The sequence below is a fragment of the Equus przewalskii genome, chromosome 29 (assembly GCF_037783145.1).
Source record: "Equus przewalskii isolate Varuska chromosome 29, EquPr2, whole genome shotgun sequence".
In the NCBI taxonomy this organism is placed as follows: domain Eukaryota; kingdom Metazoa; phylum Chordata; class Mammalia; order Perissodactyla; family Equidae; genus Equus; species Equus przewalskii.
The window spans coordinates 18,711,851-18,770,410 of record NC_091859.1 but is presented as its reverse complement, the minus strand read 5'-3'; the positions used below and the strand labels follow the sequence as shown (position 1 = coordinate 18,770,410).

Genomic DNA, 58,560 nt, shown 5'->3' with positions numbered 1-58,560 from the left:
TTTCCCTCCTGTCCTTAATTCATTCACCAAATATTTATTGAGTTATATTTGTGGGCCTGGCATTGGGTTAAATGTTGGAGCCCTAATAGTAAATAAAATAGAGATGGTTCCTGCTTTCCTGAAACCTTAGTCTTGGGACAGAGATCTCAGAATTCAAGTGAGCTTATCAAGAAAATAATTACAAATCATGGTAAGTGCTATATAGGAAACATGTACGTGCCAAGATAGGAAATAGTGAGTTGGATATGCAGGAGCAATCTCAGGTAGGTGATGGGGAAGAAGACTCAGGTGAGACTGGGCCCCTGACGTGGGAAAGACCTTGGCATGTGCTGCGTAGAGAAGGAAGGGAGAGGGGCTGAAGTGTATTGAACCAGGGCAGGGAGAAGGTGCTGGCGTGAGGTGAGACTGGAGGGGGAGGCGGGAGCACTCGTTCCTGGTGACAACTTCATGTTCTGTGCTATTGGAAGGATTGCAAATGGGAATTATCATAACCCAATTCATGATTTTCAGGGTTTTATGTTAATGTCAGATAGCTATGTTTCAACCTCTGGACAAACATCAGTCTGTGAATTTGAACCCCTACCCCCACCTCTATAGCTCCATTCCTCTCCTCTCCCTAGTGAGATTTTCTGGAAGGTCTAGACTGCAGAAGGGCTTTTCATGGTATTCCAGAACAAAGTGTGAATGGTGCTCCCTGGAGTCTGACAATGGGATGCAATGACTTCACATCCTCTCAAGAGTATAGGCCATTTCATATCTAACTCAGTTCAGATGGGGTCACAGACTACTCTGCTTTGGACAAAATTCATTTCTGTATCGTTATATAGCAGCTACAATTGCTGATTCAAATAAAAATATTCAGCTAGTTCTTCCTATATGACTGACTTAGCCTGATGGAGCTAGATTAAAATAAGCCATTTTCCCAGGCTACTAGATAATTCCTCTAGAACTTAACAGGTCACAAACACACACACAAACAACTAAACAACCCTAAAAACCTGCCTAAACTCAAACATTAATATTCATAGAATGTCAAATGAAGAAGGGCACTTTTGACAGCCTATTCCAGAAGTTAAACACATTTGTGTATATTAATTTTGCATATTTAGACTGGTCATGTGAAAATAATTTAGACCGAAAAAGATCCAAAGTTCTCTCAGCATCTTTTCCATTTGAAAAGACCTGTTAGGGGCTGGTTCCGTGGCCGAGTGGTTAAGTTCACGCGCTCCACTGCGGTGGCCCAGGGTTCGGATCCTGGGCACGGACATGGCACCGCTCATCAGGCCACGTTGAGGTGGTGTCCCACATCCCACAACTAGAAGGACCTGCAACTAAGATATACAACTATGTACGGGGGGGGGGGGGGGGGTTGGTTTGGGAAATAAGGCAGAAAAAAAAAAAGAAAAAAAAGAAAAGACCTGTTAGTGAGCTGTGACAGGTGTAGCTGAGGTTGAAGAAATCGCACACTTGTAATTGAACAGGTCATCGATGGGTTCCTCTGGTCCTACAGTTCCCAGTCAAGGGCAATTGGGCTGCTCATTGCCACCTGCTGAGGAACAGCCATAGATGTGCCTAATAGTAATAGCTGACACTTGTGGAGCCCTTACTAGGCGCTAAATACAAGGCTAAGTTCTTTTCATGTGTTATTCATTTAATCCTTATGCCAACCCAATGAGATAAATGTTACAATCACCCTCCTTTTATAGAGGATTCACTAAGGAATTTGCCCAAAGTGCCACAGCTGGTAAATGGCACAGCTGGGATCTAAACCCAGAAATCAGATCAGAGTTTGCCCTCACATTCTGTGCCATGTTCCTCCCCATGCTGCTTCCCTCAACCACAGCTTGCTGGGAGGGTGTGATTGCCTGGACCAAGGATGGTGAATCCATAGCCTGGCCAGCGGTCAATGACAGGAGCCTGGTAGAAACAGCTGTGTCAAAATCAGAACAGGGTTATTCACTAGCCCAGTTAGGTTTCCACTCATGAATAAGGACTGAGGGATATAGAAGGATGGGGCCAACACCAAAAACTCCCATGGAGAAAACTCAGGTAAACTGAGGCTGTAAGGCCATAGAAGTCTAAAGGGGTTGTGAATGAACCAAAGCAATGATTAGCTAAAACAATTAGTAAGGAGAGGTATAAGGTAGGGAAGAGTAGCAGAGTAGAGGACAAAATGGATAGTTACATGGGGAGGGACATTATGATTTGATAGAGAGCTTCAATGAACTCTAACGGCCAAGAAGACAGAGACAAAGTCCTGGTCATGCCCATATTCCCTGATGCCCAAGAGATGCTCAACAAATGCTGGCACGTTGTGCAGAGAAGGAGGATGAGTCACAGGAGGGTAGCTGGGTCCTGCTGATGGCAGCACACCTGAGGGCCATTCAAGAACTCTTGCTGCTGAGAAACTGGTAAGAGAGCTCAGCCTCTGGAGTAGAATGACTTTCAGGGAACACTTCTCTTTCTTCTATGGCTCCTTTTTTCTCATGAGATTTCCTTCTTTATTGTTAAGAGTACCATTTTGATAAAACCCCACTTCCATTTCTTTTTTGTTTCTGTTTGTCAGGAAGACCAGCCCTGAGCTAACATCTGTTGCTAATCTTCCTCTTTTTGCTTGAGGAAGACTGTCACTGAGCTAACATCTGTGTCCATCTTCCTCTATTTTGTGTGGGATGCTGTCACAGCGTGTGTTGACGAGATAGGTCCACATCCGGGATCCGAACCTGCGAACCCCAGGCCACCGAAGTGGAGAGTGCAAACTCGATCACTACACCACCGGGCTGGCCCCTCATTTCCATTTCTTGAAGTTCCTTAAAGCTATTTTGTTGTCATTGTTGTTGTTGACAAGTACAATCGACAGCAAAGAGCACTGTTAATGTGAAAAGAGGAAACAATCTTTTTCTATCCCCTTCAAATTTTCCTTTTCCTTTCATTAGGGATAGGAATAAGAACATTTCATTTCATGGGAGAGTGATAGCTTTTTAAAATCAAAGCACGTAAAGCTAAGGTTTGCCCAGATTTTTTAACATCTTAAGTGTAACAAATTTCAAATTAGCTTTCAACGGTGAAAGATGTTTTGTTTTCTTTCCTTTGTAAAAATTCAAGATGGATGATGCATTTGCATGAATAATCTAGATAATGACTTTCCATTTATTAGAATAATTTATAAAATCTGTCTCACATATTCTCCCCCACTGTCAATTATGTGCCTCAAGAATGGAGCTCAAGGCCAGTTTTACAGAAAAGTTTCCATCCTGCAATTTCCCTGGTACCCAGTGTTGAACATGAATTTACGGGATCAGCTAAGCACCAGGTGGGGCTTGCTTCACGGGGCAAACACAAGGTTTTTATTCAATAGTCCCGATTTCTAGTCTCAGGTTTGCCACTTTTCTGTAGTAATCTCAAGCAAATCACTTAACTCCTCTGAACATCGGTTTTCTCATAAGTAAACTGGGGTATATAATAGCAAATTTAGTAATAACTAACAGGATTTTTGTTAAATTTTGTTTTTTATGTAACAGCCATTTTGATCACACCCTAAAAGTGAAAGCACTAATGTAATGATTGTAATGGTTATTTCAGATTTCCCGTTGGCATTGATTATCGGCTACAAGCTGTTTTAATTTTGCTTTAGTAATATTTGTTATACTCATCGTTATTCACTGGCTGGAGGACTTTGAGTAAGCCGTCTAATATCCTCATCATTGTTCTTGGGACAAAGACCAAAATCTTTGACATGGCTTGTGTCTCTACCTAAAGATCAGCTCCTTCCCTTGCTGTCAAAGCTCCAGACACACTGGCCTTCTTTCAGGTTGGAATGAATCTACCTTCATTTCCACCCAAGAACCTTGCATGTGTTATTTTCTCTGCTTGAAGTTCTCTCCGAATGCAGTCTTACTCCCCTCCCTCTTTCTTAGTTAATACCTATGGATCTCAGTTCACATGTCACTTGCCTGAGGCAATCCTGACCATCCTTGGGATGAGCTCAAGCTTACCTGTTATGGGCGCCTCTGCCACCCTCTACTTCTCCTTGTACTTCTCACTGCATATCATTTGTGTGACAATTGCATTGTCTTCCTGAAAGCAAAGACTCTGTGTGTGCTGCTTCCATTGGGAGCCCAGCACATAGCTCAGTGCCTGGCATATACTGGACACTTGATAAATATTTGTTGACTGAATGAAAGGAAAAATAACTTGAATGTAATCAATAAAATCCATAATGCAAAGTAAGCATATTAAATAGTCAATGAAAATTAATAGACACTAACAATTGTATCAGGTACTAGAGAGAGTGGTCTAATGTATGAAATAATTATTTACTTTATCTATTGGTTACATAGGAATTGGGTTTGTTTACAAGCATATACAATTTACAGACTAACATAAAATAGTTAAAAATTGGTACCTGAGATGACATAATTACAAAGAGGCAAGGCCAGGCAAAGAGCTAGGATAAATATTTAGACTAGAGGATCCCATAGGGTTAATAAAATTGAGCTGTAAGTATGATTCTAAGCTTGCCAGGGGCCAAAACAAAAATGAAAATATGATCAGTTATATGATGGTCATTGACCTGAGGGAGAAACCACTCTAGTCTTCTGGGAAGACAAAGCTGTTTATGGCACTTTTTGTTTTCCTCTGGAAGAAATTTCTTTGAAGGGGTAGAAGTTATTTTCTGCACGGCTCCTCCAGCAGTTTGGCAGTCTTCCAAAACCTGCAGCATTAGAAGGTCAGAGGTTCTGTTTCCAGATTCTTCTCTCCTCTCCCCTCCTTTCCCCTCCATTTTATTTTTCTCCTCTCCCCTCCCCACTTTTCCTCCTTTTCTCTCCTGAAATTTCTATCTCATTGCAATTAAAAAGTAAGCTTAAAGTGTGGTCTCTCCCAGAGCTGGGGCAGTGGTGCGGGGATGTCTAAATCTGGCAGGTCCTGAGCCAGTGGTGCAGGGAACACAGTCCAACAGACCCTGCTCCAGCACTCACTCCGCACTCACCTGGAGTGAGTCGCTTCATCTCCCTGAGGCCCAGTTCCTGTGTCTACAGGGGGCTGCTGATGCCTCCTTCAAAGGGGAGCCAAGAAGATGAACAAGAGAACACCTGGAACCATGCCTGGCAGAGCCCGTGTTCCATAAATGTTTCTCTCATACATTTCTTCCTCCCTCTTCCTCCTTAACATAAGGATCTACGGAGATATTATGTGTATTTGAAAGACTCTTGTGTTTGTGTGCACGTATGTATATTCTAGAGGTCCAAGGAGAGGAGGGGAGCACTCTACTAGCTTACCAAAGAAAAGGGGAAGAACGAATCAAATGCACTTCTGTTTACTGTTGATTTCCTCCAGTGAATTTTATTTTTAATATATTTTAATTTTACTTTTTTACCATAAGTAAGAAAACAAGGAATGGATTCATAGCCTCTAATCTTTTCCCCTTCTCTCTCTCTATACTATTTAAAAGTATCTGCATACATAATGTAAAAAAACCCTCCTATTTCTGCAAATTAATGAGACATTGCATCAGTGATAAATGCACGTCAAAACAAAACAGGAAGTTGTGGGACCAGCTGTTCTCATGGCCAAGAATCAGGAGTGCCTTAACAATTGAGCTTCAGTTGGGGTTCCACACCTTCACCGCCTTTCCACTGAGATGCTGGGATCTGGTTTAGCTGAACTTAATCACCACCAGAGATTTTTCTCTTTACAAAATTCTCAGAGTGTTCATTTGATCTCTTGTGCCAAATTTCTGCATAAAAATAGGAACAACTCAATCTAGATTATAAAGTCTATGATCCCTGAGCAAATTCTTCTTGCCTTTCTAACTCATTCAAACCAAATTTTTCCATTTGGGAAGGTCATGAGGAACGTGTAGTTTCACCTGTATCATCTCATTTAACTCAATTGGTATTATTATTTTTCTCATTTTACAGAAGAGAAACCGAGGTTTTGAAAGTTTAAGTGACAGCTGGTGTATATCAATGATCACACACTGGAGCACACAGAGACTCCACTTCAGGAGTCTCTGGCTGTGAATTCGTCGCTCTAAATTGCCACATGTATTGATTCTCAAATATCTGGTTGATAGTCACTGAATTGTCAGCAGGACAGGAGGATGAAGACTGGTTTCTGGTCCTAGCTCCCCAGCTTATTTCCTGTGTGACCTTGGGCATGTTATTTATTCTTTGGCCTTGGTTTCATTATCATCAAATGTAGAGAGTTGAACCTGTTGGTTTTTAGGATTCCCCTTATCATCCTACTGTATGAGTCTAGGATTAATGCGAGTTGTTTAGGCAGTCTGGATAATTAGAGAAAGCAGTGCCAGTTCTGATTCTCATACAGCCCTACAGTTTATACAGGAGATTTGCTTCAAGATAATGCAGGGCATGATGGCACAGTAGAAAGAGCCCTGGAGAGACATCTGGTGACCTTCTGGAAGGAAGTCAGATCTGGGTAGTAACCTGTGCTACAGACTGAATGTTTGTCTTCCCCCAAATTCCTATGTTGAAACCTAATCCCCAAGGTAATGGTATTAAGAGTTGGGTCCTTTGGGAGGAGATTAGGTCATGAGGGTGAAGCCCTCATGAATGAGATTAGTGTCCTTATAAAACAGACCCCAGAGAGCTCCCCTGCCCCTTCCACCATGTGAAAACACAGCTAGAAGATGGCCATCCAGGAACCAGGAAGTGGAGTCTCACCAGACACCGAATCTGCTGGCGCCTTGATCTCGGACTTCCCAGCCTCCAGAACTGTGAGAAATAAATTTCTGTTGTTTATAAGCCACCCAGTCTGTGGTATCTCATTACACAGCCTGAATGGACCAAGACAACAATTTACTAGCTACCTAAGTTTTACCAGACTATGTAGCAATTCTGGGTTTTGGTTTTCTCACCTGAAACATAACAGCGTCTATCTCATACTCCATGTCTTAGGATTAAAAAAAATTGTATGTGAAAGCCTTTGTGCATGCAAGGGCAAGGTTATTAGAGTTATTGAAAGAATATTGGTAAGCAGTGACCAAGAGAAGTGTAAACTCACTAACTTTGGATCATGTCACAGTGTTATGGGCTGAATAGTGTCCTCTCGAATTTCATATGGTGAAGCCCTAACCTCCAGTACCTCAGAAGAATGGGACTGTATTTGGAGAGAGGGCCTTTAAGGAGGTAATTAAAGTAAAATGAGGTCATATGGATGGGCCCTAATCCAATATGACTGGTGTCCTTATAAGAAGGGGAGAGCACGACACAGACATATGAGCACACACAGAGGAAAGACCACGTAAGGACACAGCAAGAAGGCAGCCATCTGTGAGCCAAGAAGCGAGGCCTCAGAGGAAAGCAGATCTGCCAACCAACCACGGAACAAGGAATCACTGAAGCGTGTGTTATGGGGCCGACATTGCGACGGAAGAGGAGTATTAAACAACTTCCGCTCCCTTGTTCAGGTTTTAAGATCCTTCTTGATGCCTCCTCTGATTCTACTCTTGAGACTCTTTTCCACAAGAGCTAGATAGCTGTGTGACGGTCGAGCATTCCAGACATGCCTGGGTTGTCTCATTTGTCATGCTGCCGCGGGGCTGATCTGCTCACTTATGCAACTTGTCCATTTTAGAGTGGAGCAGATCAAAGGGCCCAGTCCTGCTCATCTTCAGATCACCACCACCTAGTCCTTGCCTGGCACAGAGTCAGTGTGCGATCAATGTTTGGTGGAAGATTATAGGCCCTTGTGATCTATTTAGGCATACGACACAATTAGAATATGTTTACGTAATAACACCAAAAATTATAATAAAAATGACAATAACAACAATAATAGCTGTTGCTTATTGAGAACAAAACGCTCAGCCAACAGAGGGTCATTACTTGCATACAAACCGCATTTGGACTATTATACATTTGACCCCTTTAATCATCTTTTCCAGGCTGAATTTGGACCTTGGGTCTGGAACGACAGATTGATATTTTCAGCCTGGTGGAGCTGCCTCTCAGCTGATGGTTTAGTTCTGACAGCAGCTTCCATTTTAATCTTTATATCAGTGGCTTATGCAATAATTTGAATTTTATTGCACTTACGCACTTATTTTATAAAAAAGGCATAGAATGGAAAAATGGAAGTATAAGAGTGCTGATTTTAACGATAAGTAATTTGATCTCCTACACTTAACTCAATTTAGAAAAAGATGGAAATCATCAGGATGCCAAAAACTGGGACAAGTTATCCTTAATTGGACATTTATTGATCGTAAGCCAGTCAACTGTGGTTTAATTGTCAAAGAAAAGAACTAAATTATAGAATGTGCAAAATTCTAGAAATCTGTGGTCAAAGAGTATTTTGAAATGGGATGTAATTAAGAATTTTATGTTTTTTATAGCACACAGAGCATGGAGTCACACTAATATAATATGTAATAATGCTGTTCAATTTTTCAAATTTTGAAATTTTTCAGCCATGTAATATGTAAGGAAATTGGGAACTTTATATGTTTTGCTTAATCCTCCAAACAATTCTTCAGAGTAGGAAGAGTTCTTACCGTTATAGAGAAATCACATACTTAGCAAGTAGCAAAGCTATGTGTATTAGTTTGCTGGGGCGGCCATAACAAAATGCCACAGACTGGGTGGGTTAAACAACAGGGGTTTATTTTGTCACTGTTCTGGAGGCTAGAAGTTCAAGATTAAAATGGCGCAGATCTGGTTTCCTCTGAGGCCTCTCTCCTTGGCTCACAGGTGGCCTCCTTCTTGCTGTGTCCTCACAGGATCGTTCCTCTGTGGGCGCTCACATGTCTGTGTGGTTCTCTCCCTTTACACGGACATCAGTCACACTGGATTAGAGCCCACCCAAATGACCTCATTTTACCTTAACTACCTCTTTCAAGGCCCTCTCTCTAAACACAGTCCCATTTTTCTAAGGTACTGGGAGTTAGGACTTACTACATGAATTTTAGGAAGACACAATTCAGTCCCTAACACTATGACATGACCCAAAGCTAGTGGCTCTAAACTCATTTTATTTTAAGAAGGGAAGAATTTATGTTGAAGAAATAGGACAGAGTGGGAATGGCAGAGGAGAAATTTCTAATTGGGGGGATCAATGTGGGAAAGAGGAGTTTAGAACACCGATAACAGAAATCCGCCCTGAGAGGTAAAACTTTCTTTCTCTGAAGCAATGTTTTAATTTCCATGGTTGATAGAGGAAAACAAAAGAAAACAACAAAAAAAAATCTTGTAGCTTTCGGCAATTTGACCCCTGTATAAAGTGTGTTGAAGTAGGCCAGGGACACATTAGCGCTCTGGGTCATCAGGCAATGACTTCACTACAAAATGGCTGAGGTGCTCAGAGAGCTTTCATCAGCCTAATCAGGCCAGCCCCGGGACTTAAAGGGGTTCTGGTTACAAATCTTCAAAAGCTCTGAACTACTTTCTGCATCCACAGGCTAAAAGGGTTATTAAATTCGTTGCACAGAGAGATGGAATTAATACCACTCGATCAAGCGAAGGTCATCTTATTCTAAAAAGCAATTAAAATAGTTCTGACCTTTGAAAAGTAAATCACTAAATTTTTGTTTTAAATTTGAATCTGAGAAAAGGCAAATGGTGAATTTAATAAGTATGAATGAGTTATGTAACTGAAAATTTTTTGGAGGATTTTAGTATATAATTTTCTTTTAAAAGTAATTTAGCAATAATAAAATCCAGACTTTTACATTTGTTCCCTTTTATGTTGAAGAAGACCAGCGCTTCATATGCGTGAAATACATTCCAATGTATATTTTTGCACATATACATACCCAGGAATAAATATTCATATATGTATTACCCAACATTTCATTAATGGCTCATTTTTCCAGTGTTTGGAAGTCATTTATCTCCTCAATTCAATTGCCTGCACAGCAAAACTTGGAGGCAAGTAGCCCTACTTCTGAGAAGCAAAAACGGATGTTGAGTTCTGCTTGCTTGAGTACTGCAGTACTAGAATTGAACTCATCAGAGAATCCCTTAGTTGTCACTTAGAGCCAACAGACTCATTTCTAGCAAGCTTGATAAGCCTGACTTTGAACATGCAAATTAGAAAAGGGCTTGACCAAAAGAGGTACAAAGAAAGCAGTGAGGAAAGGTAGAGAGAAATGATAACAGCACCCACAAAACTTAAAACTGGAGACAAAGCCGACTTTAAAGGCTTTGGTGATGGGGCCGGCCTGGTGGCGCTGCAGTTAAGTGAGCACATTCTGATTCTCGGTGGCCCAGGGTACACCAGTTTGGTTCCCAGGTGCGGACATGGCATTGCTTGGCAAAAGCCATGCTGTGGTAGGTGTCCCACGTATAAAGTAGAGGAAGATGAGCATGGATGTTAGCTCAGGCCAGTCTTCCTCAGCAAAAAGAGGAGGATTGGCAGTAGTTAGCTCAGGGCTAATCTTCCTCAAAAAAAAATATAAATAAAAAATAAAGGCTTTGGTGAGCTCTGAAGATATGCTCTGCAGGGACTTAGGCTTATATCAATGACCCGCAGTTGTCAAGAGAGAGTTAAAGGGCCTTCAAATGATGGGATGTGGCCCACCCACCTTAGGGAAGGCCGTCTGCTTTACCCAGTCTACTGATGCAAATGTTAATCTCATCCAGGACCCCCACAGAAATATCCATAATAATGTGTCACCAAATATCTGGGCATCTTATGACCCAGTCAAGTTAATACATAAAATTAACCATCACAACTACATATAATTAGAAAGCTTATATTTCATCATAAAATTAATGCAGTCGTGTGCTGTATAACATTGTGTTCAAGGATGGAGTGCATATACAATGGTGGTCCTGTAAGATTAGTACCATGGAGCCTAGGTACGTACAGGCTGCAGCATCTAGGTGTGTGTAAACACGCTCTATGATGTTTGTGCAATGATGAAATCCCCTGATGACGCATTTCTCAGAATGTGTCTCCATCGTTAAGCAACTCGTGACTGTAGGTGCTGTTATGAAATTTTGGAGAACTGAAAAGAATTGTCATAACTCAGTGCCTAACACAGTACCTGACACTTAGTAAATTCTCTGAAAGTATATGTTCAGTGAATAAATGAACGATTGACTATACCCAGAAAAAAGCTTTGTTAATATCTTAGTGTTAGGGTTTTTTCCCCTGTGCATTGTTTTTGTTTTACACAGCTTTGGTAATATTATATGTACCTTTTAATCATGTTTTCTTTGGGCTATTTGACTTTCAAAGTGTTGAGTCACTTCTTTCTACTAAACAAGTGTGAAGATTTATCCTCTGGCTTATTCTCATCCTCCAAATAACATGGTGTGAAGACAAAGCAAGTGCTTTATCAATCCCTCTTGCACCAAAGTCTCTTTATGATAAATATAAAATATTCCTGGAGGCACACATATTTTTATCTAATGGAAACTAGCCAAGGCACATGATCAAATACATTTTTTGGAATTTCTATAATGATAAGGAAAACTCAGGAATTATCTGTATAGCTAGAAATTAGGGCAACACGAATATGGGTGTAAGAAACATCTATTTTGATTTATCTGATTTTGACTCCAGTTCCACAGGACATGGGCTTCATATAATTGGGTCTAAATAGGGAGAATCATATGAAAAAATGAGAGATCAGAGTGCCAGACTCAGTGCCTTGTTGGACAGGCGACTGAAGCCAAAAAGCACCTCAGGCAGAAACGCACTTCAATAATTACTGCAGGAAAGAAAAGTTGAATCCAGGACACAACATTTTCCTTGATGAGATGTAGAAGGGCTTGGCAGTTGAAGCAGCAGAATAGAAAACAAAAATGTGCATTAAGACATTAATTTTGTTACCAATGCATTGGGTTAAATAGACATTTCATCTTTCTTTAGCACGGTGTCCCTACTATAAAATAAAGACATTTATGGGATTTAATTTTGACAGTTTAATTGTAAAATTGTAATTTCAAAATACAAAAATTATGGAAATCAGAGGGCCGGCCCCATGGTGTAGTGGTTAGTTTTGCACACTCTGCTTTGGCAGCCCAGGTTCACAGGTTTGGATACTGGGCGCAGACCTACACCACACATTAGCCATGCTGTGGCGGCAACCCACAAACAAAATAGAGGAATATTGGCACAGATGTTAGCTCAGGGTAATCTTCCTCAGCAAAAAAAAAAAAAAAAAAAAAGAAAAAATCATGGAAATCAGTTCAATCAAAATATGCATGGAACAACTACGATATGCAGGGTACCATATTTGTTGTGGAATGCCAAAAAAGTATGACCCTCCTGTTCTGGTCTGAATGTTTCTGTCCCCCTTCATTCATGTGTTGAAATCATAACTCCCACAGTGATGGCATTTGGAGGTGAGGGTTTTAGGGGATGATTAGGTCATGAGTGGGATTAGTGCTTTTGTAAAAGAGGCTCCGGAGAGATCCCTTGCCACCTTCCACTTTCTGAGGTCACAGTGAGAAGTCTGCAGTCTGCAACCCAGAAGAAGTCTTTCACCAGAACCCCACCATGCTAGCCCCCTGGTGTCTGACTTCCAGCCTCCAGAACTACGAGAAATAAACTTCTGTTGTTTATAAGCCACCCAGCCTGTGGTAGTTTTTATAGCAGCCCAAACGGCCTAAGGCACCTCTCTATCTTTTTGATACCTCAAGCAGGGCTCTGCACACAGCAGGTGCTTAATAAACGTTACTTGAAGCTCCCTACCCTCACCAAGTTTACATCTCTTTGGGGAAAATAAAAGACACGTCTGCAGATTCAACAGTGGTGTGGCAGTCCTGTAGCCATGCGACGCACGGACCTTGAACAAGCACCAAGTGAGTAGTCCAGCCAGAGAGAACTTGTGGGCCAACGTGGCTCAGGAAGCTTTGTGGGCCGAACAGGGAACGATGACTCAAGTCGGGGGAAGAGGAGGAAGGCGCTGCAGGCAGGGCAGGTGGCCGCCGGCAATGGCGCGGACTGTGGGAGTGGAACAATCCACCTGCAGCAAAGGGCTTGTTTGGAGAGCAGTGGAAGGCGCAGCTGCAGAGTCTGGGCTGCCTACCTTGGCTCTGGGCTACAAAACGGGCACTTTGTTCTTTATCCAGGAAACAGTGGCTGCCTTTGTTTTTGAGCAGAGGAGTGATGAGATTAAAGTCGCATTTTTAGAAAGACCTACCAGGTGTCAACAAAGGAATGAACTGGAGAAGACTCAAACTGGAAGCCGGAAGCCGTTAGGAGATTTTCAGCACAGTCCAGGTATGAGAGGCTGAGGGTCTGGTTTGGGGACACAGGAAGAGAAAGAGGACCGATAGTTGAAAGGCCAAGTTAGTCAATGAACAATAGAGAACTAAGAGTTCGATAACTGGAGGGGGCGGGGTGAGAAAAAGGAAGAATGAAAAACAGTTACACTTGAAGCTCAGGAAGCTGGAAGGATAAAGTTAGCCTTTGACAGAAATGAAATAGAAGGATAAAGGAAGGGAAGCCAGATAAAAGGAAATGTAGATTATCTCCCTATTACACTAATATGTAATTGTTAATGGTACAGAACCTAATTCAGTATGTATAACACCTTATAGTTTACTGGGCACTTCTCCAGGTGTAGTATATTATTTGTCTTGAAACTAGACGAGCCCATTAGAAATACACAGGTGGTCAGAGACAGGCAAATACAGTGTGAGTGAGGGGAGAAGCCTGTAGAAATAGCTTAGACCGGAATGACTCATTCTGATCTTCTGTTTAATTCTCATTTGTGTTACTTAGTTTTAAGTAGTATATCTATGATTGAATGATTGATTACATCTTTAATGTTCATTCTTTTCCACAATAGCTCATGAGCTGTATTTCGAAATATCATCAACCAGTGTTTTGAAATAATTCTTCAAATAGTGCTCATATCCCGTCTTAGCACACCTTGTCTTTAAAAACACTTTCTACATACATAATTTCCATTTGCAGATTCAACAGTATTTTGGAGCAAAACCAAAACAGGATCTGCCATCACATGTTTTATCGGCTAGTGCCAGGGAGAGTGACTGGCAAACCAAATGCTGTCGTATTATTAAAATTCATGAACCAGAGAATTACTGATGTGTAATATTCAAAAATGCAATGGGTTCTAAGTATCTTTGACACATTCCCTAAAGCTTTAACCATCTTGGGAAAAAATGTTAGAAGTCTGTCAGGAACATATTGGATTTTCCTAAAGCATATGGTGATGAAATCGAATATCATTTTATGAGAAAATATTGTCATACTGGCTTCCTGGCTCAAGATGTCACAGCCATTTTCGATTTCTATTTTGTAATTGTCTTTCTTTTGTGCCCTTTATTTCTAGGATGAATTTCGTTCCTGGTCTTGGGACAATGTCATTGTTTCATCCCCTCTCTCTTTCTTTTGGCCATTCCTTTGTTTCCATTCTTGCTTCCAGAGTCTTTTGTTCTCCACAATAAAGTCTTTATTCCGTGCTTCAAGACTGGGAGGTGTGTGCTTTGATCAAGGTTTTGTTTTGACTACGCTAAGAGGGTTTTCATCTTCCAACCCTTTCTCCCCTACATGGGCTTGTGTGCTGCTGTTTCATCCTTTTTCTGAAGTAGTTGCTTTCATTGCAGACCTGGCTGGGTTGCAAGAATGGAAGTGGTTATTCTGTAGCTTGTACTATAAAAAAAAATCCATTTTTATTTCAAGAGGATGACGGACAGGAAAAAAAAAAAGCCATTGGGCCCTTTTACCACAGTCTCTGTTTGGTCCCCTTGGGCTCTTTTTAAGCATTGAAAATGTTCTCAGAGTTGGTCTAACGCACATCAGCCAGTTGGTGGCAGGCAGTGTTGTCGGTTGGCATCTGCTAGGAGTGGCTGGTTGGTAAGCTCAACTTCCAAATTCTTGGAATGTCATATTATTCTGTTTTCTAAGGCAACGAGGGAGCAATGCAGTCTTCCCCAAGGCCTTATATTGTTTTAGAGTTTTAGAGGCCAAGTGGGCATTTTGAGTTGGCTGTGAATTTCAAATTCTTTGCTATACGCTCTCAATAATTAAGACCTGGTGAGCTTGGATAAATTGTCCCTCAACGCAGCTCCCTACTTAAAGCTGTGGTGTAGCTCATAATCCCCTCCCTCAAAAGCCTAAAGGCATTTGAGATTCAGCGAGTTTTAAATTTCACACTGGAAAATGGGCTGGGAAGACGCGGCTGAAAGCTGGACCAAAACAAAGGTCTGAGAGCATTGCTTCTGTAGCCCACTTCACCTGGGCTCCATCCCAGGTGTTGAAATTCATCCCGGAGCTGATGCAGTCAGCTGTAGTGCTGGGGAGAGACTTCTCTTTGACTTGAAGGAAGACAGAGACAGAAGGTTGCAGCCTAATCAGGGCAGTTAGGAACAGTGTGTCAGACAAACATTCCCTGCAAGCCAATACATTTCCAGAGGAATAATTTGGATATAAACCATTTAAACCAATACCATTTAAAAAGCTATACACCTTTAAAAAAAAATCATCATTAGGTTGCCACATTGTAGAGGAGACGTTTGGAAATGGAGAGACAAAATAAAGTGTTTGGTCTTTGTTCTTCAAATCCATTAATAACTCACATTGGAGATGATACTGGAATTTTCTTGCTTTCAAGGAGATTTCTAGGGGGCCGGCCCTGTGGCCGAGTGGTTAAGTTCACATGCTCCCTTTGGCAGCTTGGGGTTGGCCAGTTTGGATCCTGGGTGCGGACCTACACACCACTCATCAAGCCACGCTGTGGCGGCATCCTACATAGAGGGGCTAGAATGACTTACAACTAGAATATACAACTGTGCACTGGGGCTTTGGGGAGGAAAAAGAAAGAAAAAGGAAGATTGGCAACAGATGTTAGCTCAGGACCAATCTTCCTAAAAAAACAAAAGAAGCCAGACACAGAAGGTCACATGTTGTATCACTCCATTAAAAAAAAAGAGATTTCTATAGATGATAGAAACTGGCTATATAATGTCAAAACCGCCTCTCTGTGTAAAAGAAGTTAGCAGAAACTAAAATGCCTCCCCCAAATCTCCCATCTGTTTTCTCTAACGCAGCGCTAGCTCTAAGAATCAAATCCGGGATGCCAGTCAAGGAGAGATGGGGTCATTAAAGTAGGGTAGACAAGAATGGAAACATGGGTTTCTTGGAAATAAACACACAAAATAAACAAAAGGGCTCTTAGGACAACTATCCGAGCATTCTGGCTTTCTTCCCTCTCCCCATCTTTCTCATCCTTTCCTTTCTCCTTTTCTTTCGCAGCTTTCCTACTTTCTAGATTCAATCTGTTCTCTGATTTTAACAAAAACACCCTTACTTTGCAGTTTATCCATTTGGGACCTGGATCACTTTAAAAGCACTTAGATTTGCCGTAAATATCATGGAAATAACTAAAATAGAATACTGTTTATATAAAAATTTTCTTTCATAAAATTAACGAAAAATAGTTAAATTATGCTATATCCTTTCATTTCTCCATCTTATAGCTGTTTTATTATCTTAGTTATACTGCGCTTAGAAACCTCCGTGTTTCTACTGGAGCTGATTCATCCTTCTAGAATATTCTTTCCCTCATTTCTCATTTATTTATTTCTCGTTTATCCCTTCTTCTTGGTCAAAGCCCAACTCAAACGTCCCTTCTATAAGACCTGCTTTCAACAAATATTTATTGAGGGCCATTTCTGTACCAGGTGGCAGTCTAGGGCTGGGACACAGCTGTGAATAAGAACAAGATCTCTTTTCACATGGAATTTACATTTTGGGAGTTGGAGATAACCACTGATAAATAACCAAAAAGGTAGATATGTAACATGTCAGGTAAATAGAGGAAGTAAGGTAATAAGGTAAAAAAAGGAGGGTTGGGAGCTAGACAGAGATGGGGGAAGACCAGCAAGGAGCATGCAATTACTCTTCCTTTTGCACTTCTATAGAATATAATCATACTTAAAAAAAGTTTTATACGTGAGAAAGTGGCATAAATGCTTTAGATGCTGGAAGCTGCTTACAGACAAGAAATTATTTAACTTTGCATTCACCAGTGCCTTGTGTACAATAGGCACCTAATCAGTGTGCAGTACCCATGACATCGGTAACACACAGGAAGCTGGCAGTTTGTTCATAACATCATCCATACATGTTGGTGTCGTAGGATCTAAGTTGTGTTGAGAAATGGAGAAAGAGTGTCTTGTCAATTGACTGGGGAGCAAGAAGTGACAAGGGAGGCAGGGATCAACCTTCTAAGGCTGGAGGTGTGTCAGGGGCAGAGGTCAGAGAAATCCAAGGAGACAAGCCTACAGCTGAGGGTGTGCTTGGAAGGAGAGAGGTGGAGGAAGAGGAGAGGCAGGTCGCTGCATCAGGGGGACCACACTAGGAATCACAGGGCACACTACACTAGTACAGGTCCCTTCTTTTCACCCTGGTTAGTGAGCCAAAGGAATGACTGGGATTTTGAATAACACACTAAATTTCAGCTTCTATATGGTACCCCTTTAACTTAATGCAATAATTATCTTATGTACCATTCAATGTTAAATGTGATTTCCCATTAATTAAGCATCTTTTTTGGATAATCTTTTGGTAAGAGTACTAACAAGAACAACCCTGTTCTATATTTCAGCGATTTCCAGAAGTATTAGGATGGGATAAGAAGGGAAATATTCTGTGGAGCTAATTACTAAGAAATTCACAATAGAGTGCGGTACCACGGATCTTGGGAACATTTTTTTTTAACAAACAGGACATAAGGTGGAATTTACAATGTATCAGACGCTATTCTAAGCATTTCACTTATCAAATGACATCGTGCTTTTGTATGGCACTTGTTAGTGTACAGATGCTTCCATCGACTTGATCTTTACAAAAACCTTGGGAGGTGAGGTTCACCATCCCTGCCCTTCAGATAAGGTGAGGAGTGTGGTTATTGCCAGTGAGCCGGGCAGAGCCCCACACATTCATCTTGAAGCTATGTTTAGAGAAGTTCTTAAACCTGCAGTGGTCCTGTCCTCCTCTAGAAACCTCTCAGTTTTTCAAATTGTCAGTTATGATAGAGAATAGTCATCTACTTATGAAATTTTTTAATAAGTTGAAAATTTTTGTTTCTTAAGGAAGTCTATTAATGTCTCTTTTTTTCCTGGTATCAATGTAGTTTTGTAGTTTTGACTACCTTCAAATATGGAAGGGAAAAAAAATCTCAAATAAATAAGTAAATAAGTAAATAGGGCCTTAACTTAAAAATATCTGCTATTAGCAATCTAAACATGCTTTTAAAATGACTCAATACTATTTTCTTTATTTCTCTCTCTCTCTTTATTTTGTGAACTCTCATGAGGCGTAAACGAGGCATAAAAAAACCAAAGTGATTTACCAGGTTTTACTGAGTTGGTAATAAAATTCTGGACGTAGAGAACCTAGGCTGAGAAAACTCACACACTCTTTTCTCTGATTTCTTTACTTTATGCGAATTCTCCACTGGTTCATAAAGTTGCTAGTGTAGCCTTTAGAAATGTCTTACTCATGAAATGGGGCATTGATTCCTTGGTTTATCTCTTCTCACCTTCTTACTCTATTTCCTTTCCCTTCCACGGTAAGAAAGAGAAGAAAAGAAGTGCTGGAACTAAATACTGAAATAATGAATAAAAACAAAGACTGAAAACCAAGAAAGCTAAAAAATACTAGCTTTAAATTTGGTCTAGATTAAAATAGTAAGATTTATTTTCATAGAATAAACTGAGTCACCTTGTTTTCTGAAAAGGACCATGTAGAGGAGTTATATATTGTTAATGACAAAGAATGTTTTTTTCCCAAATCAAGCTGACTCCTGGGCTTTAGGTAGATAAGATCATAAACTCAAATGCTCACACAGGCTGAGTTATGTACGAGAGTGAAGTCAATCAGATGGAAAGAGACAACGAGTTTTGCCCGGAGTGTGGGGACTTTGAAGGCACAGGCCCTACCCACTGTGTTCTGTCTATGCTGCTCCAGCTGATTGCTTCCAAGTGGGAATTCGGGCCCTGGGCAGCTGGATTTCGCAGTTTTTCAATCTGGGCGTCTAGATTTTTATGTGAAAGCTCCTAGTTGAAAATTAGTATCCACTTCAACAGTTGGTATCCGGCCCCCAGAACATGCGTATGGGCTGGCCTAGCTTGGGAGGGGCCGGGGTTCTGCTTCTACAGAGGATGCCTCTGCACTTTTTTATTGTTTAATTTCATTTCAGAACCAGAAACAACAACAGTGAAGCTGTGAGAACAAGAGAACAATCGTAGAGACATAATTCTTTCGAAGAAGTTGTCTGTTCTTAAAGATTCAAAGGAACACTGTCTTAGAGGAGAGTCATAAGAAGGTGCTTTATATTCCACATGAACAGTAACCGTGGTGTTTGGAAAGGAGAGGGGGAGTATGCTAGATGAGCAAGTGGCAATGAGTACAATCCTGCTGGTCTCTCCAGGCTGTTCTTAAACACCACTGACTCTGTGACGCATTTGCTCTCAAACCAAATGTAGGATCCATGCTGTCCACCAGAGCACTATAATATTTATATACAGAGTGAAGCCTAATAGGTTTAATCATAGGTTTGCGATGGATAATGGCCAATCAGAACATATACAGCCCTTAAGAAACCAGTACAGACATGCTGGTGTACACCAGCTAAGTACACCCTATTTACACCATACTTTAATATCCTAGAACTTTACTACTCAAAGGGCAGCCCTCAGACCAGCAGCATCAACCTCACCTGGGTGCTTAGTAGATGCAGCATCTCAGGCCCCATCCCAGACTTACTGAGTTAAAATGTGCATTTTAACAGGATCCCTGAGTGATTGCCATGCACATTACAGTTTGAGAAGCACTGTTTTGGAACACTTTATAGCTCTCGCTGTCATCTGCCATATCCTGTATTAAAGTTATTTAACTTCTTTGTCACCACTGGCAGACTATTAATTTGTTGAAGGCAGATTCTACATTAAAAAGAAATCCTACTACCGTGCTTAGCATCTTGACCATAGTAAGGTTTGAAAAATTTGATTGAATTGAATTGAAATGGTAAGAAAAAATTTAAAAAGTCATGGCAGTAATTATAATCAGAGCAGCTCACATTTATTGGGTGCTTGCTCTGCGCCTAATATGGGGTTAAGTATTTTACAGATCTTAATTTATTCAGTCCTGACAATAACGTGGAAGGTGGAAACCATTACTGCATTTGTGTTACAGATGAAGGGGCTGGGGATTTGAAAGGTGAACTAACTTGTGCCAGGACATGGAGGACGACAGGGGAGCGAGCTTCGCCTGATGCCAAGCCGAAGCCTGCACCGTCAGCCGACTTGGGTTGGTAGGTGTGAATGAAGGAAATAAGAGAAGAAGTTCGGGAGGAAATGACTTCAAGTTTGTAAGCCTAGGAGACTAGGAGAAAGATGGTTTATTCTTGATGGTTTTGGAGGATTCATTAATAGTTGTCTTCAGGATCTTGTCCCCAAGAAGCCTTTTACAATAGGGAGTATCTGCCGGTGAGTGTTCGTCCTTCGCCAGAAGATGGAGCACTTTTGTTTTCATATTTTATTGATCCATCAGCCTAGAGATGAAAAGGCAAGACAGAACTTTTTTTTTTTTTTTTGCTGTGATAGCCATTTTGCTTTTTCTCCTAAAGGAGTAAAGGAATTAAGAACTCAGCTAAATGCAGGAAAGATGATTGAGAGAGGGGAGACGAAAAAGAGGGAAAAATGTCAGTTGGCTTTTCAGATCCATCTAGCAGGAAGCAAAGAGCTTGATAGATTCTGTGGCACAGGAAGACCTAGTAACAATTTAATGGGGCCAGCAGACAGTGCTATTATGGGGGTGATAGGCAGTATATAATTATTTTTAACGTTCCTGTATGGTTGGGGCTTGAAATGTATCACAGAGCAGTCCAATACTAAAGAAGTCTAGATGAAATGAACAATTCTCCCTGTGTACTGGGAAAGAACGCAGCCTAGTAACCCACTGGGGGATAAAAACATGAAATGAAGAGCTTAATGAAATTAAGGTTCTTCAAGAGAAAGTGGGATTCTCTCCTAATAAGCAAGCTTTGAAATATTTTAAATTGCTCTTAGGAGAAAATCTATTAGATTATTCACAAAACGCTCACTTGGAAAGAATTGTTTCAAGCTATATTTGCATCCTGTTTTAAGAACTAGCTGGTCAGCACTGCAGAGGTTTTTGCCACCTCCTAACAATTAGCTTCAGGAGATATTTACTTAGTTAAACATCACTGCAAGCAACACGAACAAACAAAACATATTGATGCTCATTCCGTAACCACATACACCATTGCCCCTACAATTTATGGTACCCTTCCTACAATAGCCTAGAAGCATATTATCTGCAGAATCTGAGAATCTGTTAGCATCAGGTTGATTGAGAAACATCAAAACTTTTGTACACGTATTGTCAAAAGTAGATGAACAGTTCTCATGAGTAATCTCTTGAATTTCAAGATTAATTAATGTCCTCGTTTATTTAAAAATCCATATGAAATCGCACATCTCAACATTCATAATTCTCTCTTCTGGGATAATAAAAAATTTATTCCTTTTAAACTCTTCCCTTGGGTTGATTAGAATCTTATGTTCTCTTACTGGGTGCTTAGGTAATTTAAAATTACTGCTTCGAATATAAGAACTTAGCCTAGACATGCATTAAATTCTGTTTCAGGATGAAATGCAAACATTTGTAACTTGGGATTCAGGGCAATTTAAATTATGGAAATATTTTCTAAAAACTTGGGCTCTATATTTTATTGTGTGAAAGTTAAACAAAACATCCTAGCATACTAACATGTACTTTTGCATACGAAATACTAAAGGTTAGTAAGAGGCCTCTTCTTAAAGAGACCTCCAATAAGGTTTTACATGTTCCTACTTAGGACCTGAGTTGAGAGAAGGACTCCAACTGTCAAGCCTTGAATTGAGACTGACTCCAATATTTCTTCCACATCTCTCAGTCTCCAAATCCAGAGAGAAGCGCTGCCTGCAAGTGCCTTCAGCTCCTAGCCAGAACCCTTGTTCATGGGAGAGACTGCCACCATGGCTGTTAGGGTTGTCAGCTCTGGAGATTGGCTTCAGATTATAGTTTTCCTCCTATAGTTATGGGACCAAGGGCAAATTATGCAAACTCTCTGTGTCTCACTTTCACCATTGGTAGAGGGAGGATAGTAAATAACAACATCCACATTGTAAGAAAGTTGTGTGGATTAAATGAGACAGCGTTCTTCCTGAAATAAATGCCCCAAACCAGTTAGCTATTTTTACTATTAATAGCGGGAGACTAGAACCCATTGTCTTCATTTAGTCATTAAATAAATCATTAAATGACCATTTAATTTAATAGTTGAAATAACATTTCATATTTATTTTGTTACCTGAGAAATACACAACCATTATAATAGCAAATTACAAATTCAAATAAGCAAGAAGAAAAAAAATCAGTCTTCTTATTCAGAGAAGACATCTATAATGACATCAATATACACGTGTGTGCACACATGCACACACACTTTTTTTTATCATGCAAATATGTATCTTTATGATGCATAAATAATCACATTTAAACCAAAATGAGATTAAAAACTCTATATATGTGTGTTAAACACACATGCCCTGGAGTCAAACTGCCTTGATTTAGTTTGTGACTTTGCCACTTGATAAACCACATGGCTTTGAACAAATTATTGACCTCTTTTATGTTTCGGTTTCTTCATCTGTAAAAGGAGAATGACTAGAGGATCTCCCTCAAAGTATTGTGACAATTAAATAAGAATTTATATAAAGTGTAGTTCACTTTACTATAGAAATCACTGTGTTGAATGTGCCTCCTAAGGATCCCCTTTTTTTGTTTTTTTTTTTGAGGAAGATTAGCCCTGAGCTAACATCTGCTGCCAATCCTCCTCTTTTTGCTGAGGAAGACTGGCCCAGATCTAACATCTCTGCCCACCTTCCTCTACGTTATATGTGGGACGCCTGCCACAGCATGGCTTGCCAAGTGATGCCATGTCCCAACCCAGGATCCAAACTGGTGAACCTGGGGCCGCTGAAGCAGGATGTGCGAAATTAACTGCTGTGCCACCGGGCCGGCCCCTAAGTATCCTATTTTAAGGACATTTTACTGGTAAAATGACAGGATCTAGTGTGGATCTATCCCCATTACTATTCTTCTCTCTCTGCTACCTCGATTTATTATGCCTTTAACTCCTCACATGACCAATGTTGAAATTCCTTTGAATTGTAGGTGATCTATTAATCTAGACAAGTTCAGTTCAGTTGGGACAAAAATGTACCCACAGGAAGATTGTTTTTCCCAAAAGGATTTAATCAGGTTGGGAGTAAGAACTGTATCTTATACTTTTTCAGATTTCCTGTATATCCATATACTATGCTTTGAATATTAAAAATTGGATGCGTTTTGAAAGGGCACCAGAAAAGTCTACAAAGTAACACTCACCAATGCCCAAAAAAGTTTACTTGGTGCCCCAAATGAGTTACTTGTGATTTTCTTTTTTACTTCAGAAGAGGCAATTGAATAAGCTGATAGAAATTTTTATGTAATATTTCTTGAAGTATATTAGAAAAAAATTTTTGACTTTGCTTTCATGCCCTTATAGCTTTAAATATCTTTTCTTCAAGTTGGCATTTGCTGTTTGTTATTTGTCTGCACAAAGTGTAAGGCAAAAGATGAAAGCAACGCTCTCAAAAACTGAGATCTCCCCAGAGATGACTGTAACAAAAATTATCCATTGCAACTTTATAATTAAAGCTCTTGATGAAATACATATGGTAAATGATTTTTTTTTGGAGAAGTCCCCCTTTCTACATTCTCCCTTTTAAAAGATTAATTCACTTAACTGAAACCAACCAGGGGAAGGCAAATGTATGCAGGCCTGAAATTTTGTTTGGAAACAATTAAGTTCTTTCTTTCCCAAAATATAGATTGTGCAATTAATGGGGAACTTGGCTAGAGCGAGGCTGTTGACAAAATGTAGCTAGAAGATTTGAGCTATTTTTAGTTCTTATGCTGTTTGTACTTAACGTTTAACGTGAACATTTACTTACATGGAAGTTATTCTCTAAGATATAATGAAGAAACAGTTGGCATTTGTTTTGGGAAAATATCCAGTTTTTAGTTAAAAAAATCCTACACTCCGAACAGATAAATATCCTCATGGACTTTAAGTGGGGGAAATTGTGTTAGGATATATAACACTTCACTTTAAAAATTCATTACACATAAAACTTATTCTGAAGAAGTAAAAATTCTCATCTATAAAACGTTCTAACACTATTTTGTTTTACTTTCAAGTATATCTAGTCACTGGAAGTAGCCTAATAAAATTTTGTCTGGTAGAGAAAATTAGGGGAATTGCTTTAATAAAAAAGAAAGATTTTTAATTAACATTGTCAGTACAAGGAGTCCTTCTAAAGTCCTTGAAAATACTTAAAAACAGCTTCCTCTCTCTCTTGAGTAGACTGTTTTCAATTACCATCTTTCTCTCATTATTTTTTCCTTCATAGGTAGCAAAAGAGAGTTTGAGTTCTGTCCCTGTTAAGTATCACACATCCCCTGCCAGTGACGCATGAAGTCATGAGATGTGAAACACCTGAGGACCTCTGCTGTAACACTTCAGCATCCTGTGAGTCCATCTACTTCCCATAAGTGAATGTGTCAACCAAATCAGACAGGGGGGGCTCTATCTCTGGATCTTGCTTGATTGTATTGATGTGCACACTTCCCTCTTGTGCTGCCTTCCTCTGAAGATCCTGAGAGCTCTGGAACTCCCCACAGATCTGCTTCACTGGGGCCTTGGTCTGTGCTCAGGATCCATTAGATGGAGCCAACTGGGAATCTAATCAGATAACTAGGAGTTGTCTCTAGCATTGCAAATCCAAAGGTTGCTTGGGAGCCCAACTCATGACACCTCCAACAAACAGAAGGGGAGAGGCTGCTGTTTTCGGGCCACCGACATGATTAGTTTAGGGACGCAGACAAGTCTGGACAGAGGGGAATGGCTCATCAGTAGAACCACCTGTGAGATGGCCAGTAGGGGGTGTCAGGACTGCCTCCCTCTATTCCTTTCCTTTTAAACTAATATTTGCCAGTGGGGCGCGTGTGTGTTTAATTTATACTGCTGTCAAAAAAACCAAAAACATATACAGCTCATAATCACAAAAATAACAAAGTATATGCAAGAATTATAATAAAATAAAAACAGGGCTCAGCCGCATCTTAGTCCATCCATTTCCCTTTTCTAGTCCCTTACCTCCGAAGTAACTGCTTACAAATCTTTCAACTCTTCATTCTGGTATTTACTTTTATATTTCTAAATAATGTGTTGCTAGAGATAGTTCTGGATTTTCCAATTTTGGATCTTATCCGTTGACTGCCTATAAATCTTCCAAATATAGTTACATTGCGTATCTAGTAGAATCTTTTTTAGTGTTTAATGTTTTTATATAACATACCCATACATGTAAATATTCTTCATAGCCGAGCCACATAGGGTACTGATTACATTTTCTTTCTTCTACAAGCTTTCTTCCCCAATGTTAATATTGTCTGTTTTTTTCCTTCATTGCTTTGTATTCACTAACGAACCTCTAATAGTCCTTGACATATATTTAGCAAGTGCTACGTGCCCAGTATTGTTGTAAGTAATTTGTAGGTAAGGGGTTAGGGGATAGAAGATGGAGCATGTCATGCTCTAGCATAAAAGGACAAAGTCCAAGTTCCTCGCTATGCCTATAAGATCTGGCCCCTGGCTGTGCCCCCAGCTTCATTCCTTGTCTTCTCTTTCCACTTACTTTGCATTCCAGCCCCACCGGACGTGTTTTAGATCCTAGAATTTGCCAAGGCCACTCTTCTTTCCTGGCCTTTTCGCAGGTGCTCTGCTGCTTGAATCTATCTGCTGCCCCCATTATTTGCCTCCTATGTCCTCAGGTGCCAGTCTTCCCTGACCCTTAAAAAAGGTTAGAGCATCTTGTGACGTGCTCCTGTAGCACCGCGCTTTCTTCTCACCTACCACTCTTTATGTTTATTATTTGGATAACTTCTGTTTTTCTCGCTGAACCATAAGCTCTGTGAAGGGAGATCTGGGTCATCTTGTTCCCTGAGGGGGCCCCAGTGTTTGGCATCTAAAGTTTTGGCTGTTTATAAATTCTTGCTATTATATGATGGGGTTTCTAAGCAGAGAGACAGTGATGCAAATGCCTGTGAAAACATTGCAATGATTCAGGCTGAGAAAATCCTATGTAAGGGTAATGAATTGTTTACCCACATGAAGTAATTCTGTTTCTCCTTTGTAAGTTGCCTAACCTTAAACCGGCTGAGACTTGCTGAGACTTGTTGCGACTATAACGTGAGATGCAATATGGCTTTATGATTGGGAAACCTGAGTCTGAGAATCTAGTTCTTATTAATATTTTGCAAATGTCCTGGGAAGTCTCGAAGTCAGTTGATATCTTGGAGTGTCAGCATGACTGGCTGTGGTTCCTCTAACCTTCCATCTACTGTAATACACTTGGGGCTATACTGGCCAAAAGCAGTGGTTCTCTGAGCAGTGAAACCAGAGAGACCAGTGTGGCTCTGCCCTCATGGAGCCTCCAGCCTAGTAAGGGAGACAAACAATTGGCAGGTAAATCCACACATAAATATGTACTTGCAGATCGAAAAAGTGGTGTCAAACTGAGACCAAACGGTGTTGGAGAATAAACAGGGAGCTCCACATAAGTAGTCAGAGAAGGAGGGCCTGAGGAAGCATCATGTAAGTAAAAAGTCAGGGACGAGGTATTTCCAGCTGAGAGAAAGCAAATGTGAATGAAGTCTCTAAGACAGGTGGTAGTTAGGTGGTTATGTCCCTAAGACAGTATGGTTATGTCTAGGACCCAAAAGCAATCCATTGTGGCTGGAACAGAGGAAGCAGAGGAGGGAGAGCTCAAAATGAAGTTTGAGAGGCACACAAAAGCTCATTATTTGCTCATTATTTGGGGTTGTGAAGCCTGTGCTACCCAACTTGTGGTCTGCTGGTCTGAAAACTGTTGGCTACCTGTCTGTTGTAAAGACAGAAAAAGAGCTTGTGCAAAGACCCCGTGCAGACGCAAATCAGTTCCTTCACCTAGAACACTTTCTAGCTGAGCTTATCCACACTCACACACATACATACGTGCAGCAAGGCTTTCTCAATGAAAGAAGCAGTGTGATGTTTTACATTTATGTTCTGATGTGAGCTGCTCACCTTGTTACAGACCAACACTTTGAGCATACAGTGGACAAACACTAAAAGATTTTCAGCGCATGCGAATGTGTATTTGGTGGTGAGGTTGGGGGCGGGGTTATGGCATGATCAAATTCACTTTTTAAAATGATTCCTGTAGCTACAGAATAGAGACTGGAGTGGAAAGAGGCAGGAGGAGAGATCAGTCAGGACTGGCAGTCTAGGGAAGAAGAGATGACAATGACCTCGACCAAGATGGTGGCAATGGAAGTGGAAGATTAGTGGACAGATCATGGTATATTTGGAGGTAGAATCTATAGGATTTTCTCATGGAGTCGGGTATTGGGAGTTAAGAGGGAAATTCAAACTTGGCTTCCAGGTTTCTGCTCTGAACAACTTTGTGAATATTTGTGTTGTGATTGAGCTGGTAACACTGGAGAACAAATGAGTTCAGAAGTTGGGAGGAGGTGTGCAAGGACATCAATAGTAGCAGTTATAATAGTGGAATTTTTAATAACAGAAGTCTTTATGAAATCTCCAAATTAATAAATACTAGCATAGTCTATATTTTTTTCTCATAAAATGCTTTTTTTTGTGTTGAGATAGAGATGCTGGGAGAGGTTCGGCTCACTCATCAGCTTTGGGATCTCCTCATCATGAGTGATTCAGCTATGTGACTAAACCAAGTTATTCAGCTATCAGGATCTTGAGGGGTGCTCCTGAATGGTTGAAATTATAAATGTAAAATGAATACTAAGAGTACGTCCAGGGTGAGGAATAAGTTTCATCTTAACTGTCAACTCCGATTAATTTTAGTGGATGCTCAGTGCGCTGTTTCGAGGCTACATCTGGATTGAGTGAAAAGAGTGCTGTCATCGATTTTCAGTGTGTACCTTGGACACAGAAGGAAATGTGGCAGCAGGCAGGCCAAGTATTTGCTGACCCTCTCCATCTTTCAGGTATAGAAAATGAATTGGATAAATTCCTCAACATGTGTGGCACTGGATATATCATTTCAGACACTGCAAAATGGAACAAGCACTAAACTTTGAAGGGAACTGTCTATGTGATTAAAACTTGGAACAGATTCCAAGAGCTGGAATACAATGTTCTTACTGTTTCTCCTTTTGACCTCGATATTTGAACCAAAGCTGGCTGATAACAACCTAAACACCTTCTGGGGTATCAATCCAGTTTTGTTCTGGGATCCATTAGGGATAGAAAAACAGCCTGATGAAGACTGGGCCAATTCCATAGGTCTGGCAGGGCTAATTGCCATGGAGTCAAATCATATGGCCGCACCTGGTGGTGTGGTGACCATTCTCAATTTCCCCCATTTTATGCTAGGCGCAAAGACTGCTTTGCTTTCTGTTTAATCATTTTAATATAATTTGGCTATATCGTCCCTCCCACTACCTCTTTACCAGTAAATGGAGGCCTTTTGCTTTCCTTCCCCAAAGAAGATTCAGGTGACCGTGTGAAGTAGTTTGGGCTGCCAAGGAGACTGAAAATAGTTTGGATTCATCAGAGAGTGGCAGCATTTTGACGGAACATTGGGAAGGGTGCTGCTAACCTCTGCTCAGGTTGTGGAGACAGGAAAGCTGATGTATGATATTAGAGATGATTATCCACGGATTCTGCCAAGACTCCCTGGATAATAGTGATAATAACTGTTATCATGGTGAAGCGGAAGGGGAATAATGATTTGAGGAAGTTGGTAGAACAAGTCACATCAGTTCTTTGGCCAAAAGCCATGAATAACCTCATTTTCTACTGAAGAGAAGACATTGGTGATTTTTATAATTAAGATACTTTTGTCAAGGAGCTGCAGAATCTGCTGCTGGACAGGCGCAAAAAGGGGTCAAATTCAAAAGCATTACTTTTAATTGGCCCTGAAATGTTTGCTCTGGGTGTGAAAATGAATTGAGATAGCAAGTGTATGCCTTTTATTTGCTAATATTTGCGTGGCCCTATAGAAAGAGTTGCAGATGTTTGAGGTCATCCAGTCTAGGCGGTTTCAATAGCACATAATAGCACAACTGTTTAAAAAATAAACTCTCTTATTCAACTCCAAAACAGATAAAAAGCAAAGATGATCACATAGGAGATGGAGTAGAGAGTCAAGAGCATGACCCACTTGGGTTTGTGCCTCTCTGCACCCACCTGGTTTTCCATTAGACACCTCTGTTCTAAGGACTCAGTTTGAAAACCACTAATCTAATGCAAACTTCACTTTATAAACAGGAGGTAAGGTGACTTACGCAGAATCACACAATTGGTTTCCTGGGGGACCAGCTCTCTGTACAATGATGTTTCCACTACATCATACTTGGAATGTCAGGGATGATCCTCCCACTTCCTGAGCCTCCTGCTAACCCTTCCTACTTCTCATGTCAACAGGGTTCCACTCATTATCTTTTCTTCCATGTGATTCAACAGAATTCATCCCCATCACTGCCATTCTCTTGACAGTTTAAAGAAAAACCTATCTGACTCCACATACCCACGAAAGCACAGTAGGGAACATCGGATGTGCCTTCCTCAGCCAGAGCGCACAGTGGCCGCTGCTCCTGAACATGCCCTGTGAGCGAGGGTCCCAGTCCATGATCAATGCTGTGTGGGAGAGGGGAGGGAAGGGGAATTTTTATTGTGTTCTCCTGCCATGTGACAGAGAGAGTCATGAGAAATGCTCTGCAGATCTTGGGTTGTTTGAATGCTGCTTCTCTTTCTCAGAACTGACATTGTGTCTGGTCTTTGATAAATGATAAATTCTCATATCCTGTTTTGTAAGATTTTGAATCATGTGCAGTTAATAGACACATTGTTACAAAGGATAGTAGTATCTATCTCTTGAATAAAAGAACTGTTAATTTTACATGGACTTGTATTTCAGAGGATTACCAATTTTTAGAGCGAGATATGATCTTAGAAAATTTCTTATCCAATTTTTTTTCCCTTATAGATGAGGGAGTTGACACCCAAGTGGTGAAGAGCCGTGTCCATGATGAATCAGCTAGTTCGAGGCATGAACTCAATCTTTATTGCTCACGATCCATCGCTTCTCCCACACTTTGGTTGGTTTGATTGAAGAAATACGCATTGTGTGTCCTCTAGTGCAAATTATCTGTGAGAGAGAGAGGGAGATTTTCCTATTTCCTTCGTGGGGAAGGGTAGACGATAGAGACCCTGTATGTGCTAGGGTCTTTACCTCATTTACAGGAGATTTGCCCCATGAAAGCATTGTTCGCCAGCCGCTTTGGTCATTTTTTGGTCTGAGAGAGCAGTCAATGTTTTACGCTGGACACTAAGACAGGATCAGTGGTACTGGCTCTAATCTTTAGGTTAATGACTGCACCCTTTATCTTTTACATCGAATAAAATACAGTTTGACCCAATAGTTTTAATACTGTCAGGGCTATAGGTTGGGGCTCCTTTGAGCTAATTTACTACCAAGTTCAGACTCATGGCTGCTGATTTCAAAATCAATTATGGGCACCGTCACATACATGTGGGACAATAGATCTATACATGTCTATCATCTCTCTTGGAGAGATGAAGTGACCTATAAATGACAATGGTGAACGGGAGGAGCCTTCATCATGTTAACTTCATCCTTAAAGTGTAAATTATTATTTTTCTCTCTTTGAAGGCAGTTTGTTAGAGATGAAGAGTTTGGGCTCTGGAGCTGGACTACCTGGATCTGAATCTCCGGCTTGCCTGTGGACTGGCTGTGTGTCCTTTGTGGAGTTCGTTAACCTCACTGTGCCCCAATTTTTGCATCTGTAGAGGAAGTTAATAAGAGTAAACATCTCAGAGTGTTCTGAAGATTAAATGAGTGAATACATGCGGCTGTTGGAATAGTGTGGCATATAGTAAGCGCTTAATAAATGGTACCTATTATTACTCTCATATGGATAAAAGGCACCCTCTAAACTCTAAGTAAACATCAAACTTCTAATTGTTGAAAACTGTGATAAACAAATGTTTGTTGTTTGAAGCAGCTATGTTTTTGGATAATTTGTTATGCATCATCGATAACCAATATGCACACTAACCATGATTAAAAGTCCCCACTGACATGGGTCTAGTCTAGACAGAGCATGTCTGATGTCTAGTTCTTGTTCTTTCATGTGCTCATTCAATGAGCATGTGCTATGTGCTAGGCAGTGTGGATGCAAAAGTTAGCTTTTAAAAGAAGACACTATCCTTGCCTTCTTGGAAAAAGCAAGGTTGCAAAATTTGTGGAAGATCTATTTCTCCAACTTCACTTATTTTAAACTATGACTTGTATGAACATTTAATTTAAATAATTTATTAAATATCTAATTAAATGTCTTTGCCATGTTAAAAAAACAAACAACCTTTTCTAATTGTTTCAGTGGATTCCAGCAGCTGTCTTACTTTCTATGTTCAGGGAGTTCTAAGACATTTCTCAATGACTGATAGCTTCTTCTGGGCAGGCTTTTCTTGTTATTGAAGACCTGAGGTAGTGGAAGGTCATTTTCTGCGAGTTCACTCATTCAGTGTGCATTCTTGAGTATTGCTAACATGGCAAGGCCTGGGCCAGGTGAACTAGGGCTGGGCCAAGAGTAAGGTGAGGGCACCAACGTGATTAAGACATGTTCTCAGCTCTCAAAGAGTTGGGGCTGAGAGGTGGGGTAGGGTGGGGATGCAAAGAATCACAGAAGGGTCCTTGCCTTCAAAGAGCTCGCTGTGTTGAGAAAGAGACATCAGTAAACACATAGTGACAAAGCAGTGAGGGACGTGCAAAGTGCTAAGGGAGCACAGAAAAGGAAGTGACTAAGACAGCCTGAGGAGACCAAGGAAGGCTACAGACGGGAAGTGATGCATAAACTGGGTCAAAGGATGAGTAACTGTTTGTCAGAAGAGAGAGGGTGAGTTTTAAGGCAGGGGAAACTGCATGTGCAAAGGCACGGAGGCACTGCACAACAAAAGTTGGCAATCTTAGGGCAGCATGAGCAGTTCAGAAAGTGTATGGCACCCCCCTGTTTCAATGACATGTCCTTGCCCAAGTTCCTCAGCTCAGCTGGCAGAACCTAGTATGAGGCAGCCTCTGCCCACCTTCCCAAGCCTGTTTCTTGCTTTACAACCATCAGCCACACTGGCTCCCTTTTGTCCCTGGATCACCATAAGATTGATTCCACTTTAGAGTCACTGCATTGTCTGCTTCTTCTTTCTGGAACATTCTTTCCCATCTGTTCACATGGCTGACCACTTCTCACTCTTTAGGTCTGACCTCCTCAGCGAGGCCATCCAGGGTCATTTTCCCTGAAGCAAGTCTCCAGCTACTACCTACCACAGCACGTGTCACATGGAAAGCATTGTGATCTGTAATTATTTGCCCTGTTAACATATTTATTGCCTGCCCACCACTCTGAAGTGTAGCATGAGACATGGGGGTGGGGACACTGACAGTCTTGTTCCTGTTGTAGCCCTGGTGCCCAGGTCAGACCCTGACACTGCACATGATAGAAATTTGTTGAACAAAGAAATGAAAACAGCAATGAATGAATGAAAAATTTGGAAAGAGATTGGTCTGGATATCCTCCATTGGTTTCTCCAGGTCCAAACTCCATCCTTCTCCATCCATCCAATCCTGTGTCATGGAGGCTGACCGGTAGGAACCACATCAATATCTACCCTCTGGTAGCCAATAGGGAGCAGCTCAGGGAGAGAGGAGAGTTGGTTGGCGTGGCCTTGAGCTGGCTGCATCCCGCCCCTGATGGTCTCTGGAAGGACCCTCTCCACACAGCCTCTCTGCTTTTAAAGAAGGGTAAGTGCTTCCTCCCTTCATCACTTTAGAGGGAGTGACACCTCCTCCTTCTTTCCATGTCACTATCCCTGTGGTTTCTCTACACTCCACCTACATCTTCCTAGGTAGGCCCTCTATCAGCCTCTCTCCAACTTACTCACGCCAATCTGTTTCCTGCCAGGATCTGGAGAGATACAAGAGGGCTGGGACCGAGTTAGGAAAGGCCTTGCATGTGTAATTTTATTAACAATTAATAAAAAGTCTGGGACCAAACCTATGCCTTGAATGCACGTAAGGAGCTCAGACCATATTCAGTTAGAAATGGAGAACTAGGAAACGTAGACCTTTATGCAGGGCTTTGACGTAACCCAAAGAGCAAGACGAACGCTTGGGGCCAGTGTAGATCGTGTTCTCCAAACTTTTGTTAGGGCAACCTGTCAGTGAAAAATGCTTGAGCATGACCTGCTAATATATGCATATCTGTTTATTTGCAAATTATATGCATTCGTGCTTGTCCTAGTAACTTTTGTATGGTGTAAAATACTAAAGTAGATATTAGAACGGACAAAATAAAGATAAAATAAACTAAATTAAAAATATTTCAAATTGATTTTCAATTTTTCTCTCACTAAAAGTCATACTATTACTGTTCTGATTGCTTTGTTTTCAAGTGTCTTGCTGAAATTATAGGTAATATTTCAATGTATCCTTAGAGTGACATTCATTGTCAAGGAGGATGTGTGTAAACTCATGTTCCAAATTGTCTTGTTGATGATTTCAGTTGGGTAGAGCTGGACGATCTCTTGTCAGATCTAATTATATTATAATTATTTTGGACACGTAGCATGGCGACAAAGTGCTTTTACCAAGTGTAATTTGCTATTTTCTTATTCTTTTTCATATCTCTAGTGAAGAAAACAAAGAAATTATAATAATAATCATTTATTAAACACATAATTTGGCCCACATGGTTAAATACAGACCAAGAACCAGGAGTTTTATGTACCATTTTAATCTCATATTAAACGAAAGACCAGGCGCTTTTGATATATGATCTAAATAAAACTTTAGAACAATCCTGCAAAATCAGCATTATTTTTATCTTTTTATAATAAGGAAACTTTCCACAAACATGGAAAGAGCAAGAAACTTGCCCAGTAGCTAGGCAGTGTCAGAGGAAGCTTCAGTTTAAACTCAGGCCTACCTGTGCCCAGAGAACTGGTCCCTAACCTCCCTTTGAAGAAATTTAGGCTTTTAGTAGATGGCCCTGATTGTCTCCGTAACATAGAAGAAGAGGCTTAGGGCTTCAAAGGCTGTGTGCAGATAAAATTGGGGGGAAATGTGCTGATTACCCAGCTGGAAGGCAGAGCACCCTAGAAGCTATTCTCTTTGCTCTTCTCCACATTCAAAGCAAGAACGTGACCTCTGCAAACAGCAAGTTCCCCTTACTCCGTCCTGGTTTCGCTGTAGTTCCTTCCTCTCCAGCTGGAGGTACCTTTGCTTGGCATGTGTAGTTAACGCTCTAAGTGAGTAAGGGTTTGCTGGAGAAAAAACAAAGAATGCATATTTCCTTTCTTTGTTATTTTTGTCTTATTGTTCATGCCCCCAACTGGCAAGATGTTGAGGTGAGTGTCAAATCATGTTAAGAGTTCTTAAGAAGGAAATGGCAGAAGACCATCAAGAAAACACTTAAAGGAGAAGGCCACCATTATAAGATCTATAAACTGTGATGAGAATGTCTATTGTGATACGTGGGCAGATGATACTCATATCATAGTTCCTATGGAGCTGTGGGTTATGCCATATCCATGAAATCTCTGGAGAGTCTTGAGTCTGACCAGTCCCTGTCTCCTTTCACAGAACCCCAGCTCTCCAAAGGGGATGACTATTGAGGAGGGTGGAGGGGTGGGGGGCTGGGGAGTCGTGGCACTGGTAACAGGATGAGAGTAGCCTAGAGAGTAAGTGGGGTGGAGAGTGAGATGGGAACTGGATGAATTTTAGAAGGTCAACGATGGGCATGGGGAATAGACCAAGGGGTCGACCAGAAAGGAATGGGCTGATCACTGAGTTATACATGGAAAGAGCCCTTCCAATGTCCTAGCTCTTTAAACACAAGGATTTCTCCATGCTGTTAGGTGCTCCTCCAGAGAAGGTTGGTGGAGAAATGAATCGCTTTAGCTCTTGATAAATATATTTTCAAAGAATACAGTCTAGAGTGGGAGAGAAAACAAACAGAATTTTGCATCTGCAAAGTAGTTCATAGTAATCCAGCCATGGGAAATTCAAAGCTTTATGTTAAGAGCGTGAAAAGGTAGCACTTTTAATGTAGTTCCTATTATTTCTGACTGAATCGGTCAAGCAGTTTGCATTGTTGAATCCTGGGCTTTTATTATGGCTTGGGTAATTTCGGAAGACGTTAAGATTCTTTAATAAGCCTTTCGAGTATAATGTTTTTACTGAGACATACACTTGTGGGTCTACACACACAAAAGAGCACACCCTTGTAACTGGGGACAAAGAGCCACTGCTGTCTTCCTGCAATGGGCTCTCGATCTCCTGCCAGCAATCAATAGTGCAATCACTCTGAGTGGGAGTGGAGGAGGAGAAGGAGGAGGTGAGATGGGAAAACCCCGAGTTGTTAAATGCTGTTGGAAAAACTCACAAAATCTTGAGACCTGTCCCCTCTCTCCCACACCCAGCCCTCACCAAAGCTCAGTATTCCTTCTGACTCCTGTTGACTCCTTCTTCTATTTCTTCAGCGGCCACTGTAAGACCTTGAACAGGAATTTTCAACCCAACAATGCACTTCTTCCTACTTTTTCCTACCCCTTCTTCACACACATTACTGGCCTCCTCTCACAGCAGATGACATGCTCATCTGTTTTCCTGGGAAGAGCTGTTTCAATTTAGCTTATTTATTTTCCCCTCTAAATTCTTGTTTTCTCATCCTTCTATTTAGTGACTCTTCTCTTCCCTCTGCCTGGGTATTCAGTCGTATTCCTTTGCCTCTCCATCTCTCCTTCCACTGGTATCACTTCATCTAGGTAGATGCATGCTCAGGTCTCTCCCGTTCCTCAAAATATCCATTTCTTCTTGAAATTTTCGCTTTCTCAAGCTACCATCTCAATTCATCACTAACCTTTACTGTTAATGTTTTCAAAAAAGCATATATTTTATACTTATCCACGCTATTTCATGACTCATTGACTCTTTTCAGCTCCTTCCATCCTTTTAGCACCACATGCGGAATGGTTGAAGGACAGAGGGATGTTTAATTTAGAGAAGAGAAGACTGAAGTTTGCCATGCAATTTGTGTTCAGATATATGAAGGGCTGTCAGATGGGGAAAGATTACTTTTCTTATAAAATGGAGAATTTGAATTAACAAGTAAAAGCAACAGTCAGGAAAATTTTTAATACAGTATCAGGATGAATTTTATTCCCACTGGGATTATCCAGAGATGAAACCGGCTGCCGTGGGTAGCAGCAAGTTTCCTGCTACTGGAGGTATTTCAATTCAGGTTAGGCTGTGGAATAGATTCAAGCATCAAATGAGCTCTTGGACCAGAGTGCTTCTGAATCCTGAGATGTTATGATTATCACAAAGTTGTTTCTAAATTCTCTCTCATTTGACTTCTTTGCAATATAAGCCATCGCTGTGTTCCTGTCATGTTTATTTTCTTGTTTTGTCTATATACAAAAATAATGATGGTCATTACAAAAACGTTTAAGCAATGCAAAGTGTACACACGTCTAACCTTTCCTATCTCCCACTCCTTCCCACTCACCAAGTCATCACTGCTAACAGTTTGGTGAGGATTGTTGGGTAGATGTGTAAGTATCTTTCCATCTAGCTATATACGCATCTTTCATAAAATGGGCTTACACTGCATCTAATGCTCTGTAACTTACTTTTTGTTCACCATGATATATGGTGGGCTGCCTGCCAGGTCAGTATATCGTTCTACCTCTCCATTTTGATGGGTGCATAGAATTCAATAGTGTAAATCAAAGGTCAACAAACTTTTTCTTTAAAGGATAAGAGAGTAAATATTTTTGGCTTTGTGGTCCCTACAGTCTCTGTCCTAACTACTATGAAAGTAGCCATAGCCAATACACAAATGAATGGATATGCCTGTGTTCCAATAAAACTTCCATTTATACTAAAATTTGAATGTCATACAATTTTCATGTGTCATGAAATATCATTCTTCTGATTTTTTCAATCATTTAAAAATATGGAAACCATTCTTCTTAACCTGAGGCTGCACAGAAATAGGCAGCAGGCAAGGTTTGGCCCAAGGGCTATAGTTTGTCAATCCCTGGTATAAAATGTTAGGGAAGATTATTTATTCTTCACATCTTGTGTGCCCTTCCATGCGGAGTGAGCTCCATTAGCATAAGAACATGCCTTCTCCACCCCCTCACTAACTCTGCCGCAAAGGAACTAAGGAACGGGATAGATCGGTGAGGTTAGAGGAGAAAGTGGGAACCCTCTTTGCTCTTTTCTTGCTCTTTGGGACCAGCTACCGGCAGGGAGCATCCACTTCTGTCTGCTCCATGAGGAGACCTCCCTAGACCAGCACTGCATCATGGGCAGTCTGTCTAATGAGCATTGGTAGGAAAAAGTCTACCTTCTTTCCTTATTCAGATATAAACCGTTTTATCCCATACCAACTTCATTAATAATAAAGGTCATATTTTGGTCTCCAATCTGTCTAACTCATTTGCCTTGTTTTTCAATTGATTTAGGCACAAACTAGATGTGCTACTTATTGAATCATCTAATAATTTCTACTTGGAATTACTATAATTTATTTAGCCCTTCCTTATCCTTTCATTCTTAATACTTCCTCCTCCTTTGGTTAAACATTCATGATCAAGCACATGGACTAATTCTTTGTTTTTTCTTGCTTCTCATGCCGTCTAATAAGGGGGCATGTCTTGTGGGTCTTTCTTTGAAAGCTCTCATAAATATCTTTAGAGATGACCAATGCAGTCTCTATACCCCCATCTCTTTCGCCTAGATTTCTTGTCTGCTATCACCATCTTAATTCACCTACAGCACGGCTTGGAGATGTCATGTGTTTACTCAGAAGACTGTCATGAATTTCCATCAGTCATCTGATAAAGAATATTTCCTTAGATGACATTCAAAGCCTTCGACATTTTTAGCCTTACTTATTATTCTGGATTTATCTTTCTTTATTTTTAAAAAGTGTTAATACATGTAAAATGTTTATAATAGTGTCTGATATTTAATAAACACTCAACACATGTCAGCTAAATTGTTTCATTGCTCACACTCCAATCACTTTCCAATCATAGTGACAGCTTACTATTTCCTATGCAACTTGCTTTTACCTGCGTTTCTCCTTTTATTCAAGCCATCATCTCTGCTATTGAAATCTTATGCAACTTCCAAAGCCCGCCTGATGAACCTTCTTCTCTGTAGGTTATAATCTTACACTTTCAGAAACCTTAATTCAGCAGATGAGCTCAACGAATGGCAAGTTCTTACAGAGCACTGTGTGAAGGTCCTGGGACCCTCTTGATTATAATTATGTGGTGAAAATTGACATGTGAGCAAAAAGCTGCTATAGAGTATATGATGGCTAATTTTTCATGTCGACTAGACTGGGCAAAGGGATGCCTGGATAGCTTGTAAAGCATTATTTCTGGGTGTGTCTGTGAGGGTGTCTCTAGAAGAGATTAGCATTTGAATCAGTAGACTGAGTAAAGGAGATCAACCTCACCAATGTGGATGGGCCTCCATCATCCAATCCATTGAGGGATGGAATAGAACAAAAAGGCAGTGCAAGGGTGAATCCACTCTCTCTGCTTCAGCTGAGAAATCTACCTTCTCCTGTCCTCAGACATCAGCGCTCCTGGTTCTTGGGCTTTTGGACTCAGACCAGGAATTAAACCATCAGTTCCTGAAATTCTTAGGCATTCGGATTCAGACTGAATTAAACCACCTTCTTTCCCGGTTCTCCAGTTTGCAGACAGCAGATCACGGGTCTTCTTGGCCTCCATAATTGTGCAAGCCAATTCCTATAATAAATCACCTCTTATAGCTATCTCCACATATTCTATTGGTTCTGTTTCTCTGAAGAACCCTGACTAATCCAGAATATTACGTGTGAAATAATATAAGAGATTTCAGAGTAAAATTTTATAAATAGAGGGGAGTGATTCACCAATTACTTTGATGAATACTTATTGAATGCTTACTGTGTGGCATGCTCTGTACCGGAAACTCCAGAGTGATTAAAAGTAGACTTGGCCTTGCTCTCATAGGAATTTACCATCTGCAAAAGGAGACAGACATTATATATATAATATAATTATGTGAGTCAGACTCACTATAATATAAAATTAGAACTCAGGCAAATGTAATGAGGGAAGGTACATGGTGATAAGACAGACTAAGATAGGGAGATCTGATGAGGGTGTTGGGGTGGACCTGGAGGGAAATGGATGGATTAGAGATATGTTTTAGAGGGATAGTCAGCAAGACAGTAGATATGCCTGCCCCGTTCATTCCATCTCCTAATCAGTATTTTGAAAGAGGAATGGGGTTCAGCAAGTAGTTATGTGGGAGGAAGGGATTTCAGAGTGAGGAAATAATTTGCGCAACTGAGTGGAAATATAATACAGCATACTGAGTTAGGAATTGCAAGTTATTTAGTATGGCCAAGATGGAAGGTGCAGGAAAGTGGTAAGGAATAAGGCAGGAGAGAGAGGTAGGGATGACAGATCACGAAGGATTTTGTGTATTCTTCTAGGGAGATTGGGCTCATCCTGAGAACAGTGGGGAAACATTGAAGAACTTTAAGCAGCAGAGGTACATGGCAGCTGTAGAGATGGATAGTGGGGAAAAGTGGGACAAGCCTAGAAAAAGGGAGACCACTTAGATGATAACTACAAAATTCCAGAAGGGAGATTCTGAAGGCTTGCCTGGAAACTTGGGCTTTGAGAACTCAACGTGTTACCCTCATTAAATATTGTTAAAATACAGGAATGATTCTGTACTCATACTCTTGCTAGACCTGGCTCTTGGAATCTGGGTTTTCAGAGGAGTTCCATCCAAAAATGGGTTTCCATGATTATTTGTTTGGAATTTCCAGATGCAGACCTCAGAAAGGATTTGAAATGCAAGCTATTTGGGAGGTGATCCTAGGAAATGTTAGGGGAGTGGGGGAGTAAAACAGTGAGAGAAAGTCATCCAATAATGAATGCATTAGAGATGACCTCACTGCTGTGGGAAACTGGGATTCAATTCCTCTAGAGATCTCTGGGAGAGAGTATAGACCATGCATTCCAGAATTATCCCATCTTAAGGTAAGGGAGCTTCTGTGTTTATTCAAAAATTCTGTTATTACTTGAGGGATGGTTCTTTCAGACTGCCCAATTCCTGGAAGAGTGGGTGCCAACCTTCAGAGACAGCTGTAGGGCAGTGGGAAGTCAATGATATTTCTCTAGGCTTCAAACTAGATTTGTGGTCTCAAGTGAGTTAAGTCGTTGAAGCGGTCTGAGAAATTCCAGGCACACTGTAGGAATCTTCTTGGTATCACAAGAGACTTTTTGTTTAAATGTCTGGCAATCTAAGCTGTGGACTCCACTGAAATACTCCACACAGGGCACAACTATGGCTCATGTAGCTTCTATGGTGCATGGAGATCAATAGTGAGAACATTAGGAAGGCATTTCTTCTGATGAGAGAGATCTAAAGGCAGAACATGAGGCATGGAAGGAACACTCACTGATTATATGCCATTTACGTGTCAGCGACAGTGCTAAACAATTTCACATAACTTGTCTAAATTTGTGAACTTAATCACAGCAGTCACCTTGTGAAGTCATTGTACACTCATTTTGCAGATAAGAAAATTAAAGAGAACTAAAGCTTGTAAAGTGATTTGCCCAGTATCATGTAGTGTATTAGTTATCTTTTGCCACAACTATGCTACATTAACAAAAGTGTAAAACCTAGTGCCTTAAAATAGTAAGCATTTATTTAGTTCACAAAGTCTGCAGGTTGGTGATTTAAGCTGGGCCCAACTGGGTAGCTCTTCCGGTCTGAGCTAGGCTCACTTACATGCCTGGGAGTCAGCTGACTGTCAGCAGATTAGAGTTGCTCTGGCTGGGATGGTTAGGAGGCCTCAGCTATGTTCCACTTGTCTCTCAACATCCAGTGGGCTAGCCCTGGCATGTTATCATGGCAATGACTGAGGGCAAGAGCACAACCTTGAAACAAGCAAGCACTTGAAACAAACAAGCACTTTTTTAACCTTCTGCTTGCAACAGGTCTGATAACAATTCATTGGCCAAAGAAAGTCACAGGGCTGGAACCAGCATGAGAACTTGGACACAGGAAAGGGTGAAGAATTGGGGAATTAATGCAATCACTCTACCGACTAGGCTAGTAGACGTCAGCTGAGGTTTAAACCCAAAGTCCTGGCAGGCCATTTGTTATGCACTATGATGCCTTGTAAAAGGAAACCCCGCTGAATTGGTCCTAGAAAATGTCATCACTGGTTTCAAAGAAGGTGCATTGGTTTAATCCTCTGCATCTTTGTATTGTTTCCAGTTCACCCTCTGGACCAAGGTAGATTTGGCTCAATTTGTTTATTTTTATTTTTTGTTTTGTGAAAAGGGAGCTGATAAGGAGAGAAGAACTCCAACACCATTTTTACTGATAGGAAACTTACTCAGTGACCACTGGACTCTAAAAACCTGCATAAAGGACGATTCTGGATGTATACGGCTTTATATTTTCAGTCATTTTGATGGTTCCAAGAGAAGATGGATAAAATGAGATGACTGTGGCTAATTTGCATTTAAAAGGACTTTCTTAGAGTGGCAGCTCAGCCCCAGAAGATCGCAAGCTCAACATAAAAGGTCAGAAATATTTGTCCACCAACCAAGATAGTGTAGCTAAGGAGTGCTAGGATTGCTCCCACTGCCCTGAGAAGTCCTCATTTAGGAATGCATTCTTCTTCTTTTTAAAGGAAAGTTGTGACCAACTCTTTGTATCCAGGCAGGAGAAAAGAATAAGACTTGACCTCCTTTTGTTCCAACAATAGCCTGCAACTGCCTCATTCCATTGTCTCAACGGGCATCATCTGTCAGTCGTCAACTCTCCTTCCAGGACAGAGCTGCATTCTCCTTGTGTTATCACTCTGCTATGTGGTGTCCTTTCTCATCTGGTTTCGGAATTTAAAGGAAAAAAAAAGACCATGAAAAACATGTAAGTTGGATGCTATTCATTCACTTATTGATAAATAAATGGAAACTGACAGGCACCTCTTCAGAAAATGTTTACTATATGCACAAGTGTTGATGACATGGGCTGAAAGACACAGTCTGGTGCCACCAGGACCAGCTGCTCCTTCAGTAGTTACCATTGTGCTGCCCTGCTTTCCTTTTGGCTTGGCACATGCATTTTCAGCTTGCCTTACATTGTATCTCCAGGATACTTTATCTCTGGCACTGTCTGCCAGAGACAATAGATGGGCCTTTTGACCAGGCCTGAAAGCTTAGGCTTTGTGTGCTCTCAGTCTCTGGTGTTAGCGAGGCTTACATAATGGAACTTGTCTGATGCCAACGGATGCATCTGCTGTTGGCCCAGTAACTTTGCTTCATGGAAATGGCACTCGATTTTTTGTTCTTCGTGCTGCCGTGCTGACATTTGCTAAGCTGGACAAATGTTTTTGTTTTCAGTGGAGAAGAAACACTGCTCATTGCTTAGCTAGGGGCGCAGTGGATTACGCTGCTGGATTTCTAGTAGATCTCAGGCTGGCTCAAATCACAGGTCCTGAGCAATCCCTCCTCAACTTCTCTAAGGGATACCATTTGGGAAGCTGTTGGGGAATTGGTGGTTGGATTCCTTGGGAATGTGCTGCTCCCCTGTATGAACTCTAGATTTTACAGGGCTGTTACGCAGCTACAACAAAAGAGTTAAGTCCTTGTCTACCAATCAATCAATCAATCAACCAACAAGCATATGTTTAGTAGCTGCTCGAATGCTGGGCGCTGTGTTGGGCTCTGGGAACATAAAGAGGCATTGGTTACAACCCTTGCTTGAAAGGTCTACAATTTGATTCAGAAAAATTATATATACATATAAAAATTATATACACATACCCACACACTCACACACACATAAGGTATTGTTGAATGCATTTGGAGAGGGGGAGTTTCAGAAAGGGGAAGATTGTTGTGAGCTGAAATGCGTGGTAAAGACTTCCTTGGGAGAAAAGAAATTTAAACCTAATGTGAAAGACTAACTGGTGCATTGAGGGTTGAGTGAATCCAGATGATAAAAACCCACAGTCATAAACAGAGCTATTCTTGGACGTACAATGGTTGTTTTAGAAACTAAAGCACCTATGCCTTTGAACGTCACATTTTTAATGCACAGGATGCACCGTGTCATTTGTGTTTGTTTGCTGTATCCTCCAGAGACCTCAGTAAGCTGAGGGGAAGGGGAAAGGACTGACATTTATTAACCACCTTCTGCTGGCCATGTGCTGGGCTCTCTGCTTTACACACACTATCTCATTTAGTTCTTCTGCAGTCCTGAAAGACGTGCATCACTGCTCCTATTTATAGATGAGGAAACTGAAGCTCAGAGAGGTTAAATCTCTTGCCCAGTTCTCATGGGTATCAAGTGACAGCCCTCTGAATTATTTACACACAGCCAATGACTTACTTGATTTTTAAGGTAGTCAAAGGAGTAGAAAAAGTCAATATCTATGCCGTTTCTAAGAAATAGTTGAAATGCTGCTTGTTAGATGAGTACATTGTCAGTAATTACAAAAATGGATTAAAATGGAAAAAGAGAAAAATCACACCAAAAAAAGAGAATAAAACAGTTGCACATATCCTTTGGGGACACAAATATAAAATATGTCGTGTAGCACAGGTAGAACAAGGTGTGTGTGTCTGTGTGTGTGGTGTGGGGAGCCATAGCCTTCTGAATTTGGTGCACTCTGTACATTTTTGCTGCTTACTAATAGAGTCGATGTCTGATATATTAGAATTCTGCTACAAAATGATGAACAGTTTCACTCAGACTCTCAAGGTGACAGATGTTCTATAGCTAAAATATTGCTTTGGGAAAACCAAAATAGACCCACTGCACCTAAAATAATCAGCCAAAAATATAAGGAAAAAAATAATAAATGGAGACTCGTGACAAGGCGGCGCATTCTTTTTGAGCGATGGTTCTCAAAATTTCCTCTGTGGGGCATACTGTGGCCTGGGTTATCTTTTCTCCCATGAGCCTCCTCTTGCAGAGTCATGGTCCTTTCACACTCGTGGCCACCCAACCTCTGCTGTCTTGCATGAAGGGAGTAATGGAGGTTCCTACATGCCAGGCCCCAGGGCCGCGGCTTAGAGGGGTAGCAAACTAGGGAACATAATTATGTTACTTGCACAAGCAGTTGCTTGCAGACCGTAACTTTGCCCAGTGTTCTGTAGCTATTCTTGGTGAATTTCCAGCAAGATAATCTCTTACAGTAAAGCCCCACTCTCTCCGTGATCCCTGGCTGGAAACTTCACCTGGCTTATGCATGCCCTACTCTTGCATTTTGGGCTCAGATACAGCCCCGTTAAAGTGAGCATCACTGGGGCCTACAATCAAGGCTATGGAGAAGATGACTTCATCTCATCTACGCCACCTTCTCAAGAACTTGTCCCTTTGGGTCTTGCTGAAAAGTAACTCAACACACAAATGCCTCACTCACCGGGAACACCTGACTCTATAATCTTTGGCAGGGTGTATTTTGCTGGAAGAAATGGTGAGAATTTTCTTTTAAGACTTTTTTATGGTGACATATGACACACACAGAGAATAGTGCACCAAACAAATTTGAATCTTAATGAATTATAAAGTGAATGTTCATGTAATTGCCACACAGGGCAAGGAATAGAACATTGCCAGCACCTCAGAAGCTTGCTGAGTGCTCCACACACCTACCTCTTTTCTCTCAAGATAGCTCCTTCCTGTTCTGGCTTGTTTGGTAATCATTTCCCTGTGTGTGTGTGCAAGTGTGTGTGTTGATCATTTCATCAATAAACACTGTAGTTTGGAAATTGGTAGACTTTTTAGGCCTCTGACCCCCTTCAACTTAACAAGGAAAGACTCCATAATAAAGTCTCGGAGGCTGCACAGAAGGAGACGTTGGTGACAAGGCTGGGAGTAAGTGCCTGCTATGCCATTTCTTGGCTGTATGGGTTCGGCAGGTCACATCTGCTCTCTAAAGTTCAGTGTCATTATTTAGGCAGTTGAGATAATAAACCCTACCCACAGGGCTATTAGAGCTATAGGTAACAGAGGAAGTCACTTAATACATTGTCAGGTGCTTGGGTGTGCAAGGAGCCCTTCTTACTGGAGAAGGATGATGAGATGTGCTCTCTTCTGACATATGTGAAGTCTTCCTTTGCTGCTCCTGGCCCCCATTAAAGCTTCTGCCTTCCATCTCCTTCCTCAGACAAGGCTCTCTGAGTTGTGCACTGTGATCATTCACTCATTCATACCTTCAGTCCCCTGGGGTGGATGCATGGAGGTATACAGTACTTGGCAAATAGTAGTCGTGAAATATGTATTAGTTGAATGAATGAATAAATAAATGAGTCCATTCACCCTGGCCCCTTCTCTCAGAGTTTATCATCCGGTAAAGGAGGTAAGGCATATACAAAAATGATGAAGAAAGCCTCATGAGGAGGCAGTATGGGGAGTTGGTCAAGAATGCTGGCCAACTGCTCCATTTATTAAGTGGAAAGTGGGACAATTTATTCAATGGTTTCTACTTTAGTTTCTCCATCTGTAAAATGGGACTAGTAACAGTAACTATCTCCTAGACTTGTTGTGAGGGGTAAGAGAGAAAAATAGGTAAACTGCTTACAGAAGATAATGGCACATTGTAAGTCTAAATGTATTGTTGTTATTATTATGAAAGAGTTAGTAATAAAATGCTAGGAGAACTTGCAGAAAGGATGAGGTCGAGAGACTAAATATCCCAAGGGAAATTTTTAGTATGTTTTCAGGAGAAGATCTGATTTGTAATGAACTTTGGGGCTATGTAACATTGAGGTTTAACTTCTTTTCCTTCTTAGAGAGCTCAGAGGTACTGCTCCCACCTCTAAATTCTCCTTTTCCACCTTCCGTGCCTGGCTAAGCCCTAGTCATCACTCAATGTCATTTTCCCTAAGAAGCCTTTCCCTGATCGGCCTTACAAGGTTAAGACATCTGGTCGTATACTCAAAGCAGTGCATGCTTGATTTTTAGAGCACTGATTACAATTTATATTTACAACTTTCTTTATGTAATTATTGTTTAATTTCTAACTCCCTCATAAGATACTAAGATTCTTGAGGAAAGTGTGTGTAGCTTTGTTTCCCCGCCACTTTATCCCCCATGCCTGTAAACACAGTGCCCTGTAGCAGACCCCAATAAATACTTGCTGACTGATTTCATTTATATGTATAGAAATGGGGGAAGCCATTTTAGGAAGATGGACAAATTAACGGAGTGAAGAAACGAAAATTGTAGATGTGGTTTATTTAATCTGGAATTCATCTAAGTAATGTACTAGGAGGGAGCATTCTCCCTTTTAGATAATATGCATTTCAGCTACAATTTCGCAGAGGCCCTGCCCCTACTGCTGTTTTGTAACCAACAGGAAAGTCTCAGGGGGAATTTCAGAGGAGGTAAAGGCGGGGTGGAGGAAGTAGAGTAGGTCAGAGGGAACCATCTGGGAGGAGGTAAGTCCTGTCTGTCCCCTGTAAATCGCACTTTTGCTGAGGACAGGCTGCATTAATGGGCAGAGTGGTGGTTTTGGCATGGGAACGTGAGCAATGCATTGGGGAGGCAGAGCACCCAGTGACTGAGACCCTGGACCTGGGAGTCAGACGCTCTGCTCTAAGCCAGTCTGGCCTTGGTGATGTCCCCAAGGGCCCAGGGTTGCTGTGAGGATGAATAAGCTAACACACATAAAGCCCAGTGCCCAGCACTGGTATCCACCTAATAGTTTCTAGCAATGATTACTGTTTCTGAATTTCCCCTATTCTATGATCTGTATCCCTCTATCCCATTTTAATGTTTCTAAACTCGGAACTAGCCTTACAATCGACGTGTCCTTTTATTGAAATCTTTCCTTTTTACTTAGTAAAGCTATCATTAAACCAAAGGTAAGTTCTAGAATCAATAGGGTCTTAGAATTGAGGATATATAATATTATCACTACTTTTTACTCCTCCTCAGAAGAATGTTTCATATAGAGTTGAGTCTTAATTTAAGGGAAAAAAAGGAAATGTTTAACGTTGTCACAGAGAAGTATTATAAATGTTTCTGGGTGCATATAAAAGAGAGGCTCTTGGGGAAGCTTTCCAGAAACTGGTAGATAAAGAGAATGGGCAGCTTTGGTTTCTCTCCTGTTAAGTCACTTGTGTAATACTTTTTTAAGAAACCTGAGACATTTACTTAACTAGTAAAGGACCCCCCAAGCTAAAATTCTATTTATAAAACACTCCTCTTCAAGGAATTCAAAGTGCTTGGCAGACAGTTTCTATTAAACTCTTACAAAACACATATGCGACGAGGCCGAGGGTGCAGGAGGGCACGAATGCGAATGCAGGAGTCATTTCTATTTTTCTGTTTTATGAAACACTTAAGTAACTTCTCAAAGGCCAGAAAATTAGGGCAAAGCTGGGAAGAAACTCTAAGTTTCCTAACCCAAAGTTATTTGTCTGCATATTGATACTGACAACAATCACCATTTCATCAAGTACTTTGGCTTTTTTTTCTCCCCTCCATTCTAGTTGTTTGGGCAAATTTTCAATTTTTGATTAAAAAGTTCTGATTTGTTAATTAGTGGGGGAGCTATAAATATGGTTGGCAATTTTTTTTATCTCACAAGTTAGCTAAAACATCAGAAAGTAATATAAACATCAGCTCTGACTATGAAAAGCCTATTTCTTGGGGCCAGCCTGGTGGCATAGTGGTTAAGTCTGTGTGCTCAGGTTTGGTGGTCTGAGGTTTGCAGGTTCAGATCCCAGGCGTGGACCTAGCACTGCTCATCAAGCCACACTGTGGCAGCATCCCATGTAAAATAGAGGGTGATTGGCACAGATGGTAGCTCAGCCACAATCTTCCTTAAGCAAAAAGAGGAAGATTTGCAACAGATGTTAATTTAGGGCCAATCTTCTTCACCAAAACAAAAACAGAAACAAAAGAAACCTGTTTCACAAACCCAAAAATTGGACACTGAATGCGTGTATGCTTAGATATAATTTTTTACACAGCTATTTTCAAAGTGTCTATACTAACTGATGTTATAAATACAGGAAAAAATATAGTTGGACATAAGTTAGGGAGAATTCCGTGTGTGTTGTGTCATTTAAACAGTGAGCATTTCCTTTGAAATATTTAAAAATAACATCCTGCATCATTTTAATTACCAAATTGTCAAAGGTTATAGTCAGACACTGTGGGTCAAAAGAACGGTCAATCACGTCCTCATGTAGAAGCTGTGGGCATGGAAATGGGGCTATCCTCTCTGGAAGGTGATTCGGCAATGTGCCTGAAATTGCAAAGCTGAAAAGCCTGTGACCCAGTAATACCGTTTCTAGGAATCTATCCTAAGTAACTAATTATGAATGTGCTTCAGGTTTTAGCTAAGAATGTCATCACAGCATTACTTACAACATCAAAACAATTAGAGATAGCCTATGTGTCAAATATCATATATTGGTTAAGAAATTTATGGTGCAATCATATAATGGAATTCTATGTTGCCATTAAAAATGATACTGTTCTATGCTATATTAGTTGATGTAAAAGATGCCAATGATATCTAATTTTAGTGAAAAGAGCAGGTTACAAAATGGCACACAGTGTAATTATGAGGATGTGTGTATACACATGGATGTGTGTGTGTCTATGTCGGTACACACATGCGTTGGAAATATCTCTAAGCATACAGAACAAAATGCTAACAATCATTATTTCTGAGTAGTGGCTGATTTATATTTCCTTTCTTTCCTTATCCATATTTTCTAATTTTTCTTTCGTAAACAAATATTAGTTATAATTTTTAAAAATTTAACTGTCTTAATTTAAAAAATATTTTAAAAATGTATGACATCGCATAGAGGAAATGATTGGTGAGGGCAGATAGGTGCATGGACACTCAGCACTCAACTAGTGTTGGGCATTTTCCCCCGTAAGAAAGGGTAGGAAGCAGCAGGAGACAGTGACAGGGCCAGAGTTTGGGAAGAATTTTAGAGCATCACTTGGGCAGCCCACAGGGATTTTCATAAACCAAAAGAGCAAATTAACACGCCCTCCTATGTGACGGTGGTGGGATAAATGGTCTCTTCCCTCTGTATTTTTCTCTGTATCTATATCCCAGAAATAAAATATTTCTTTCCAAGAAGAGTCTTCAAATCTTTAAAAGCTGTAGGTGATCTTGCATATGACCTCTGTTCTGCTTGTCTTTCTCTCTCCTTACTAGTCTGTGTGTAACCTTACTGAAAGATTTATTTGCTCCTTTTTTGGAAAAAGACATGGCCTTCAATCTGGAGGATTTAATTATTCCCTGTGGTCTGTCAATTTGTTCTAATTTCTTCCCTTTTTGACACAGTGTCATCAAATTCATGACTTTTTTTTTTAATATCCAACAAATGTCTCCTGGTATTTTTGTCCTTCCTTCCTTCTTTCCTTCCTTCCTTCTCTCCTCCCCCTTCCAATAGAACCAATAATAACCCTCCTCATGCAAATCCACCCTCCTTATATCTCTGGAAAGCTATGACTGGGCCTTGGACAGCCATCTTCCTTCAATGATTCCTCACTTATATTTTTAGTATTCTAAGACTCTGGCATTCTATGCATTATTAAAATGGTAAATAGTAAGGCATTCCCCAGGGCACAGAGGCTAGGGAGCCCCTTCAGAGTCAGGGGTAGGCCAGGAAAGCTGCGGGCTCCTGAGAGGGAATGTGAGCTTGATGAGGGTCCTTCTGACTGGTCACCTCACCTGCAATTCCCCCATTGCACCTGTCAGATCGTTGGTGGCATGCTCTCAATTTGTCCCACCTCACCCATCCCCTAGCTACTGCGAGAAATGGCTGATAACCACTTACAGCCACAGCCTTGGGGATGCGGGAGCAGGCTTCCCTTGGCCAATGGGAGCCACCTCCCCACCCAGACCTCAGCCAATGCCTGACTGACCGCGGGTACAAAAGGCCACTTCCCTCATCTCAAGGCAGAACTAACTCTGATGTAATTTATGCTTCATGGTTCCTTTGTTCGGCTTTTCCCCCTGCCCCATGCTGCTTCCCCCCGCCCCTTGTCTTGCGAGGATTCTCCAATAAATCATTTGAACAAAAATCTCCCACTCAAGCTCTGCTTCTGATCTAAAACACCTCCCATTTTCACAAATGAAGAAATTTGAGCTCAGAGTGATTAAACTGTTTGTCTCAATCACACAGTGGTGGAGGAATACAAACTCCAGTTCTATCTGACTCTGTTCAATGATTGCATGATAATTCCTCCTAGGGTTAGTTTTGATAAACAAGCTCCCCCTCTCCAAGGGGGTGTGGAATTCTAATGTCCTGGTGGGCAGCTAGTGGGGTTCCAATCCCAGGGTGCAGAGCTGGGAGATTGTAATCCAACAGGGGAGGCACCAGATGGTGAGTGTGAAGCATGAGCTGTCTTTATAGAGCAGGGGGCCAAATGGGCATGGCGCTGTCCCTCCACTCCCCACGACAAACTAGGGACAGTTTGGAAAGGTGTATCCATTATTTGATTGCCACCAAAGCTGTAGAAGAGTCCTAACATTTAACGAGCACGGCCAGGAATGTTAAAAAATCCTGTAACGTAAGGGGTGGTTTTGCTCAACAAAGAATTAGCGCCCCTGTTGAGAAACGCTGCAGAGAACCCAGGGTCAAAAAGTAAGCGAGCCAATTGAAGTGATCAAGTCCAAAGGGCAAGGGGATGACGAAAGAGAGAAGACAAAGCCAAAGAGCCAGGCAGCTCTGGGGCTGGTGCCAACCAGGCCGAAGGAATGGGAGGGAGGGTGGCTGCGGTGCCCACAGCTTGCACTTCTTAGCATCCACTCTGTGAGGCATAGTGAGTCTGGGCCACTTGAAAAGGTCAGGACAACAGGAGGGATCCAGGTGGATGTCATGGGAACCCAGAAAGAAGAGATTACATGGCATTAGAATCATTGTTCTTTTATTTATTCCAACAAGCAGAGAGTGAGCACTGTAATTTCCTGGTGCCGTAGTGAGCACTAAGAAAACCAAAACACATCTGACGATTTGGACTCCAGTCAATGCTAAGAAGTAGGTACAGAGATGATTTGCCATATTATAATTTTGGCTGCCCAGCATTTGAACCTTATCCTAGGTAGAAGTTCTTTACCTTTTAAGTCTTGCTGGGCAGGAGGTCGTCTCGCTTGGGAGAAGCTGGAAATGCTACATATTCCCTCTCCCGCCTCCCTTGCAGGCTGGCCTAGATAGCTGCCTCTGAGTTTTCATGGGGAAGTAGTTACCAAAGAGTAGAGGGAGAGGGAAGAAGTATCTTTTTGCCAGATGAATCCTGGGTGCTGTCTGGGGCCTCGTTTCCAGCCACATGCAACTAGAATCTGGATCTTCAGGCTTCCTGGCGATTCCGGGAACTACCCAACATCCTTTGAATAAATTCCTTTCTTGCTTAAATCAGCCAAAATTAGTTTTTATTGTGGGCAGATATGAGCACCTACCATGTACCAGTTGCTGGGAAAACAAAGAAATCACACAAAGGTCCTGTGTTCTTAGTCAGGATGATAAACAGATACCCCGACCAGATCAGGGAGCACTGCCTTGTGGGTAGAACCCAGAACCACGGAAACTCCAAATGGGAAACAATATGATAACCCACACTGGGACAATTCGTGGGGAGGCTAAGAGCCAGGGAGTCTAGTGTGAGACATTTACCAAAAAAAAAAAAGGACAAAACTCATGGACATTTTGTTACAAAGTGGTACGGAAATGAGTCACAAGATGCACCCAGCTCAGCCTGATCTTAGAAGGCAAATGCTGGGAACGGGGATTACCGTGGGACAGTGACTGTAGAGTGGCCTCAGATTTCTCTCTACTTTCCTGTGAAAACAGAGGACAAAGCAACTGAATTGCTGGCCCTGTTCATCCTTGATCCTTAACTTCCCAAAGATCGTCTTATTTCTTCCATTGTAAGTTTGAAGTCCTATGAATTACAGTATACAATCCAGATTGCTGTGGTTTGTGCCGTCTTGTATAAATTAAATAGCATTTTATTTTAGGGAGCTGGGGATGGGGAATGAGTTCACTGCTCAGATTCCTTCCTATGATGTAACTGTCGTTCATGGAGCCGCTCTTCCATGCCAGGCTGTTTCCCACATATCATCTCTAATTCTCAAAAGAACCCTCCAAGGAGGTATTATGAGGTTGGTTTCACAGGCGAGGCTAATGACTTGGCCAAGATCACGGAGCTGGTTGGTGACAAAAAATGTGAACCCAGGTGAATGTGGCTCCCATCTCACCTGCCTTCTGTGATGCACACCAGGGTGCCTCCTTCCCAGAGAGCATAAATCCACGAATCACGTGGCCTCCCCTAGGGATAATGTATTGGTCGATCCATCTGACTCCTACTCATTCCTGGTGGGTGCGCCTGAGGTATGTAGTGAGCATGCTTAAGGGGTTGATTAAGATCAGTTACACAATCAGGAAAGAGCAGTGGTGGGAATAAGTCATCTGATTTTTTAAAAAAATTCTATGCTTAAGACCCTGAATTGTCGGATGTCTTTCAGGCCAGCTTTCTCTGAATACTGATTAGTGCGGTTTTTAAATGAAGAGACAAACTCTGGGAGGTTCAGTAAGTACTTAACATCACACAGGAGGTAGGTGGGCTATCTGGATTGAAACTCACAGATTCCTGCCTTCAAAACTCAAATCTAGGGGTTCATGGGATATTAACCATGCATGAGCAATTCCAGCTATGTCTATAAAGAGTTACTTTAAAGTCCTTATCCATTTATCCACTGTTTCTTTACAAGTGCCTATTTTATGATGGGCAATATGCTCCTGAACAAAAGAGACGTGGTCTCTGCCTTCGTGGTGTAGGAGAAAAAATATCAAATAGGTACACAAATAAACATATAATTACAAACTGTGCTATGTGCTGTGATGGAAAGGCTCAGAAAGATGGGAGAGTGTATCACAAGGGGACCTAATTTAATCTAACAGATTAGGGGCGACTTTCTGGAAGCAATGGTAACTGAGTTAATACCAGAGCGATGAGCGTAGTTAGCTAGGAGAAAAGGAGGGGAAAAGGGAGAAGAAAATTACTGGCAGCATGAAGGGCATGTGCAAAGGCCCTGAAGCAAGAGGAAAAACTTTTAGCCTGTGCTCCTTAGACGCTGCAGGCCTGTGGGATAAATTTAGCTTACAGATGTTTGCTTTGGCTCACAGACTCTTCTGGAAAAATTTGAGCCTCAAAGAGGAAATGTTGCATAAATATTCTGACTTCAAGCTCCTCTTGAAAAAACAGAAGATCTGGCAATCCTTGGCCCTCAGCGCTTCACGGCAGCAATGACAAGAACTGAGTATCTGACCAGTCTGGGTGGGGCAAACACTCTCCAGTCCATCAGTCTTGCTACTCCTCATTGTCTCCCCAACACCGAAGTCAGGCTTCAGTTCCCACTTACGGTCCTGTTTGCACTGCTGTTTTTCTACAGTGGAGAACTATTTCTCTGTATCCCTGTCTTGATCACAAATAAAAGACAGACCAAGAGAACCATGTGTTTTTCCCCAAACTCAGCCTGTACCACTCCAGCGCCATATTGCTTGGTGCCTGTGGCATTTAAATTCTCCCCACTCCTACTTTGGAGGTAACAGAATAAAGGCCACTAAGATGTCCCTCTAACAGCCTAAACTATGTTGACTTTTTTCTAACTGCAAATGCTTAGTGAGAATGGGACACACTTTATGCCTGTGAACTCCACCACCACGGTAGGCACAAAGAGCTGAATGTGCCATTGATTTTTAATCAAAGATATAAACAATGCTGGTTCTATTCTGCTAAATGTAGGACTGCACCTGTTTTTAATTGCAACTCAATTTATTAAGCATTTGTACTATATTAAGCAAAATAGATGATAAGATAGCCCCCGCCCCAGAGAACATATGTTACTCATTCTTTCCCTTGTCAGATAAATTAATCTTGCCATCTCCAAAACACTGCTCATTCCATATTAGCAAGACAGCAGAAATTAATTTTGAACTTTTCCTAAACATTTATAAACATGTCAGGTAATGCAGCCATGTCTGACATGGTGTGAGAGTCCTGGACTGTGATGCAAGAAACCACTTTGTGTTACACAGTTAATGTGTTGCCAACAGACAGAGCGTAAACCACATCACGTGCTCAGGGCACCAGAGAAACTCACTGGGGGAACTTGTGATGAATCATTTTGTAAAGCAGAGAATTTGAATGTCAAATGCAAAATCCCTCCTTCATAGAACCTTTTTGCAAGAACGAAATATTCCATTAGGACTTAATGAAGTCCATTTGCATCATCTATGTGATATATACCTAAAATGTCAGTTTCCTCACCTGTAGCTAAAATTAGTTCATTTTTATTTGTCTGCCTTTTACATCCCAGTTTGTAGTTTTCACCTTGCTTTCTTTTCTTCTCTCCTTTCCACGTGTTGTCGGTGTGACTAAGGCCAGCTACAGATCAGAGCTTCAGCTCAGATTCCACCAGCAGAGGGTACTGTTTGAGCGCTTAAGTGGTCTTCTCATCTTTGTCTTACCCATCCAAAGAGAACAATATCTGAATAATAGCCTGGGATGATATTCAATAGGCACGGGGCTGGCAAGATAACATACATCAATGATCATGTTTCAGCATCATTTTACAGGACATTCCCTTTGTTCTCTGCTGCTCACAAAGAACACCCCGTGCAAAAAGCACCTGTAGCTGCTGATGATAGATGTGGACAAAGGAAGATGAAGACGGGTGGTGGTGGTGGAGTAGAATCTGCTTCTAAATTTACCAGATACTTACATCCATTATAGGTCTGGAGTTCTGAATCAAGATCTCAGCCCCATGTGTTCTTGGCTTGCTGGTGGATGATCATGAATAATTCCTGCAGGAGCAAGTGCCGGAGTAAAACAACCAGGCTGTCCCTGAACATTGTAAATCGATGAGCACAGATGTCTCCCAACGGAAGGGAGGTTTGAAGACGCTTCATGTCTTGTTGGGTTGGGAACACTTGAGAGTTAGTGACAGTCTGACAAACTAAAGTGAGCATCTCCCCATTCTGAAATCATGTTTAGCATTAAATGTAGTTAAATATATTGTGGAAGAACACTTTGTCACTTAATTTTTATATAAATTTGATCAATCGGTGTATAAGAGTGGATTAAACATTTCATAGTAAAATGTAGATGCTTGGATTTTTATCGTCATCATTTACAAACTTTTATCCAAGCAAAAATTGCACATGGTAACAACAAAAAATGATAGAAGCACGTATGCTAAAAAGCGATGGTGCTCTGCCCCACTCCTGCTTATCTTCAGTCTCTCCTTAAATGCAACTTTTACAGCATCTTTTCAGTTACTTATTTCTGTATCTCTAAACAATATTCTTATACTACTAATTCTTGGGTTATTAGTGTTAGACATTACATATTGTCTTCTTATGCTGCTAGATGAGAATGTAACTCGATTAAGTCACTCGGTACCTTCTGTTAGTCATAGTCCACTTTAGATCTTCATTAATTACCTATGTAATTTTAGAGAAAATTCTCATTCCTTTAGCAACTTTGGGTAAAATACTTATTCCTTTGACAATAGACAATTTCTTTTGAGTCCGCATCTTTTCAGTTCTTTCCCCCCTTCCCCCTCCCAATTTTTGTAATCCATACTTCTACAGTGTTAAAGGTATTGACATTTGCTTTCTGCTCTCTAGTCATAATTCTACGATCTTTGTCTATAGAATGATTCTAAAATTGTAAACCAATAAATGATGTTTACATTGGGGCTCAATATTGTTTATTGCAGTATCACATTGTTATTATGCTTCTTGTACAGCTTTTAACTTTTCCAGAGTTTCTAATTGCCTTTTTCTTTCTTATATGAGGGCCAGCCTGGCAGCATGGTGGTTGAGTTTGTGTGCTCTGCTTTGGTGGCCCAGGATTCACAGGTTTGGATCCTGGGCACAGACCTACACGGCGCTCATCAAGCCTTGCTGTGGCAGCATCCCACATACAAAATAGAGGAAGACGGGCACAGATGTTAGCTCAGGGCCAATCTTCCTCATCAAAAAAAAAAAAAATCAAACCCAAAAGTTTTTCTTCAGAGTTTTAAAGGCATTCTTTTTCTTGAACATCCAGTGCTACCGATGTGAAGTTTAATGCCAGCTTGATTCTCATTCTTCAGTGATCTGCTGTTTTCTTTCAATAATGATCCTGGATGGAGGCCTTTTTACAGCCACTGGTGGGCTATTCCAATCTGAAGACTTAAGTCTTTGCGGTATTGAAATCCTCTTGTATCACTCAAATTAACAATTTTCTCACCTCAATTTTTGGTATTCATTTTCCATAATTCCTCTTAATTATCTATTAGTCCTTTTCAAATAATTACCTATTTGATCCTTTTGTCTATTTTTATTTTATTTTATGGGAGATTTTCTTAATTTTTTTTGGGGGGGGTGGGGAAGATTAACCCTGTGCTAACATCTACCACCAATCCTCCCCTTTTTGGTGAGGAAGCCTGGCCCTGAGCTAACATCCGTGCCCATCTTCCTCTACTTTATATGTAGGACGCCTACCACAGCATGGCTTGACAAGCAGTGCCATGTCCGCACCCGGGATCCGAACTGGTGTACCCCAGGCCGCTGAAGCAGAATGTGTGAACTTAAGTGCTGCACCACCAGGCCAGCCCCATCAATTTTACACTCTATAATTTTTCTTTTGTCTTTTGACAATCATTTTTTAAGTCAAGTGTCCTTCTTAATCTCCGTTTGTTCTTCTTTCATAATGTCCTGTTCTTGTCTAAGGGATGCAGTGCATTCTTGAGTCTTTCTAAAGGTGTTAGAATGTCTGTAAAAACTTCTGTTCTTATCTCTTTACTTTGGAGTCAGTATTTTCTGTTTTTTTTTTTTCTTGGTCAGAGTCTCCCACATTAGGGGCTTTCTCAAATGTATGGAAATCTTTGGTTTTCTGTTCACATTTTAGGGTGAGGTGAATGCAATGAGTGGGGTTATGATTTACGGAGTGGCGAAATCAGCTGTCCCATAAACAAAATGTTGCTTGTTTTCCCCTATTTTTCAGTTTTGTGTCTCACTTCCACCCTGATGGTATCTGAATTTTCAGAATTCTGAGCATCTCAGTGGTTCTTCTAGGCAGCTTATCTCCATCTCTGTTACTGCACCACCCACCTCCTTTTCGTTTTCCTCTCCACTAACCTCTGGATGACTGTCATCTGTTAGCTTGTTTCCATCCTCTTGTCATCTTCTAAACTTTTGTTGAAATCTTTTATCAGTTAATGATCACTTCTTATTTATCTTTTGAGCTTGTACCTATTTGCATTCCTTTACTGACATTTAATGGTCTTTTGGATGGAAGAGAATATAAATATATGTGCACAATCTGCCATCTCTATCTGGAAGTCCATGTTAATTTTAAAAGGCACGTTTGTATGACCTGAAATTTCTAGATACATATTCGGTATTTATTTATAGCCCACATCAATTGTAGAAATGTATTTTCAGTGGACATGTTTAAGATATCTTTTAGCACATGTCATTTCTCTGGCCATTTTCTCAATATTTGAAGGTATAATACCAAATCAAACATTTATTTAATCCTTTTCAGGTATAAATTACTTCAAATGCTTTTATTTATTTTTTAAAACAGCACTCTGAAATAGGTATTGCCACGCTCCCATTTCACAGATGAGAAGTGGAGCTTCTGAGAGAGTCGAATGATGCTTAAGATCATTAAAGCTAGTGAATGCTGGCCTGGTATTTAGATCCAGACCTTTCCAGGCTTTTTTTCCTAAGTCACATCATGTCTCTTAGATATGACTTGATACAACCTGATAAATACAACAGCATAAATAAGTAGATAATTTAACCTTTGTCTACAGAACAAATTTCTACTTCCACAGGGCTTCGTGTGTAATGCTTTAGATTCAGTCTTGGCTGTAGTTTTAAAATAATATTTAAAACTAGTCCTGAATGTTTGGTAAGTTTGTAGCATTCTTAACTTCTCCCAGTGGACTTCATGGATACCTTCCTCTGTGAAAGTATGTCACGTTGCATAAAGGAAAAGCTGTTGTTTCAAAGACTGGGGGAAGGGCTAAGGAACAGTCAGACTCTTCTAATTGTCTTCAACTGTCATATATCTTACTACATTTTAGGTCAGATAATTTGGCTTGTAATATTCAAAACTGTATTAATTATGGGATTTTATAATGAGGTTATGCAGTATATGTTTGCCAATTGGGAAAGAAAGATAATTATGCTTGAATGTAGGTCACATTTAAGAAACTCTCTTAGGCCTGATGGGAACCATGTTTCTTTAAAAA

General features: G+C 40.9%; 2 long non-coding RNA genes across 4 annotated transcripts; both read left to right on the top strand.

The window, feature by feature from the left end:
* The first annotated feature begins 12,713 nt into the window (after positions 1 to 12,713).
* Positions 12,714 to 33,538, top strand: LOC103562470 (uncharacterized). 3 transcript variants are annotated; one of them, XR_011534538.1, is made up of 8 exons: positions 12,714 to 12,776; positions 13,047 to 13,197; positions 19,148 to 19,273; positions 20,143 to 20,264; positions 24,475 to 24,589; positions 27,983 to 28,125; positions 30,129 to 30,240; positions 30,816 to 33,538. It is a non-coding gene; the product is annotated as an uncharacterized lncRNA (long non-coding RNA). The 3 variants fall into 3 exon arrangements; XR_011534537.1 differs by lacking the exon at positions 12,714 to 12,776 and adding an exon at positions 29,639 to 29,749 and having other exon boundaries at positions 12,868 to 13,197; XR_011534536.1 differs by lacking the exon at positions 12,714 to 12,776 and having other exon boundaries at positions 12,885 to 13,197.
* Positions 33,539 to 46,684: 13,146 nt separating this feature from the next.
* LOC139080218 (uncharacterized) lies at positions 46,685 to 55,410 on the top strand. The gene is made up of 3 exons (XR_011534539.1): positions 46,685 to 46,711; positions 52,774 to 52,838; positions 55,044 to 55,410. It is a non-coding gene; the product is annotated as an uncharacterized lncRNA (long non-coding RNA).
* The last annotated feature ends 3,150 nt before the right edge of the window (positions 55,411 to 58,560 follow it).